The sequence below is a fragment of the Daktulosphaira vitifoliae genome, unplaced genomic scaffold, assembly GCF_025091365.1.
Source record: "Daktulosphaira vitifoliae isolate Bord-2020 unplaced genomic scaffold, ASM2509136v1 Scaffold_1, whole genome shotgun sequence".
NCBI lineage: Eukaryota > Metazoa > Arthropoda > Insecta > Hemiptera > Phylloxeridae > Daktulosphaira > Daktulosphaira vitifoliae.
Window position 1 is genome coordinate 38,006,955 of NW_026099572.1, and position 72,089 is coordinate 38,079,043.

General features: G+C 30.9%; 2 protein-coding genes across 5 annotated transcripts in view; both read left to right on the plus strand.

Moving 5' to 3' along the window:
• The first annotated feature begins 20,797 nt into the window (after positions 1–20,797).
• LOC126906475 (transcription factor mef2A) lies at positions 20,798–53,079 on the plus strand. Of its 4 annotated transcripts, none has more exons than XM_050687059.1 (10): positions 20,798–20,969; positions 45,840–46,009; positions 46,109–46,280; positions 46,484–47,002; positions 47,311–47,517; positions 47,829–48,068; positions 48,464–48,539; positions 49,138–49,161; positions 49,592–49,684; positions 49,752–53,079. In XM_050687059.1, exons 2-10 carry the CDS (start codon positions 45,852–45,854, stop codon positions 50,699–50,701), a joined length of 2,439 nt encoding a protein of 812 aa, XP_050543016.1. In that variant the 5' UTR covers positions 20,798–20,969; positions 45,840–45,851; the 3' UTR covers positions 50,702–53,079. The 4 variants fall into 4 exon arrangements, with proteins under 4 accessions (XP_050543016.1, XP_050543012.1, XP_050543014.1 ...); XM_050687055.1 differs by lacking the exon at positions 20,798–20,969 and adding an exon at positions 38,357–38,699; XM_050687058.1 differs by lacking the exon at positions 20,798–20,969 and adding an exon at positions 41,263–41,862.
• Positions 53,080–64,993: 11,914 nt separating this feature from the next.
• Positions 64,994–72,089, plus strand: part of LOC126910312 (protein NDNF-like) — a 10,057-nt gene continuing 2,961 nt past the window's right edge. Inside the window, exons 1-2 of the mRNA XM_050692785.1 lie at positions 64,994–65,274; positions 67,311–67,504. Of these exons, the coding sequence (XP_050548742.1) occupies positions 65,263–65,274; positions 67,311–67,504 (206 nt within the window). The 5' untranslated portion in view covers positions 64,994–65,262. The remainder of the gene's footprint in view (positions 65,275–67,310; positions 67,505–72,089) is intronic.

Below are 72,089 nucleotides of genomic sequence, written 5' to 3' on the forward strand. Positions count from 1 at the left end.
AAAACCATTGTCTTGGAGAAACCTTCATCCCCGTCTTGTCACCCTTTACAGTCGGTTTTGAATATATTATTAGGATAGAGATGGACGCAAACCCTCCGCTATTTCCTGTTGTCCGCTTAAACACACACACGCACACTTGTGTTCTCTTCGTCTTTCTCATTTGCTTATCTACACGCCGACCGAGGTTGCCTGGACAAAATGTCGATCCCTCGGCACGTCTAACAACTTTACGTTGTAAGAGTCTGTATGTCCTGCAAGTTTACTATCCTTACCTTTACTATTGACAAACCTTAAATACAGCGCCATTATTTCGTAATAACTCTAAGGACACATAATTGAGCGATAAATTTTAAACGAACACCAGTCAATTTTCTGTAGTTTCTGATAAAACCTTTGATTATTTAAATACGAAAATGTCGATGAACGAACAATTGTTGAATACAACATTGGTATTCGTTTGTGAAATTTTAGAAAAAATCATAAAATTGCATTTTTATTCTTTAGTTATCGATAATTCTTCAAAAATAAAACCATCCAAAGGAGATCGGGACAAGTTGACCCAGCCCAATTATAACTGATTTAGTATAAGTTAACTTAAATAATGTCATTTAAAGACAAAATTCATAAATGTCAATACTAATTTACCTGTTTATTATTAGTTGATTTAATTTTTAATGAATGTGAGAAAATATAATAACAGGTTCTGTCTATTATAATCAATTTTAATCTTAAATACATTTTTCAATAAACATAGGCATTGATGTTGGGAAGGTTATACGCGTGTAGACAGTGTATAGCTACTAACAATAATTTAAATTAACGTATACTTAAAAATAGTCTATTTATATTAATGTGTATATGTTTACAAATTTAAATATTGTTCCAATTTGTTTCACCCTCTCTCAATTTCAATTGTCGAAGTGACAAAAATATTATTTTTAAAGTTTTATTTTATTGACTAAATAAGTTAAATAATTAAGATAAAATAAATTTTTCATATATTTTTGAAACTATCTGTGAAGTTTCATCTCTGTTAAAAAATCATTAATTCGACAGCAAAAAATATAAAAAGTGCCAATCAGCCCCAGTCTCCCCTAAAAACAAAAAAGAAAATTTTTATATTGCGAAGTATATTATATTAAAGTGTACCAATCTTTAAATTAATATATATACAGGACGATTCATTAAGTATAAGACACTAATTTTCCCGGAAACTATTGAAAATTCTAAATTTGTGTAAAAGAAAATATTGTTTGATTTTCAATAAACTCTACAAAAATGTATAGTTAGATAATTTTCATAATAACTATCATAAAAATATGTCTCATTGAAATAGATTATTGTTGCCTCTTCTATTGCGAAAACCATAGTTTAGATTTTAGTGATGAAATTCTATTTTGAATCCAAATCTTTAAACAATTTAAAAAAACGAATGTTTGATTGGGTAAAAGAAAATATAAGAATAAAACATTTTTTTCTGATATATTATCAAGATAAAAATAGAGATTTTCATTAAAAAAAACAATGCTAAAGATTTTTATCGTTGAAGGAATGAAAAAAAAAAATTGAACTATATATTATTTTAGAAAATTATAAATAAAACAATATTATACATTACAAAAATTTTAAATGTTCAATTGTTTCCGAGAAAATTTATAATGAATCATCTTATATATATATATATGTTTTAAATTGAATGTACGTATAATTTTGGGTAGGATAGAAAATAACAGATCGAGTTTTAACATTTCTCGTGTTACTATACTGATGTGTTACAAAATAATAGTTTAAAATATGTTGTTTTGGAAATAATTATATATTTTCTTGTTTCTCTTTTGATAGGGACCTATTAGTAGAGTAATAATAATTTAATTAAATAAATATTTATAACTTTTTTCCCAACTTTATGATCTAAAGCATTCAAGTTGTTAACTCAAAACTTACTTCTTTATATTTTTTGAGTCTTGTTAAGATAAATTCTTGATTAAAATGTATGCTGTGTGTTTATTAAATGTTAATATTATTTATTTATTTGTATGTACAAACTTAATGTTTTATAATTTCCTAGATATAATTTTGGAAAACAAACATTAAATTCCACTAATTTTTAGAATTTCATATTTTACCAACATGTAGTTAATTAACTATATAGATCGATTATGGCCTAAATAAGGAGTTAAAAAAAAATACTGCTAATTATGTTAGTATTTAAATAAGGCAATTCTATCATATAAAATAAGTCAGCAATACATCAGCAGGGAGTATTGGCGCGGGCGCTATGTTACATAGGTGTTTGTAATTATACCGATCAGTACCAACACCGAATAAGCCGTTTGGATTTAGATCGTGGGAATGTGCACTAGAGTAAACAATATAATAATAATATCGTGGGCGATCGTGATGCCACAAATCAAAAATAGTATACCGGGTTAATTGCTCTTTTTTCATATCTTTCTCTTAATTTTTTTACAACTTCTCCATGTGAATTTGAACAGGAATTACCATTTCACTTATTCTTTTCGATGTGCTTCTTAAACAGATACCAATTTGATAGTTTACCGTATATCAATAATTATAATATTGTTACTTATGAACATTATTATGGAGCGGCTATATGAATCGTGATGTTTTCTGAAACCGCTAAATTGTTCACGAACGTTTTTTGAACTTCGCGGCTAATATTTCATATGATCATTTTTAAAACCACGACCAATCGTTAAGTAGTCGTAATAAAATACTGACGTTAATATTTATACTCATAATAATTATAGCTACACATTCTTGTTATGTTCGCACGTTTCACTTGGCATTTCACACATTATGTGTAATGGTTCATTGAACAGCCAACATATTGTTTACATTGTTAAATATTATTCATGACAGTTTGAATAAAAATAATAGTTACTGAACCACAGTTATAAATGCAAACATGTTATTATATATATGTATCATATTATAAATTAATTCAAAGTTTGAAATACAACATTTTTTTGATGAAAATCTACGTTTTATCCCTTGTGATTAAATTATACTTATAAATATTAAACATTCATGAAATCAAAGATAGAAGAATTAAAATGTCGCACTAAAAAGATCAAAAGGTTAAAGAAATTAATTTTTCTCAGATGACCCAAAGGGGCAAATCGTGTTGCAGCAACGAGTAAGATGATTGTAAAATTATATCTTCAAACTTTTATGTAACTCTATTGTTGTCGTAAATTAATCATTGTGTTTTAATTGATTTAAATTCTAGAATTTTAATCTCATGCTAGATTTTGTAACTCGTTTAAATTTAAAAAACACACTATGAAATATTTTATTATTGTGGAATATGAACCAGTAGTTAAAATTCTCAAGTCGGAGCATACCATTAAATTAAGTATTACATTATTGTATAATTCTTATTCTGTGTGAGAATTTTATAACATTCAGAATTATAAAAACTTTTAAATGTACTTATTATATAGTTACCTAACAAGTATGCCTCGTAATGCATAAAAGTTAAAAAGCGGGGCTATTTTGCGAATAATAAGCAACTGTGTCATTAATTGGCTAATAAACGGGCAGTTATGGTTTATTAATAAATAATAAACCTAAAAGTGCAGGTGGGTTTTAATATCAAAACAGTTGTGTTGTAAAGAAGGTATAAGTATAAGGAGTATTTATTACAATAGTGAAAAATTAATCAATATACAAATGTTATTTACTACGCATTAATGAAGATTGTTAATTACCTTCAAACACTTTTTTGTTCTGTATAAATTTTAATGTATTTTGTAAAATTTTACATGTTAATAATTAACATGTAAATTATTTAGCATTATTGTCTATTTATTTTAATTTAATTAATTATTTTGGTGTTTTAACTTCTTTTTATTTCTTCGCGTCGATCGCGATCGATGCGATTCCTCCTGAAAATATAATTATTTTAATATCCAAAATATAATAATTTATTTTAGTGACAGGGTCGGGTTAATATCCTCCCCTGAAGCGTAGTCTCAAATGCGCTATAGAGTATTGGCATAATTATGGGAGGGAAGTGAAAAATTGTCATATGTATTTGCCTGATAGTACGAAACCCTAAATTTCGTCACTGTTAGGTAGACTCTCTTAAACGTGATTTCTATTACATATTTTCTAACGTTTTAAAATTTCAAGACATGTAAGTGTTCATTTGTGACTATATATTCTAAAAACAACTAAAATGTTGTGGTTTATCATTAATTGATACGTTAAAGCTGTAAAAATGTTTTTTTTTACCCTTTAACGTACAAACTTCTTAACATTTATAAATTTAATAGATTCGCAGTTTTTTTTATAATTTTTCTTGTGCATTTTAAATATTAAGATAACTAATTGATAATCTACCAACGGCACAATGAAAATTCAAGTTTTGCCCTCAGTGAAAATACGGGTAGTGTTATTTTCAATTTCTGTTTTATTCTTACACGCGATCCTACTTGCCCTGCAGCCATCATAACGTGTTATTGAAATCGCACTTATTTCGGCCAAGTTTGGTGTATTCATTTAAGCCACCTTACGCACTTAAAAAAAATTAAACCAATACACAATATCGGTTACGTGGGCGTTTGCCTGTTATTGTGCGGTACCTATTACGTTTATTATTGTTAGTATATTTTTTCATTTTGTGCGCTTACAATAAGACACACACACACACTTGTATAGATAGGTAACAGACAGACGTAATTTGGATAAGGTGTTGACGGGGAGTCGTCGTCCGGCTGTGAAAAACTGACAACGCCCTGTGGTGTTTCGGGATTATTAATAATTATTATCCGTGATTACCTCTCGGTCAGACATCGCCGCCGTTTCGTTTCACGCCATATAATAACATCACACTCATCGGGGGCGCGCAAATGTATTTACATTGAAACGGAATCGACAACAATGGAAAACGCCACACCATAGAGAAATTCATAATTAATAAAAATGCAAATCGATACACTGCCGCCCGACGTCGGTGCAGAGATGTGTAGGACGCGGGTGGATGGAACGGACTGGGACGACGGCAAAAAAGCTCGAGCAGAGATAAATAGCAAACCATTCGCTACTCATTTGTGTATTGCACCTCACTTTTTTATTAGTACTCACGTAATCAGCCATTTTATGATAAACCGTTTTACAAAATTTACCGTGTTTTACATGTCCATTGTTTTTTTATACCAGCGCAAAGAATAATATTAATTTTTTATTATTAGGGAAGGATTTTCCATTTAAAGATTTGAATTTTTGTCAACATTTTGGGATCAATAAATTTCAATCTAAAGAATTGAAATGTTGGGCTAATAAAGCTGTGGTAAACGTCATTTAATTAGAGAATATGGCTGGGAAACCAGAAAACATGTCGAAAATAATTAACATTTATTTTAACTAAGCACACCTACTAAGAAAATGGCAAATAAATAATTAAAAGTCGAAGCTATACGAATGCTAAACTTGAATGCCTTTGGCGCAACGGTATATTTTTACTTAAAAAACTATTTTATGCATTCTTTTTACTCTCTAAATTAATTTATTCGAATGACTAAGAGTTCAGCGACTCTCTCGGTACACGTGCACTTCTCTTTAAAGTTCCGCTGCCCTCAGCACAACGCTATTTATTTGCTATTATTACGAAACAAACGAATTCCTTAAAGGTGTAAATACAAGGTCCCAGGGTTGCTTTCCAATCGTGTTAGATTATACAGTCAGTGCGATAATGCCCTTTGCTTATCGGCATGACCCATGGACTAAATATCAAAATTCAAAATGACAGACCATACGATATTCTCAGATAAGTTTCATTATTATTATAACAGTTAACCATTCCAAGTTTGTATTGAAATACCGTAATTTCAGAAGGTACAAGCCAAACTTTGGTGCCTCGTTTCATGCCATTGCTTAACAAATCACAGGCAATTAAAGTAATTTGTAGTTGTAAAATGGTGAAAATAATCATCGAACGCAATAGTATTTTAAGAAGAAATATAAAATCTGGTTGCATAAAAAATCAGTTAGCTCAGGAACTTTTGTTTTTAATAAATTGTAATTTATTTAAAAATATAATATATTAAAAATAAGAGTTTATGCTTTGGACTTTCTGTATTAATCTGTTTTACAAATTTGATCGCAATTAAGTCTAGTTTATAATTGCCAGTATAATGAATATCTCAATAAATATCATAAAATATTGAAAAGTTCAATTATTGAATAAAATATCTATTTACATAGCAGCTTTAAAAACTAAGATTATTTAATTAAAAAATAATATTATGTACGATTTTTGTTAGACGATTTAAATTCTTAATATATTATTTTCTTTTTTTTTTCTACATAAAAAGTGTCTGTTAATAAACAAAAAGAATAAATAATATCGATAATCACAAATTTAATTTCAAGTACATGAATATCGTAATGGGGAAACGTTTTGTTGTTTTATAAACGATTATTATATGTCAAAAAAAGAAAAACTCGTCTGTTTAAAAAATATAAAGTTTTCGAGATGTATACATTTCTTGCCACTCATAGAAGCGATTTGTGTTTTTAACAAATTTGTGTACTTATATGTAAAAAAAACAACACGTGAACATTTAATGATGGAAACGTCGGGTTAAGTCGAGCACTGTAGAGTTTTTACAAGGTTATAGTGTATGTTCGCGTATTAATACTAAGCGTTACAGTGCGAGTGGCCTTCTGCATAGCGACCGCGAAATTTACTACTTCAGCGGTAAAAAGTTCACATAAATAAAATATATGACTCTAGTGAATGGTAATGGCATTTTATATCCAAAGCCAACGCGTTAAACGAAACGTATACACTACTCGAACGATATTTTTTACACAGAATATTTCATTATTTTCTCGCTCTTTAAAACTGCACGTTTTGTGGACTGAGTGCACACGAATGAAAATAAACGCGTTAATAAAATGATTAGGGACACTCGAAAATGAATGAAAATCAATAAACAAGAATCACAGTGAGCAGTGACAAGAGTTTAATTAATGTGAATTCATCCTTGGAGGAGCTACCCGATGGCGGTTCTATCATCAGTTTTTACATTTCACACAGTTCACTAAACCCACCACCCATTCATGCGTGCCGGCACACCTAAATAATAGTATACATATAACCTCGTTTTTCTTTGGTACACACACAGGGTCGCAGCGTCCTACACGGACAGCGATGACAAAATGCTAATTTTGTCGACGAATTAGACGAGCTTCAACCTTGATCGATCAGATTGTAAAAAAAAAAGACATTTAACGATTTGTGTTACATATACATATAATGTATCTTTTACTCGGCCGAACGCACAATTAGCTCATGACTCGAGATTATCTAGTTAATGAGACAAACCTTCGTTTTTGAATTTTTGATAATATTGCACTTTCGTAACACTTTGCATTGGTACTGTTTCCAATTGTGCAGCAATTAGCCAATGGTAATTTGATTTTAGTAAAATTTGAACGGAACAATTACACTAATCAGTGTCAGTTCGTCTTTATTTGTTTATGTTGTTGCCATAACCGATAATATGACACGGGTCAAGGTGTGTTTGCGTGTATTTGTGTATAGAGACTAATTTATGACATCAAAACAGTAAGCCAAGACGTTTTCCTGAGAACTGTCGAGTTGAATGAACAATACGAGGGCGTAATAGAAAAATTACACGCTATATTTTTTTTTATAAAGTCGAATTAGCTTTTTAATTCTACCCCGTACTTTACCTGTACATTCAAAAAAGTTCTGAACCCACAGAGAAATAATCCCTACATTCAAAACTTCATGCAACTTTAGACTTTGGTTGTTAATGACGGTATCGGTCACGGCGCTATTCGCTATTCGCTATTTTTTATTGTTTTAAAACGTGTGCAGGACGGGTTTTGTACAAATTAATTTAGCGAAAGTGTAATATTCGCAATACTTTTCTTGCTGTGTGCTTTTATACGGAGGACGCATTTTCATACGGAAAATACACGTGGGTGTAGTGGTAAGAGTGGTAGTTTACAATGTTTATTTGTCGAACATATAACTGTAATGATAACGTTTATTCCCATTTCATCGTCTCAACGTCAAGAAATAGAATAATGTGTTTAAAAAAAAAAAAGACAAAAATTAAATTAAAAATATTATTTGCGAACTGCAAAATATGATTTATTTAATTTTTAGTTGTATTTGATAGAATTTATTATGTACTCAAGAAAAATTATTATAAAAAAAAGTCGATAACAACATTGTGACTTCTGAACAGTAGCACTTCATCAAAGTGCTCGAAATCATAAGAGCTATCGATATAAGATGCTGGACCACAGCGGGTATTGGTCTGGTATAAGGATAAAAAATGATTGCATTAAAATATGATTCCATAGCAACACCATAACATACACGGGAAAAATGTGTTGGAACTCGTGACATTTTCTATTTGAAGATTTGTTTGAAATGTCTCGATCTAAATGTACATATATAATTAAAATCGCATAATATTTTAATAACAATATTGCAATTACAACGTCATGATATTTAAAAAAGATAAACATAACTTAAAAGACTTTAAGCTGTGTGTGTATGATTTCATCGGTTTAGACCCCATGTATTATTTATATATCAGACATAGCGTGCTTGGAGTGATTAGTTGCGTTTTGATTATTAGTAAGCACGAGCATGTGAGGTGCAAGGCACAACGTTGCTCTACCTCCGCCCATATAAACAACGAACACGTTATTATTGTGAATGTGTGTATACTTACATCATGCCCACCACACACACACACACACACACACATACACACACACATATATAAGCATAATAATCATAATGTATGCATGCACAAAAGTTATTACCGTTTTACGTTGTTACTGCTACCGAATAGTCCGGACACGATTGTTCCGCCCGAGGTTTGTTTTTCGCCATTTCGTGTGTGTTAGTGCTTAAAACATACTATTTCTAACATTACACTTCATTTTCACCTATCTCTTAATGATAAGTTATTTTTCTGATGTCATTAGTATACGCTTCTCGAAAGTATAGCACACCACAACCATGAACAATTACTTCTTTGGAAGATAGGCTATTTAAAATTTTTCTCAATCTACTAATCTATTGACCGAGGTAATCATTTTACTAAGGAAGTAACTGTTGAAATTTCAATCTAAATTTACTGAAATGCATACTGAATTAATTAGTTAAAGTTAATTAAAAAAGCATTGAAGTTTGAAATAGTCGTGTCATAAATTTACCAAATTATAATTAATCGCTATTGCATTTAAATTCGCGGATTATCATTTCTATATTCCAAGGCAAAGACAACTATTTTACGCATAAGTAAGTCGTAGACCGTGAATCATTGGGTTGTTGATTATTTCGTGGTTTTCCTATTTGATTTGGGTGGCAAGTAAGCAGAGAGATTCAAGGATAGAAATAGCAAAACATTGTCATATAGACGCCTAGCAAATGCATTGATCGTATATAACCAATTAACAGTGTGTAATGCAAGACTCGTCAAATTTTACACCTTGTATTTTTCATGTAAAATTGACCTCGAAGATTTTAGATATTTCAATATCATATGATAAAGTCAATATACAAGAAAACTGTGTATAGTTAGGAAAAGTCTATTGTGATCATTTTACACATTTTTTTTATAAATTTCATATTACCGTCAACTATTACAATGATACATTATTAAACGTTCTCAAATGGCTTTACATAAAAAATATTTAATTTTCGTAATGTTGTATTTATTAACCGCCTAAATTTAGAATATTAGGATAATATAATCTTTTAATTACTTTTATTTTTAAAATGATACATCAATTTAAAAATAGACTGGAAGCATAATATAAAGAAATATACAACATGTAACTATTTTAATGTCTACTCACCCCAATTTAAAATAAAAATTCATAAATATTAATGAATTTTATGAAATAATAATATACTGTTATAACAGTTTATCTGTATAACTTAGTCAATATAAATTTGGAAAAATAACATGATATAGGGGTTTCGTTATCAACGCATTTACACCTAAACAGAAGGTGGTTTGTAGTCGAGAAATTTTTAACAATAAAAGTAATAACCCCCACGCATTACCTCCATTTTAAATTGTTAATAACATCTGAAATACTGGTACAAATGTTGGTATTGACAATTAAATTTTTTATTATTATCTAATTAATAAGCTTATTATTTATGCATGTTCCAATTATAAATTACTAAAGTCGTTACCCTTATGAGACATAAGGGATAAACATAAACAATACATCATAATTGATAAATCGAAAAAAATGTAATAAATAGAATGAAAATAAAATTCCCAATAATTTAATGGTTCACAATGAGAGAACTACTCTGTTTGATGTGTCTATAAAATTAGTACAAATTTTATACTCATTTCATATAAAAGTAATCATGACAAGTAAAAAGTTACAAAAAAAAAAAAATATTCTTCTATTAGTCTTATTAAAAATTTCGGTATACTGGTAAATAAAAAAAATGCGAAAAAAATTGTTTTTCTTTGATTATTAAAATGATTAAATTTAATACATTACAAATTTTTCTTGTAAAAATTAAGAAAATTAAATCCATATATTTTGCTCTTGTATTTTATGAAAAATTACAATCTCATATGGATGGGACTGCGAGAAGTGAATTTCTTAGGTAAATTTTTGGTAGCGCCTTTTATAATGTTTACTAGTTAGATAATCATACAATTGTTTTTCCCACCACACATTATAAATATGTCACAGGACGTCCCTCAAAATTTGGTTATGTAAGAAATTACATAGCCGATTAAACTGAGATTAACAAATGGGATCTTATCAATAAAATATTGTGAATATTATAACGGAATAAAAACCATAGGATACTCTTACAAGCCAAAAAACTAAATATATCCATTCAATGGCTTACCTATTCATAACGATATAATATCCGTGTGACATCTAACAAGACCGCGCCGACCCTTAATGTTGTTTTAATTCATTTCCCGTATTAACATTGGTCACAGGCGACTCATATACACGACATATATTTTACTAATGAAAGTCACTTCCGGCCGAGTAAAGAATAAAAAACAAGTCCACCGTGTAGGTACATGTGGTTTTATTTTTTGGTCTTGTACGGCAATTTTTACTACATTACAAGCGACCGCGGGGCCAATGAGGACTATTCTTCTATGTGTATGTGTATATGCTGACACTTCCTCTCAACTAGTGTCGTCATTATTATTTTTCCACCAATTCAACATCCACCTCTCATCGGGTTTGTTTCTTTGAAATTCGTATTATACACGAAAATAATAATAATAATTATCATTAGAAACGCGCGTACACGGCGTTACATCTGTACAGAGGCAAACGGTGGTAATCAAACTATGAAAATATATACAGTGCCATTCATAATGACCCATTATATTGTGACCGTATGGCTTTTGCCTACACTATATGCACGTAAAAAAGCGTATAATGTACGTGCGCATAAAGTGTGCATGTAGTCGGTTCTGAGTGAAACCGTCTGTGTAAAAATACAATAATTGCCGCCACCCTGCAACCGCCAACGCAATCCTAAACACAGGTTACTTACCGTGTTATGATTATTTAGCCAACCGGTGCCGCCTCGACCACATCTTGCGTGATCGAAACGATCAATATTGCTCAGAGGTGACGGCATAAATATATACATACATACTGTAACAATGAATATCTAGCAAATATACGTCCACCCGCTTTTCCTGTGCATAACGAGTACACACACATATATATATATATTATTCGAGTTATAACAAAACTTGCCGAACAGTCTGTACATTGACGACAATCATGAGAATCTCACTAATGGCCAGTCATTTCGTAGCGCACACCGTCTATAAGTATGATAATTTTCGTTTCCAAGTGTCTCTAGTAAGACGCTGTAGCCTTATGATTACTGTAAAACAAACAGCACCCGTCAGACGATAACAACAAACACTACTATCGCAGTTGACCGATGTGAACACAGTTACAGTGTAACTTTAATTGTGTCGAGTTGCATGGAATACTGATTCTAATCAGTATTGTAAAATTACTATTGTTTTTTTTATTAATAGTGATAAATCGTTGTTACGTTAATACCGCCGAATTTATATTTACCAAGACGTTCTGCCTAACATTGTCCTTATGGAGCAAAAAAACGATTAAAAACTATTGTAATTAAAATAAAAAAATCAAATTTCTAAAAATCCATCGTAAAATCTTAACATTTCATAAGAGTCGTACATTTGAATCGAATGTTGAATTTACCTTTGGAAAGATTATTTAGAATAAAATAAAATTAAAACTTTATTGGGCATGTTTATATAGTTCGTGATTTGTACTTTTGAATGCATATTTAATTGCATTCTTTAAAAGATTCTTATCGGTAATTAATTGTCTCAGCGCTGGTTGTTTATTAAGTTTGAAATAATACATGCTCAGGTCGTAACTGCCTAATTTGTTAAACGTATGGTATATAGCGTGTACCTGGTGTTTATAAATTACAATGGTTTGTTGGAGAAGTAAGATTATATTTTTTAAGGGGTGGCTTACATAAAAACGTGTCTATGTTTATTTCAGTTTAAATAGGTAGAGAAACATCAAGTTTTACTTTTTTATCTATTCATCTACATTGTACTTAATTAACAAAAACATTCATAGATAATTTGTTTTTGTTATTTCATATGTATTTTGACTTCCCTGTGTAGCTTGACCTAGTGCTTGCTAACATTATTTTTTTGCCGACTGTAAAAACTATCATTTTTCTGTAGAAGCTAAAATAAAAGCTTTATACTCAATTTATTCATCTAGTATTCGTGATCATTTTAGATTACATATTTAAAGCTCTGGTCTTTACAGGAAGTAACTTTGAAATTAATTGTTATTTTAATCGTGCGAATAAACGATGAAATATCACCATTTCAAATTATTTGTAACCAAAAAAAACAATGGAAGTAATTAAGTATTTGTATCGCTTGTTTATTCGATATTATTTAATACAGTGCAATTGGATTCCAACACTAATTGACGGGTTATTTCAGTCACGGTATATTTGTACTTTTGAAAAAAAAAAAAAAGTAAACGCTACTCCAGTAAAAAAGGAACACTTAGCAAAATTTCAGAGGTTAACCGCCGATTATTTCCACAAAACACTTGACGTGACCAATTTGAACGGGGCGCTAAACAAAAAATTAAGTAACGAATGCCGTCTACATTGACGCCGCTGACCGCAGACACACACACACTGCATTTTTTTAAACTACCGTGTACACAGCCAACGGGTTATGAGGTGCGACTACGTGAGACATCCGCGCAAGTTCGCTTTGTATTGCTCACGTACAAAATATAAGAATATCGTCTGCAGCGCACACAATACTCGCGGGCCAGGCGTGGGAGGGTAAATTAAATGACTTTAATGAGAGGTTCGCTAGCCACGAGAGCAGAGGGCAGGAGGTGGACATATCTGTGGCGAGAAAATCGGGTCGGACTATTATTAACCGAACGGACGCGTCAAGTAAACCATGAAGAGGGAAATAAAAAGTAAATGAAAAAATAATAAAAATTAAAACGCGGCTGGCAAATAACACCGGACATCTATATCTCTTTCTTCCCATGTGCTGTATGTGTAATTTATCGGAGCCCAAACAACGGTATCTCACGACTTCACGATCTTCATTACTCGGTCGCTCACGAGCGAATTTCCGACGGGTATTAGCCATTGTTTCACGTCAACTAAATGTATCCACGTACTACGAATTCAGACCGACCGTTTTATCTTCTAGTTTACTCTCTTTTTTTTTGCCTCGAGTCGTTGTTGTTTTTTTCGTACACACATTGCGTTGTGTATGTATATACGTGAACACGTATAAAATTAAGATCGTGTGTAAAACCGTACCGGTCCTCGACGGCCGGCCGTGACTGTTGAGTTGCCGCTTTTGGTCTAATAACATTTCCCACATGTCGCGTCTCGTTTTCCACCGAATAAACGCCAAAAACGTGGAGATGAGAACGGTGTGTGTGTGTGATCATGTTTTTTTTTTTTTTTTTTTGTATTAATATTCCTGTGACCACCGCGTCGATAACGGTTGTTGATTAGCGAACGCCGGGCGATCCAAACACTTCGCAGTGTGCCTAATTGTGTACATTTTAATATTTATGAGTGTTTTTGTTTACTTCGGCCGACCGACGTTGATCAAATCCTTTAATTCCGGTCGGTTGTAGCCAATCACAAGCAATTCTACATTTCTAATACCACTTTATGCGCTTGTGAAATGTCCATTGTCCAGATCTAGGAACTAGTTAATACTAAAGTGTGGGTTAAATTTAACATTTCTTGCAATTATTTCTAAATTAATTTTAATGTAAATATTTTCTTCAGTTTTTCCTGGTTGGGTTATTTATTTATCTGTTATAAAGTATTTAACATTTTTTTACCTAGGCAGAAGTAGGAATGATGCCGAAAAATATTTAGCGATAAAAGTAGCAACACTCGCGTTTCACTTGCAGCTATCATTATAAAATATCTTCTGATGATAAGTCCAAAAGTTACAATCGACCTCTAATTTTCTTGATCACATCGTTTTCAATTTTATAATCTAGTTAAATATGTATCTTGTTATTAAAAAAAAATTAAGTTGATATAACACATAAGGGATGAACATAAATAGTATTTTATAACAAATAAATATATTTATATTTGTAACTAACAAAAGCAAAAAAAGATAAATTGAGAAGCTTGCATTTTTTAATGCAAAACACTCAACCTGTATAAAATAGCTAGAAGTGTTTTAATAACATTGCTTTAGGAATAACTTACCAAATGTTATTTTTATGAAAGAATAATTTAATTAAGACATTCATTTTACTATGCTTAAAAATTATGGGCTAATGTAAAGTTTACGGAATAGTAATGTATTATTATAGAAAGTATATTGAATTTAATTGACTTTGTTTGTAAATTTAAATCCTGAATTTTATTTTTCTCTCAAAAAAATGTTGTGTCATTGCAATATATTAAGTTTTATTTTAATATCTATTAAATTTCTTTTACTTTTATTTACATAAAAAGTCAAAGCAATAGAACAAAATTTTAAATAACAGCTTTTACACGAGCAGTAGACAAATTGAAATTTTTAAAATGTTGGAAGGTATAATTAATAAAAGGAACGAACTTTTGTCTGACTTTTCTACGTGTAAAACATATAAAATAAAATGCTGTTTGATTTTTTTTTTTGGTATATTTTTTATTGAGTTCTTTTGTTATAATATAATAGCGTTCTCATTTAATTTTGTAAATTTACTGACTATTTAACCATCTTTTACACTTTGTTTTATTTAATCGTTTTTTTTTTTTGTAGTTTGATTACAATTAATTACTTTTAGTTTTTTGTTATAATATGAGCACATCAACGAAAATCATCATTGAAGTATTTTACATAAAATTTTTATTACTGTTTTTAATTTTTTTGATAAACAGTAACGCCAGGCTATAAAAATTAAAAATTAGAATTGGACAAAAATGATCAGGTCAATTTTCCTTTAAGACTTTAAACATTGTTATACTCGTAAAATTTGTACTATTAATCGACGAATGAACAGTTAGAAAAAAAACGCACTTGTAGATTTTAATTAATGCCGTTTAGTTTAATGGCTATAATATACTTCTCGTAGGGTTTTCGATATATCATCAAGTTAATCAATTTGTCACTTATAATAATTGCGACCCTTGAAAAGGGAGTACAGGGTTCGAAAAGTTATCTCCTAAATAATTATGCTTTAATTAAATATACTTAAATTCACATTGATCTGTGTTATTAATTTCGAGAAGATATGTTTACTCCCAACAAAAATGATCCTATAAAATTTTAATTAAATATCCAACCGAAGACATGTTCATAAAATTGTAGTACACGAACATTTTTATTAACAATAATTCTTCCTGCGACATAAACAAATTCAATAAATAAAAACATAATCATCGTGTCGAAACGAACGTTACTCATTTATAAAACAGAGAAAAACGGCAGTATACGTAAGGCAGCCAGTGTAATAGTATAGTTTTTTAATGGCATAATTGTGTATGCAGATCACACGCACACACTAAGTCATATATGGGCTCGCGGGTCAAGATAGTTGGCGGTAATAACATACTTGCTCGGGTTTCGCCTTCCTAATAATTCATGCGGTCTCGCGGTAGTGCACAACTTATTATCATAAAACGCACAGTGTACCTGCGTGTGTTCCAAGATATGTGTTTGGACAAACAAAACGATTTCTCCGGCTGATATAGACGTTTTAATTTTTACCCTAAATGATTACAGAGTGCAGGTCTTCATGCGAAGCGGATACCGGCTGCGCAATGTGCTGGATAATAAGCGTATACGAAAATTGTGTGTACAAACGGTAGTCGTTCGAGTAAATATATAAAACAAATAATAATAAAGATGTGTACAGATATCATTATCACACGCTACAAACAATCGGCGAAAGAAACCAAGCAGAAAAAAAAAAACCAGTAAAATTATTCATAAATGCGCGTTTGCACCGGACCGATTTTTGCTTGAGAAAATTGACCGTGTCGCGCGTACATCTTATGGAAGCCGGCGGATTTACTTGTTGTTTCGAGTGTGTGTGCACGTTCGTGTATAAGAAGATTATTATCTGTTGAGATAATTTGATTTATGCTGGGTGTCGACTTTTAAAAAGGTATCGAGGCGGTCGGGGTGTATGGTAATATCCATTATGTACTTGAGAATATTGGATGTGACGTCGAGTATGTGATTTCTATAAGCACGAATTGTATGATCGACATAACAAAGGGTTTAAACAGTGATTATCAAAACTGAATCAAATTCATTTCACCGTTTAGTGTCTCGGCTGAAATAGATGATTTATTTGTTGAAATACTCGTTTTGTAAGCATTTAACAATGATAATAGATACACTGTTATATTCAGTGTAATACAACTTAAATGCTTAGATTTTCTATAATTACGCATTAACTCAGTGCACTTATAGTTTTGAAACTTAATGACGTTGGCTTTTAATTAGTCGGTGATTATTTCGATATTGAATGACGAAAACGCCACAGAGATAAATTTTATTTTGATGACATTTAAAGGTTCCATAGCTTCTTTGAAGGATATAAGTTCTTATGGGTGTAGCTTTGAGCAATATAAAATAATAGTAGCTGTGAATAGACTTGTGAATTTTAAATTATAATAAAATATAGCAATAGTTTAAACTGTGAATACTAATCATCTAAATCCATTAATTAATAAAAATGCGAAGAATAAAAATTTTTAATTTAAAATATCTAATTTTTAAAGATATTTGACTATAATATACGGGGGTTTTTTTTTTTGTAAAAATGTCCACTTTTGTAACTTTAACCTAAGAATTAATGAGTAATAATAATATCTACTAAAAATTTGTTTGTATACAAACCCCACGGAATACACGAAGAGTACAATATACTCTGCGCGTGTTCTTTGTCGTTTTGAATCAGTTTATTATACTGACCCAGTGAATTCGATAAATCGTTCAATAAATAATCTTAGCGGCGTTTACAGTACACATTCAAATAGGGTTATGTTGATATTCATTATTCGTCGAACAATGTCTTGTTAAACAATGTAAATACGCACCTAAGTAAATACATCTCAACCTGGCTTAACTGCTTAACGTTCACATTCTTGACATAAAATCACCCACCTATGTTTTTATGCGTTACTTTGTAATATCTTCCTAGGTTGTTTTTAATTTTGAGAAAAAAACAAGTCTCCTACATTTGAAACGGTAAACCCGTAAGCTGATTAAACACAATTGTTAGGGTTGATCCAAATGTATGAAAATGATTCACTGCATAAAGTTAATGGCATGTATTATATTATTAGCCATGCGTGAATAACATAATATTATATTGTCTTAATATGACAGTGTACGAAACAATTATCTGAACATCATCTTAGTAATCATATGCTTCAGTAACTAGTGACAAACCACACTTGAGCTGTAGCTATCATATGCAATGCAATACAATACATCACAAGTTGTTCTCTCGTATTAACTGCATTTTCAACTGTCCAATATTTCAAATGCCAACAGTTTAGTTTGTGCCAACAGACAAATCAAGTCACTGTAATATAACGTTTGTTGTTTATTTCAATTCGGCGCTTAGTACTCTTGCGAAAGTTACATCTGATTGCCACAGTCACATTTAGTTGGTATCAAATCAAAAGTTACTAAGAATAGATATCCTAAAGATTAAATTTTTGGACGATGAATTACACACGACTGTCATACAGGTCGTATGAGAATAAAAATTCCGTTAAAAATATTCTCAATACATTGAGATATATTAAAAAGTAAAACGCTGAATTATTTTGTTTAAACCTCTTTGTAAGGTTTCGAGTTTGTATGACTTTGTCAGAGGATAGTAGCAAAGAAATATTTTTCGTTTGAGGCTCGGGATGAAGTCTTTTAATCTCCCAATACTATAATCTCGACAACGATATAGTCCTAAAGCCGATTAATAATAATATGTACTGGCTGATTTTGTGTTTGAAAAAACCAAACAAAACTTATAAATACATATAATTTCGCGCTCTAATCACATAACATTGCAATGTTATGTTTCGGTCGTGTTTGATTCTGCAATGCAAAGATGACCATATTCGTGAGAACCCAGTCCGGTCTCAGACGGTGCAATATTTCATTGTCTTTTATTTCCGGTCCATCCCGAAAATGCGAGCGCGGTCGATTCACCCGTTTTATACACACACACCGAGTGAAAGTTGTCGTTTCCGATGTGCTCAGATACATATACACTCGAATCGTGAGACCCCGTCAGTGACTGTCCATATTGCGTGGGCTTGATTGATCGGACGATCTTCTCGCGTGATCTGAGATCGCACACTGACGTTATATTATTATCGTATGTCCGCCATTCTTTTTCCTCCGTACCACTATAATATGCGTATAGAAGTCAGCTCTTTACAAACACATTGTGTCGCTCACCGCCTCCTATACGTCTACGGCAACGAGCCGGACATATGATGCAGATAATGATCGACCTCATCTCCCTGCCCATCTATCCTTCACCTGTGTCTAAAGTTTTCCTTCTTCGAGATTTCAAGTCGTGGGACGGCCACATAACATGCCAGACAAATAGTCGATATATTGTAGTGCCAATACGGTCCTCTTGTTGCATTTGAACACACACAGCGTACTAAACAAATAATTATAACCAATTTTCATTTTGATTTTCTCTTGTTCGTTCATAATTGGATCGTAAAACATGCTACACTTTATGGAAATAATACACATGATTTTCAAACATACCAACTCTTTATTGTTGTGGTTGAACCGATCTGCACGTAAATATATCTTTTCTATCATCTTCGTTTCCACGATCATTATTTTCGTGGTTGCAAGTTTTAGACGTATAATTCGTACCACTAAATTTCGAATATTATAATTTGTAATTATAATTACTTATTTTACTGTACTACGAGTTATCTCTATTGTCGAAACATGTTTTTATTTCATATAAATCACAGGTGAATTGGCGTGGTGTAGTTTATGACTTAATAACAATATGTAATCGTTGAACATTGTATCATATATTTTCTGTTATTAAAATTATTTTTTTAATAAATATATGAAAAAAAAAAACATTTATTGTTAAATATTCTGACTTTGACGAATTACTAATAATTAATTATGCAAATTGCATTAGATTTCATTTATAGTGAATTTATTTTTTTTTTAAGTAAGTTTGATCCACTTCTTACTCAAGCGTCGAAGTTACTAAACAAACATTTTTTTTTTTTATTAAAACTTGTTTAAACTTTCTAATTTAGAGATCAATTTTACGTTAAAATGGAATTATTTTAGTATAAATTTATAAATATTTGATTTCTATGTAATATTTTTCACGTGTAAAATATAGTAAAGTTTAGATTAATGTCAATAATTATAAATTCAATATGAAACATTAACAAATGTAAAAGAACATTTGATAACTAAACTAGTTCGTATCTTATTCAATTCGAAATCGTGTATATACTCTAAACATAAATGTTCTTGAAATTCAGCATCAAAATGTAGTAAAGTTATCAGTCTCATAACAGATTATGTCAGAAAAACAATTATTTTTTTTAACTTTTTAAAATTACAATTCAAAGATATATTGTTTATAAATCAACATACCTAATATATTATAAATCAATAATTTTTAATTTTTGATTAATGTTTATTTTAAATATAGTAGGAAATTATCAAGGCAGTTCAAAAATTTAAATGAAAATATTAATTGATATATCAATTAATACATTTGCAGCAGTTGTACAATCATACTACGATTTTCATAGTTGCCGAACCACTGGTGGAGGTTATATGTGACAAGTCAGGGCCGTGAGGGCGTTGAAGTAAAACCATGACGATGGGGTTAAACAACGTTATAATACACCGTGGATAGTAAGAAAAACTATAAAGAAAGACAGATATAGTGTTGAAGCTGTTGTAGCGGGAAATCTAAAGTGAGTGAGAGAAAATGAGACGACGTATAGGAAAAACCACATAGGAAAACGTTTTTAAACTACTATACGCTTCAGCCATCGGTTGTTTTGAATGGAAGGAGGTGGAGAAAACAACCGTAAGAAGAACAACACAGATCGGGTGGGTCTGATCTTCAACGTGTGCAACAGTTTTGCGTAGACCATCGGGTCTATCTGGTTGCACGTGCTAATAGATGTGGTGAAACGTGACATTTGCAGTTATCAAAATTCGCGTATACGTTTCAGTAGTTTTGTCTGAGATTCGATTTACAACGTGTTTGATTTTTAATTTCGGATATATTTGTAAGGTTCATACGTTCAGTGAGCGCACGAACGTGAATTTATATTTCCAACAAAATGAGCAAATGATATCTTAAATCCGATTTACATAAGATAACAGGTAAGATTAGTTATTAAGAAATAACAATTAACCAATTGAAAAACCCAAAAGTAACATTCAAAGTGATCCTATGTCTTATTGATAAGTATTAGGATAATTTTTTAAAAGTCAAATTTGAAAATCTATTTTGAAACTTTCAGTTTAGTCTCAACATTTTTTATCTGGAAAATTGCGACTACTTTGATAATACAAATTAATAAGAAATATTGTCACCCCTCGAGCATACATTATCATATAAATGTTTTATGAAAAAGTAACTGGTTATAGTTTTTTTTTTAAAGATAGAAGCTAAACATTACCAGCGAAAGCTCAAGTAAAATATACTGATTTTTATTTATAGTAAATGTGAAGTATTCGAAAATTCGTTGAGTAGCTTGTTTCAGTACATCATTTACTTAATATTTGCTTACTTAATATCCATAAAATTAAATAATCGAAATAATATGTTTTTAAAATACAAAAGAAGAAATAGAAATGTTCCGGCTAATTTGAAGTTTGCACTTAATAAAGGCATATGTAGCGATTACATTAATTTATTATTTTAAGATTCATGGAAACAATTCATAGATGCTAGTTGCCAACATGTTTGGAAAAATAATTCTGTAAATGGCTAATACATTTTAAATTGAAGTTTATTATAGTTTAGGTAATTGCTCAGTAATTATATGTTAATATAAAAGTTTTCATTGGAGAGCGTGGTGAGGCACAGCACTTTTTTCAGTCGCTTCTTCAGCGCTGATAATCAGATGTTTGCTATCGTTTCTCGGATGGTTAACTATACAAGAACTTTAACATTGACATACACTTTACCCTTTTTTGGTTCTCTCAGCCGCAATGAGGTTGCCCATGTAAAACTGCTGCCGAGCGGTAAGGTAGAGCCGACCCCAAATAATCGGGTTAGATGCCGAGATAATATGAAAGTTTTCATATTCCGATAAAAAATAATGATGTTCTGCAAAATGTTTGCAAATAATTTCGTCAGTATACATTTTGTAATGATCCTTTTTTGTCAAATTTCTAGTTCATTTTAGCAGTTTATAGTGGCCAACGTATTTCAGCGTGGGCGCATAGTCAATCGTGACAAGCAATATAAATTCGACGTATCTAGATAGGCTGTTAAAAAAAAATCATTCACATGCATTGATCTAATACACGGTCACATTAAACCCAACCAAACGGCGTCGAAGGAAATAGAAAAAACGAAGTAAAAAAAAGAAACCGAGCTATGCATGTACAAATACATACATCACGCGAAGATGGCGTTGTGAAGGAAACCCGCACAATCATGTTCTGTTAATCAGGCGACGACAACGACGTGTGTGCCGGTCTGTGTCATTATTTCCCATACGGAAACGAGTGTTTTTCTTTCTTTGGCGCGTTTATCATCATCTCTACATCGATACACTCAAAGTCATTTACAGCTCGACCTGTGAATTTCCATAGCGTATCTCCCGGACAAATCTGACCGATGTAGGAGGGGGGGGGCACATGTGTGTATAGCGAATTCACAATAATAATGTTACGCGTTTCTCCTGCCCGAGTTACGAATCTAAACGACGTCGTTGGCAATTTTAATCGAACGAGACGCTTATAAGTTTAATTTGTTATTCAAACTAAACGCATTTTTAGATCGGAATCCGGTCGGAGTTTCTCGATTCGCAAATCCAACACAACATTGAATTATTCGTATTATTACAAAAACCGCTATTAACATAATTTTTAAAAATAATGACACGCCGTTGAGACTATTTTGCAATTCAATACTTTCAGAGTAATTTTTTTATATACTATGTAATATAGTTTATTTTCATTGTTTTAAAAACATTTCAACGTTTAATTTGCGTACGCTCCCTATGCACGTTCTTAACGAGTCTGTAAAAAAAATGATCGTCTTAAATCAATTACAAGGTCAAATGGCGGCGATATTTTTTTTCGTATAACGAAAACAATGTTTTTGACGGTTTAGAAAATCGAATTCGGATACTAATGTACTATTTAAATGGATCGTTAGGAGAAAACCAATTAAATCTATGAAAACAATGTCGTTAATCGAAACTTAATAAAACAGATACGATAAATTCACACTCGACTGTGATGTGTACCTGTTGTGACCGCTCGTCGTTTAGCTAAGTGGACCTATTTAACAATGAGAATGATTTGTACGAGTCAGCTAAGACACGGCGTATGTATTAAATGTGTACGGCATGCAGTGCGTCTCGGAATCGCTTTTGTCATGGTTCATATATGAATGAATTTCGGTGAGGGCGGGGGGACCACAGCGTACTATTGTTGTGTGTGTGTGTGTCTGGGAAAAAGACGCTGAGGGGTGGGGGCAATCGCCGAGGAATGAATGAATCCCTACAGCAGTCGGTAGCGGTGGAGTGCATGCATGGAGCAGCGATTTCACACTCGGTTTGTGTGTGGCAGGCCAGCCGTATCGACACATCAATGGATATGCCGCCGACACCGGATGCTTCCAATTGATCTCGTGAAGAAAAATGCACGGAAAACTCTACTCGGCGAGGATATGAACACGTAATTCACCACACTAGTGTTCGTCTAAGACACAAGGACGTTTCTGGGAAAAGTACATTGTTCTGTACTGTCCCGAAAATAGTGGAACGCTCTTAAAAAAGTCCGTTCTACTTACTGGGTCTAAGTCAGTGCGCGTCGATTTTCATTTAAATCGCATTCGTTATTGGATATTTTTTATTAAATTGAAAAATATGTTTGATTAGTTGTTAAGTGGAACAAAATAATACAAGACAATAAAAAAAGTTTTTTAGTAAACTTAACTAATTAAAAAAAAAGTTTCAGCGAAGGATAGTGTAAATCCGAAATACCATAAAACATCGATATTTATGGTCTTGTATTCTAATTTCTTAATTGAAATTTTTAACAGAGACGATCACACAGACGACGTATTTTTATTTGGGGGGGTACGTAAAACATGATTACAATTGCGGCGTCCTTTTTATTCATTAGTCTCCCTAATTCAGTTAAATTGTCAATTTAACTTAATTCATACAAATACGAATATTTTTTTAATAATAATAATGACATCGAAGAACATATAAAGTATTAAAAGAATACTTATTGTTACGCAGCATTAGATGCTTAACACGTCAAATTTTCATGATTATTTTTTAATGACTGAATATCACAAAATCTCGAATAGTTTTAACTAATGTTGTTTTAATAACAATAAAAGTGCAGTGACAATAAATAGTACGTCTAAAAAATAATTGAAATTACGTTTTATCAACCTTCTCATTCAATTATACTTGTTGTATACACTATCAATTATGCACACGATGCATAGGTGTAGAGTGGTCAAACTTTTTTGGGGGCTAAAAATATGTTCACCCTGCAAAAAGTTATTTTTATATAATAATGCATTAATTTCTGGGGGCATTAACAGCCCTAGCCCCCGTCCTACATCTACGACAATGTGTATAATTATTCAAATTAAATTTTGATTAATGTTTGTGTAAAAATACAATAATGATAATACTAAAGCTATTTTATTTAAAAAAAAATAATATTTTAAAGAAAAATATTTCTTTTTAGATGGAATTAAGTTTCATTTGAAGTTTTCTATGTACGGTTAATAATGTAGTAGAACGATAACATTGTGAAACAGTAAGTTGTCTGATGTTTTATCACATAGTTTCACTTATATTTGATGGTCAATTAACTGTATTTTAATGATGGGAGCAATCCCTTTGAGTAATTTGATGTCATTTAGGTCAATCCTTTCACTTTTTTTTACAAAGGTAATGTGTATATTTTTGAGTAAAGAGTGAAACATACATAATAATATTTTTATCATATGTAATTAGGAAAATAATTTTGATTAACTTCAAAGATAAGCCGTCAAAAAAACTTAGTTCTATTGTTTTTAAAAAAGGATGACGCGTTATCAAGCGTATGTTCTTAAACTGAAATATTATCATTTTTAATTCAATTTATACTATGTAATCTCATTAAATTCTAATTTAATTTAAGAAAGTGAATTCTAATGAAATTTTCCAAAAATCCTTTTTTTATTCATCCGTTACATAAATGAAAAAGATATAAAAAAAAAAACTCTGATAATCTTTTTATAAGACTTATTGAAAATACCACTTTTGGATTAATTATATAAATATATGCAAAACTTTATGCATTAGTAACATAAATGACGGGTTTGTTGAGAGATGATAGATTTCTACATCGCAATTAAAAGATTATCGTTCGCCTTTACTTGGTAATTGCTTATAGAGGATTAAAACGCACGATTTTATAGGACGGAGAAAAATAAAAGCTTTCGTTGTGCTTGTGTGTGTGTGTGCTGAATATGGAGGGGAGTGCGGCGCCCAAAGGGATGTAAGAAAAATAAGAGAGAAAATAATTAAAAAATATAAATTAAACGTCGTATTTACATACTCGGTTAAATCTCCGGGGCGCATGTATAAGAAGCTTGCATGATTGCTAAGAGAAATGAGTTCGTTAAGAAAACTGCGGGCCATCGGGCAGAGTGGTGGACGGGTGAATCGAGTTCGTCGAGTATGGCGAGGGATATGGAAATCCTTATTTTAAAAAGGGTTTGGAAAAACTTCGGCACAGGGGTGAAAGGCGAACGACGAAGAGAATTTTAATTTCACTTGAGAATGAAGAGAAAACATTTTAACAGAAATAAGAAGGCAGTGAGGGCTGGGAATGGCGATAACTAAGGCCAACAGAGTAGTGGCTGTACATCGAGAGGACAGTGGAGGCAATGGTGGAAATTAGAAACGGGAAAACTGCGAGGGTAAATGATGGGACCCGTCACAGACCGCCCGGCTCGAATATAAAATCTTAAACCCTCTCACTCATTCTTTCTCTCTCGTCTTCTTTTTCTTCTCCTGCCACCTTCTCCGCAACTCCTTCGCTTCCTGAGCGTATATATAATACATATATTTATACACAAGGCACCAAAGTTCTTAATAATGCGTACACCGGGCACACGAATCTTTTATTTCTTTGTCTTGACTTGCAACCACCCTTTTTCGTATATACTCATTGATTAGCTTTAAAAACAACCCGTATTCTGCAAAAAAGGCTCCTGATATATTTTTTAATAATTTATCAGAAACTCTCGTTGTTAATAAATGTACAACATTTTTGGCTGAACAATTTATTCTTACATTTCGACTCGTTTGAAATAGCAGATTTTATAGTGAATTTTATTTTTAATTTTTTACAAACGCATCGAATAACCTCATCGGTTAATGTCGTTGAATAAAACTTTTGGGGGCTGTTGAAATACACAGCAAAAATTGTTGAAAAAAATAAAACGATTTAAGCAAATATCAATCAAATAAAACTTTTTTCTCTAAACTAAATTACAATTATTAAATATGAAATCAAAAGAATTATCTGCAGTAACTATTTTGAGAAAATAAAATTTTATGTGATATTTTAGTAAATATTTAGAAACCTAACGACCTGTGTCCGCCTACAAGATCTGTGATAACTTTCAGTCTACTATTTGTGTCATAACTCATAACGATCGCCATGAGTTCATCTCAAATGTATTGGTAAATTGTTTTCAAATACCTTCCAATCAGACTTGGATTTGAATTAGTCTTTTTTCGTTCAATCGATTGTTTTAGGTGACATAATATTGCGATTATTTAGGTAAGGAAGTAGGTATTATCTGTTAAAAATACAAAGGTTGGTCGTAGATTGATGCATAAGTTCCATGATTCGTCTAAATAACTATAAAAACTAATTCACAGAAAATTAATGATCCTATACTAACGGAAACCGCTAGAAGTTTTCTAATTAGTGGGAGGAAAGAAAAATTAACCTTCAGGATGTAACATGCTTTATAGTTAATAAGAAATAAAAATAAAGCTCTAATTTTTTTTTAAAACATACGACACAACAACAGTTGGTTGAAATAAATAAGAACATATGAACATGTTCAATCGTTGTGGCTATATTCACAAATCTAACATTTTTGTACAATTTAGATTTTCATTTTTTACTTGGTTGGTTCGTTTCGATGCGGTGATATCATATGAACCGAAGAACTGACGTGTGACCATCCAGCGCAATTTCCTAGCCACAATGTCACGCTTCCAAACTATATCGGTGATTTTGAAATAACCGTCACATCCTTCTCGTGGCTATATAATAGTACTAGTTGAAGACAGAATCAAAAAAAAAAAATGTTATAATAATAATAAAAGAAAATCGCTATTGTTAACACCTTTGATCTGTTATGTTCTTGGCTAATTAACCCCAAACAATTATGTTTTTTTCCCTCGCACAACATCACACACTCATGAAAATTGCAGTTTTTCAAGATTGGACCGCATACACAGGAAATCTTTGGATAAGTGCCACCTGTTGTTATTTTGGTTATCAGTGTAATGTCACATTATATGCCACACGATGTTAATAAATCTGTGCACCGATAGTATTTTTTTATTATCTTAAATAGCAAAAGTTGATATTCTTGTTGAAAAATTATATATTTTTTCTAAATTTGCTTTTCCTATCGTGAACCTTTTTACAATTTACGTTTATATGTTCAAAAGAAATAATAATGCAGAATGCTTAAATATAATTTGTGAGAAAAAATAATTGGACATTTATGGTTGAAATGAATAACTAAGACTGACATTAATAATTTAGAAATACTTTGTCTAATAAACACGTTATTTTATTTATCGTAAAGAAAATCTTGTCACGTTACTATCATAGACAGTTGTAAACCCTATCGGTGTTTTTCGGGTGTTTTTTCTAAAGGTTAAGCTTTGCCGTAAAAGTTATGTGATAATCTTTTATTAAAATATTCCCGGGCATGTCCTCGACAAACAACGAGAATATTATTTTTAATTTGTTTTCATTAAATTTTATGATTATATCAACACTAAAGCATTTTTGAGAGGGTTATTATTTTTAGTCGTTGAACAAAAAATGAAACACTAAAGAGCCATATTTTTTGACTTGAATATTCTTTAGAGAATATTTGATATTATTGTTACCATGTGACAATCAACCAAATAAATGATTCCATCATAAATATCCAAGTTTGATTGAATATTAAAAAAAAAAAATGATTTAGTACAATAATTTTTTTTAAGAATGTAGTCTTCCGCAATAACCTGCAGAAGAATGTTCTCGTTGTTACCGAGAATATCTTTACTCGTCATAGCTGTTTTACTAGGATTGAGTGCAGTTGGTTTCCCGTTGCCTTTTGCACCGCTGTATAGACATGAAAAAACATGTAAGACTATTTTTACAAGAGTTATTAATTGCGTATGATCAAACGTCACTTGATTAGAGCTAATCGCGAAAATAAATGAATGCTCCAAACGAAATAACTGTTCGATTTCATGAAAAAATCTTCGGTGTTTGCGCCAAGTTTAATACGGTAATTAGTAACCGTTACATCCTCTCGGAAGTAAAGTTCTTACAAGAGAGGAATGGGAGAGCGTTGACTATTGTTACCTCATAAACGAGCCATCGGCAAATTAGCGATAGACTTATTACACGTTCTCTACGGGGGACATTTTAATTTTAAGCCGGTTCACCTGTACTGGCCTATTACTATTGTCATGTCGGTTCGGTAAAACATTGGTCAGACAATATTATTCATCGCAAACGTTACACTGGTACCCTCGGAATCCGATACATCCTCTGACTGATGACACCGCGACGCAATGTTTTGTCGCGCGTTTTTGGAAAATCAACGTCGCCGGCCAACCGAAAAATAAGAAAACGCAAAATGTCAAAGACGATTCGCATCCGTTTGGGCTGTGGCGGCGGCCTAATAGTTATACTCCACCGACGGACCGCACTTAATCACGACCGAACCGCTGAGCCATTGGAAAAACAGTCTTCGTGTGTGGCTGTGTACTTGTGTGTCAGTCGGTCATCGGTTCTCGTTACGGAAAACGTTTATTTGTTTTGCTCGTTTCGTGCGACGATTCGCGTGGTAAGAAAAATGCCCTCGGCGGCTACGGCGTTGGCATACACTTCCATTGTCGGCATGTCGAACCGACACACGACGTGTGTGTGTGTGTGTGTGTTTGGAGAAACATTATCGATCCCGACCATCCCCCGACCTCGTGTAGATTAGTCAAAGTTAAATTTCGTTATTACACACGAACACATTATAAAGGATATACGCACATGGATCGCGTGTGCGAGTTGGGGCTTTCTGCGTCACACACATAAGACATTAGTAACCCCGCTGTCCCTCTGCTGCTGCACCGCCATGTCGTGGTTCGGGCACTGCTATATAGGCGTCCCGCGTCCGAAACTCTCCGCCGACGACCGCTATCGTGCGTCCTCCTGCCGTATCCTTCTCCTTAACCCTCGTTGGACATATGCAAAGACAGTGCGCCGGACAACACGTAGACACTCGAAAATACATGTCGGCCACGAGCCAATTCCACACGCACATTACTGCCTGGTGTAATACGCGTATACATGCATGTGGCCGACAGTGTATATGAATATCGATTGAGAGACCGACTCGGCTTTGTGCGGTGAGCCGTTGTCCCTTTTAGACACCCTCCCTGCCGCGATGCATCTTATACGCCCTTCCGTCCGTCCATCCTTTTAATTAATTACTCGGCAAAAGCTCGGGCATTAAAGACGTAAAACGGAGAGCACAACCGACGCTCGGACAGTATCTGAGAAAAGCTACCGATAATGGTGATAAAGTTCTGCGTACAAGAAACGTGCGCTACAGATAACCTCAGTGTCATTAGCGCAACAATAGCAAAGTTAATTGTCACCAGCAGAGCGGTCGAGTCGTATGCATATGGGACACCGTTTCCTACAGACATCTCGGCCGACCGGAAGGATCAGACTCGTGAGTCGGTAAATTTACACAATATTGTTTACTAGTGACGCATTCGTAAAAAACTCGATATACAATATGTTTGTACGTTTTCAAAGGAACACTTTATAATTATACAATTGTAACGATTAAAGTGTAAAATTTAAATAAAAAAAAAATGTTTAATACTAAAAGCAAATGTAAAATAGACATTTATTAAATTAAATAATTGTTAATAAATGTAAATAATTATACAAAGTATCTACCATTGGTTAAGTTGTATATAATTCCGGTAATCTATAAGCGACAAATATTTTATTTTTAATTATAAACGCTGAAAAAATGTTTGTTAAAAACAATATTATTCGACGCCAAAATGTACGGGATTCAGTGAATTTCCCCAGAACTTAGGAAACATGGTCCGTTTCAAAACTTTCACTAAAAAATATGAAAAATACTACTTGTTTTGTGGTATCCATTGGGCTGTTTACCATAATGATCAATCTTCTATAAATGATTTTGTTTAATAGGCTTTCTTTTCACGATGGCTACTAATTATCTCATGAAATACGAGTAGCGCTGAATTTTATAACCTTTAGAAAATAAAACGTTAGAAAGATTATGGCGGCGACTCGCTCAATTTTTCCAGTTTTGAAAATTTCACAGAAACGTAGTGCGATTTTGCTTAGGAAGATGCTAAGACTTGAAAGTAATGCGAACTTTAAGATTCGGTCTAAAGCATATTAGAACCGATCGATTATTAATTGTTGCATAATGTTTATCAAAACTCTATTTAAATGTATAGTATTAATTCGACGGGTAATAACTCAAATGCGATTGTTTCGTTACAGTTGTTGAACTTTGTAGACCTCTGAATTCTCATAAGTAGGACGTCGTGAATGGTTTATCATTGTAATGTGTATTAATGGTCGAATAGTGAAGTCTAAAAGACACGCAGACGTAATTGACCGCCGCCGAGATTGCCAGTGACCAAATGATTCGCCCGTGGATATTTGATTCGCATTTTAGTCAATTTACCTCCCACGTGAAGTTATTATTTTTATTATGTTTTCTCCTATACATTTTTATGTTCCCGTCTTTATTCGTGTCGACCTGTCATCGTTGAAAAATCGAATAAAACCACGGCGGTGGCGGCTACCGTGGAAAAAAACTGTAAAAAAAAAAAAAAGACGCCGCCTCAGAAGTCGACAAAACACCTCATACGAAGTCAATTACCGAATTATCATGCTCCTGGTGTTTAAATGATTAATGCGTGCTGTATGCTGGACGGGTTAAAAAAACGGAAAAGACGGGAAAACATTAAGTGTCTTACCTACCACCGGATGCAAATTACCTCCAAGACGTCGTCGTCATTAAACCACGATTTTTTTTTCTTCGTACAATCGTCTGATGGGATATGGTGTACATAAATGATGCCTTTCTGCGTTTTGTTTCTACGAAATATGTGTATCTGTGTGTATGTATTATATGTCATCATTAGTCTTTAATCTACCTGAGCGTGACAATATTGCCCCACCCCCCCCATATCCAGTACCGAAAGAAGTACCACATTGAAAACCGTGTATCCTCAGCAAGATTTCTCGGCGCACACAAGTCACTAGACCAAGTACACGATTTCCAACGAAACGTTTCGGACTTAAAAATAGAACAATTACTTACACACTCGCCTTAATATCTGTTGTGATAGCTACTCGCGCATCATATTTATAATGAGTCGGTTACATAAGTCTTTTTTTTCTCAACTGAACTATTAACAAATTATTTTTTAATTTGAATATTCGTCAGCTGCCATTAATACGATTGCGATTACATTATAATAATAGATTAGGTAACAAAAGCAAATAGCTAACGCATACGGACAAGGCGACATTTTGTTCACACAAAAAATCGGTTTTTTAGTTGGTACATAGATATTTCCCTTCCGTTACAACTAGTACGAGTTTCAAGGATTACGAACAGACCATAGTGCGATCTTTATCGGATTCTGTACGGACTCAGCAGATTCCGTACCGTCTGGAAAATAAATGTAATAATTACTATTTTCTGTTTTTTATGTGCAAGTTAGTAGAAGTCATACGTCAAAATCAATAACAAGAAAAAAACTATTACGGCGGAGAAGGTTCGGATTTGATGCATCGACGATTACGTTTTTCCAAAATAAAAAGAACGAGAAAAACATACTTATTCTATTACTTCACTGTTTTGAAGATGATTTCTCTCGACTCGAGTGTGTTGGACCGAGATATTCTAAACGATTGAACCGTATCAGTGTTGTTCTTGTTTTCGCTACTCTCAATCCTATAATGATATCTTACAAAAAACATACCCCCGGCAACGATAGGTCGCTATTTTTTCATACAAACTCGACCGCTGTAACAGCACAAAACTACTGTGTCAACTACAAAGGTTTTTAAAAGTCAGTGTTTATTTTCTAATGGATTTACCGGCATGCGTAACCTTTTGGCCAAACCCGATGGCCATTATTACATAATTAACGAATAAGTTAAAAAAGGAACACTGCAAGTTGGACAGTAGTGTATATAATCTCGAAAAGTAATTTGTCATCACTTTTGTCGTGCTTATTGTGTAAGTATGTAATTTTATATAATCAAAAAATGAAACTACGCGTATTACTTTTCTTGAAGTCCTTCGCGAAGATAATAATTGCCTATTACCTATTACACATAAACAGAATTATACGAGTTGGCGGCGTCACACACTCTCAAATAACAACACACATAAACAGCGATGTCCTCTGGTAGAAACATTAGCGCGTCTCTTTTTTTTATCCCGTTCTCCGTGTCTTTTTTAACTTTTCTCGTTATACTTGACGACGTCGTACGTATCTCGTAATGTTGTCCAGTAAATTTCTTCATCGAATAATGACCGTCCTCGCTCATCATCACTTTTTATTGTTGAACGATATAAAACATTTTGACCGAGTAATGTACATGTAGTGACCTATACTCAGACAGTATTGTATGCAATATTTTATTAGATATGACGTTAATGGTTCGATTAATGAAAATGTTCGAATACAAACGAGATCCATTAAAAAACATTTATTCCGAGTGCTGTAGTCCTACGGGCAGTAGCTCTCGATAATCACACGTCGTGCTAAATGTAAAGGAGATACCGAAATTGATAATTGTGGCGATTTTTTATGTTGTACGTTTGTTTTATGCCATTCTATAAACACTTCTAAAAAGTTATTATAAAATGAGATTGATAAGCGACGATGATTGCCTCATTGTGTGAACATTTAGAAAGCTAAAAGTATTGCGCCTAATAACTACCAACGCATCATATCAATCTAGAAAATTCTGTAAGTTATTGTTAATTTAATCAGTTTAAAACATCAACTCGAAAAAGCTAATAAATGGACTAATGAATGATCACTCTAATTTCAGTAGAAAAATTAACAGTGTTGGTCGAAAGGTGTTATGAGATGTCGTACTATTTAATATTTACACGTTTTATACTTAAGTATTTAAAAAAACTAATTGCACAATGATATTATGTAATTACGGTATTACAATTAAAGAAAAATAGTATCTGTAATCTGATGTTTATTTTTAGTGAATTTTCTTCAAAAGTTAATATGATTATTTCTTTACACCATTGAAACTTTATAACTTGGCTTACATTAATCACTACTATATATTTTCGATAATATTATATCAATTATGACATTAATTTTTTTATTGATTTACTATGCATGTAAATATAATGTATTTTCTAATTATAACCTCGTTGTATGATGTAACGTGGGTATATCGATGTGTAACAGCTATTGATAAGTATTCGACTAATGTCTTTTTCTTAGACTTTTATATTTGATGAAAATTTTAATTGTATTGTGTATGCAAACAAAATTGTACTATTAATTATTTTATATTCCACTAAATGCAATAAAAATAGTTATTATTTTCATTTTCAGGATAATTTTGAGGTTTTTTATGATGATTTGATGCTTAATGACAAACATGATTTTTTTTTGTATGTTTGTCGCGAGTAAATATTAACTATGATTTACACGATAACACCAAATTGTAGGTCATTACCTATCTTTGTCGTTAACAACACTAAAATGTTATGATGACCAAAGGCTATAGCTAAAATTATGTAGTCACTATCGATCATAAAAAAAAAATTACTCTCTATTTTTCTTTTAATAATACTTAGTTTTAAACATCCACCGAGTAACAATTAAGAACAAAATAATCAATAAAGATAATTATTATTAGACACACTCTTTCGACCAGGTGGATTCAATGTGATTTGCAGTAATTTTCTGTTGCAATATGACACATGCAAATTGATAATATCTCATTTTCTTCAAATAATAAATAAGCCAAATCAGTCCTGCCGTGTCATTTGACGTTATTTAGTGAAAGTGAGTAAATAGAGAAAAGACAAATTTTCAGAGCATTCTATAAAAATACTATATTTAAATGGAATCTATAAAAACAAATATACATTTATATCATTGATAAACAGTAATACGATATTAGTAGACATAAAAAATTTAGTTTAACATGAGTATGAACTAAAAAATATATTTAAAATAACTATTCTTAAAATTTCATCGTACTACAACGTAATAACGGTAATTATTTTATCGAGTGTAGAAAATAAAGTTACTTTCAGTATTTTTCGAATTCGATTATTTTTTACTGTCACGCAGGAAGTTTTAATTGATTTGCGTTTGGTTTTGTCTTAAACATCATGTATTCATAAGACTATTATATTATTGTAGTACTTATAATCGTCAAATTACAGATTTCATGAGTAAACAAAATTCGTCTGCTCTGTGTTTATAATATCATTTGTTTTTTTTTTCCTAAATATTATATATATTTTATTTTATTTTAATACCAATATATACCAATGATAGATGTTTATTTATCACAGATTTACAAACTCTATAATTTATTTTAAAGTTTAAATGGAATTTGGCGGACAACGTTCTGACAAATTGCAGTTACTATGTTGTACTGTGGAAACTGCAAACTTTGAGAGTGACAAAAAGTCACTGGATGTAGTAAAAAAAAAAACGCCTTTAAAGAGTAGACGTATATGAAATGTCCGGAAGCAACGACATTTATTAACCCCTCGTTTGTATTTTGCGGTTCATCGTCAGGTCTTCCAAACGATTACACGTGGGGCGTGTAGCTGCTTATATTAAAACCATCGGTGTGTTTTTTTATATTATATATACTGGAGACGTGTGATGTATGCGCCAACGTATCTTTTTAACCTGACAAAAGGAAATGTCGTATATTTACTATTTTATTGCAATCAAAACTGTATACGTTTTCGGGGTAGGTCGCAAATATTGCATTGATTGACTAAAAAGGGGATAAAGTGAATCCGTCCCCTCGCCAAAACGCGAATGACCACTTAACAATCTATTTGGGGCGGTAGAACCCTGTTTGTATAAAATGCAGTTTATACTTTGTTCTGACCTTTTTTTTTTTTTTTTTTTTCGGGTCAGTGGGTCGCCGCCGTCCATTCAAAAATAATGTCGTCGGTATAACCACAAAGTGGGATCTTTTATTAATGTTTGTATGCAACTATCGCACTCTCAACACGAAATAACTAATTGATACCATTATGTTATGTCACCGTAAATGTAATGGGTCAATTACGAAAATGTGTGCCTAAAGACAGTGTTAGGTTAAAGTCCAAGTAAACTTTCTGAGCATAATTTTGATAGTTTTGAATTTGAAAATTATAAATAACAATTATGTTTGTTGTATATAATCTAATAAATATTGCATATTTTCGCAAAAAATTAAAAACGTTTAAAAGGCACAAAATGTCACCACGAAAAAAATCAAACTTATTGATAATTAATATACTTAAATGTGTGTAGAGCAAGGCTATAAAAATATTCTTCGTTTTTACAAAAGTCAATTCCTATAAAGATTAATTGCAGAAATGTTCCCCCAAGAAATATTAAGTCGATCTGCGTAAAATTTATACATGTGCATTATGTTCCAGAGTAAGTTTTCAAGTACTTTATTTCATAGTTAGTTATGAATGTGACAATGTTGTTTTCTAAATTATTTATTATGTCTTCCTCAATTTGTCCTATTATAAATGTCGTATTTTATTTTTCATAAGAAAATTTCAAAGTTTTGCAGTATGTTATTTTCAATTTAAAATTAATATAAAGTACCTATAGTTTCTGGAGCTCCTCGCACACACAATTATAAAGTCAAATTGGAATATTATACATGCAAAAACTGCAGGCAATTGTGAACATTTTTATAAGCTTCTACGTTATTAGTGGTTGCATTTGTTTGTTCGTATTTCATTATTATTACTCACCCATTGCTTTTTTTAAATACGAGAGCGGCAGTGGAGAGTGTAGTTCGGATGAAGCGGAGTAGTTTTTAACACACGAAATACACAGCGAGTGTTTTTTTTAGGGCTAAATAAGAAAGGGGGTTCGATAACAAATGAGAGGAATATAATAAGAAATAGGCGGTCGGTGGAGTGGAGTAAAAGAAAAAAAGGGGAACAGAAAGCAGTACTCGGACCTGTGTGTGAGAAGCGGAGTAAGAGGTGCCGCGGGGGCAGCGGAAAGACAATACACACACACACACACACCCTCGTCGACTTATAATTTGCCCGACCAACACCACCCTCCCGTGACCACCCCTCTAGTCATCAAAACACTTCACCCCCGTGTACTTTTACTTTTTTTTTAATGTGAAAAAAAGATCAATATTATCATCTTTTTAAAGGCTACACGCACCCCCGTACACCCGCCGCTCCGATTTTAAGAAATCGTTATAATCACGTTTTGCACAAGAGCTCCGAGTGATGATGAGCGGTGCGGCAAGGGGAGCAGTGGTGACGATGCGGTTGCGTAGGGGAGAGTATTGATATTTAACGTTATTAAAAACTAAAAACTCCACTCTGAAGTACTCACAGTACCTAGAAAAATGTATGTGTAACATTAGGTGAAAAGTAATGAAAATTCATTGATTAAGCTCTTGGGTACGATTAATTTTACAATAATAAACTGTATCCGGAATAGATCTTTACAGACTATAATTCACTCATGTAAAATCAACTATGTCTTAACTGGACCAATAACAATTACTAATTGATCAATAATTTTAATACCTGTTGGTATTAAAAGCCTGCTGTAAAAAATTCATCTCGATAACATTAATTTGTTCATTGATTCAACGTATCCAACTATTGAGTAAAATATTAAATTTGACACATACGCGAAATAACATTTATTAGATATATTTCTAAGTGTTAAATGTGAATAACCTACGTATTTTTACCAGATTTTCCTATAAAAAACAACGTTAATTTTGGTGCAATTATTGCACAAGCGATCTACGATAAAGTTATTTTAAAAAATCTGTCTTTTATACTTCAGTAGTTAATTAGTTAATTTCGAATTATGANATTATTTTCAAAAATCTGTCTTTTATACTTCAGTAGTTAATTAGTTAATTTCGAATTATGAAAGTGCTTAAATTTTTTTTTATTTATCATTTTAACACAAATCCGTCGTATAGAATTTTTATTGATACGCCTATTCGATATAATACTGAGATGGAACGAACAGTTTAACAAATGTTAATTAGCCGATTATTTCGACTAAAACGATATGATTACATTTGAGCTACGAACAATTTTAAACGTGGTACTTTATGTTAAAACTGTTCCTCGGTGAACTTTTAAAGTTAACTCAAAGAAATGACCTATAAAAACGTTGGTGTAATTTATGATTAAGTCGTTTCAATGGTTTTGAGTTTTAAAAGTATAAAAACACAAATTAGTGTGTTCCTCCGAAAACGTTTTAGCATGTAATTCTATTTACTGTTTACAGAAAAATGTTTTGTTCTTTTAAACTTTTATTGATTCTCGGTACTCGTCAATAAGAAGTAATATGACCATTGGTTGAATCAATAGAATACTGCGGTACAAAGTGTACCTTTTATTGCGCCTCTAAAAACAATTGTAATTACGAAGGACTTTAAACACTTAATTAGACTCGAATATGTATTTGTACTTGTAGAGCCGACTAATAACACCACTGATCAAAAGTTAATCACCGTTCAGTTTTAACATTAACAACTTTCGTTGCTTATAAGAAAGTAATGGTGGTGAGTATTTCTAATTTCAATTCACTTTCTTTAGTTACACATTAGTGGTACAGCGACCGATTTACACTTAGTCCGCTGTAATGAGGGGCCAACTGAATTATTGTGGGATCGCTGTTTGCTGGTTGTTAGAGCGGCTTTAAAGACGGACAGCCGACCGCCGCCGACGTTCGGGCTGCCGCGTCGTCGGACGTGGCAGCGGGCGAGTGGTTCGGCCAACCCTTCAAGACATTTCGCACGGAAATCGGCGGTCCCAACCCAGACGCTAGTGGGGGCGACGGACAAGTATTGTAGGTGGAGTGAAGGGTGACGGTGAACGTGGAGGGCGGTGGAAGAGAAGGCGGTCGCATGCAAATACACACACACACGCGCGCGCTCGCATACAACAACTAGTAATGTTAAAACCGTCACATGCGGCTGCCCTCGGCACACGCTAACGTGCGTCTTCCGCGGACGGAGGTGTCTTACGGTGTTGAGTCTCTTGTAGTGCCCGCCGATTCATTGCACCGTCGTTTGGTGTTTTAGTATCAGATTTGCCGGGTGCGTGTGTGACCGAGTGCCGTTGGTGATTTTATTTAACTACCTCTGGTTTTTCAAAAACAATGTTTTACGAACAACATTGTTTGTCATTCGATCATTTTCAGTGATTTACTCAGATAAACATCATTGTAGCACTTGGATTGAAATAATTTTAAAATGATTGACAAGCGTCCAGATTTGGAAGTGATCGACGTAACACAAAATGGGGTATGTTTTAGTTGCTCATATTTTTAATCAGCCGATTTAAGTTTTCTTCAATTCGTCCATAAAAAAAAAAATGCTGTTTTTTAATACATAAAATTTACATCAAGAACAATTACTCATCAATTTTATTAATTGTTAATAGTTAAAACTAGAAATAATTAATTAATTTCGTTAAGGAAAAAAAAATTGATTTATGAATACAATTTTGTTTTTAAAGACGTAAAGTTAACTGTAATATATTATTTTAATAAAAAAATATACTAATAAGACTTTCTGGTTTTTTTTCTTAATGGAAGTCGAAAAGATTTTCCTATTTGACAATTATATATTCACATATATTTATTATTACTGGAACTTTTTTACGGTTATCATGAGCGAAATCCGATTGATTTTTGTTTAATTTACATAAAATAATATTTTAATTATAATAATTATTTAATTATGATGTTTTCTTAATTCCATTTATTTATTAATGATAATTGTGCCAAACAAAGTTCTGAATATCGTATTTTATTCTAGAAATTTTTAATGATCAACGTTGTTTATAGTTAGGTAACTTGAAATCAACTTAACAAATAAGTGTCCAGTAAAATATTTAGTTGAATTTTGATTACAGAAAAGCAAATAACTAAGTTCACTTCAGAATTAAATTATTAAAAAAAAAAAAAATTATATTAAATATTAACGTATTTGTTAAAAATAGTAAAATTGAAACTCTTTAGCCTTTTAGTCTCTTTAGAAAACTATCCGTCTTCAAAAGGGTTTAATAATAATAATAACGACGCCGCCGAATTAAACATTACGTTATCATTGGAAATTACAGATTCATTGTAAAACGGATGTACAACATGTTAAGAATTTTAAATAAAAAATACGTTTTAAAAGTTAACACGCATTAAAGTCGATTCGAACATGTGTGAGGGTTGTATGTGAGACGTGTTTGGATTACCGTGTGGGGTTTCCCGCCAAAAAATACTTCCCTTACGACTTGTATACGGCAATCGTTTACGTGAACTGCTATTCTATTGTATATGACAACGAAAAATATTATTATGGTCTTTTTATACGTACATACATGTATTTTTTTATACTTCACGGTACTCTGTAACAAAATTCATCCTAATTTTCATAATAAATTCTGTGTACAGTTTACTCGACGATTACATTACAACAAAATTTGAACGTTTCGAGAACTATTGTCACGTTTGTTTTGTCTTTATTTTCTGCGTTTTGAGCTAATTTTTATTGTTTAGACGTCATTTGTAATATAACGTAACTTATTTGGTAAAATTTATAAAAAATTAGTCTTCCAGTTCGGAAAATTATCTCGTGTAAAATTTATACGGAATAACATTATTTAATATTGTTATATTTTTCATTATGATCTGACGTACTACACTCATGTGATACACTTAAAAGCTACACGGAAGATGAGTAAATAGCTTTCCTATTAACTGTCAACAATTAAAAACCAATACTCAGTCGTAGTGAGTATCAACAATATCAATATCAACAAATTCCTAAATCTCAGGTTGAATTGTATATATGCTGTAGTTTCAAAAACCAGTTTCAACAGTTTTTAATAGTGTTGTTTACAAAAATACTAAATTGTATTTTTTGATGATAATGATTGTTGTTTACACGAAATTAAAACATTATATGTTGTTTAAATAGTTCAATAAACAAAAAAATAATGTTAAAATGTTTATTAATGGTTCGAAAGAATCTAATTGAATTTTCACAGCCATAAATTTTCAAATTTACAGTTAAACTTTTAAAATATTCAATTTGATATCATAATTTTTTACTGTACTCTCGATTAGTACCGACGGACTAATAAATCAGTCGTTGCGTTGGTACGTATGCGACAATTTGGTGCACTTAAAAATTAAATATTTCATTACAATATATTTCATAATTTACAATAAAAGCCAACAAGTAGTTGATTAAGATTTAAAATAACGCGAATCATATTTTTTCGGGCGACTTACACATATTTTTAACTAATCTATTACACAAGACATGAACCGCGATCGTATGTCGACCGTTATCGTCCGGATGTCGACGAGTAACCGAATCCTAATTAATTAATAATTAACACGCTCATTTCGCGCACAAACCATATTCATATCATAAATACTTTTACGAGTGGTGTTATCACCACAGTGTAATACATGACATTGTTTTAGTTAATAGCGATAATCCGCGACTGGCGTCGCAATTGTTCAGTTTGTCACATTCGCATATCAAACTAATTATCATTATTTTTTATATGATCTAATCAAATAGCGACGACTGGCCGATGATGGCGTTTCGAAGAGAAGACGGTCAACCGGCCAGGTGTCGCGCGCGCGCGAGTCTGCAAAAGAAAAACTACAGGAGTAAAAAAAAAAAAATAACGATGGCAAAATAATGAAGGGTAACAAAAAGTATATGTGTGTATAAAAATAGAATAAAAATGAAAAGAAGAAGAACTGAGGGGATGTGGCCAGGCGTGCGCGCCAAAGTCGAATGGGTGTTACTGGAAATAAAACTGGGCGTTGAGTGATAGGCGGGGGGGGGGGGGGGGGGAGGTNAGACGAAAGGAAAAAGAAAAACAAAAAAACGCCACCCGGAGAATAAGAAAAAGAGCTGTTGGTATTTTAATAGCTTTCATTAGCGTTTCCAGATATGTAAAATAATATACGACGCATACGCACTCAAATCTTTATAGACACACACACTCAAATTCGGCTAGTCAACGAAATTCGTACAAAGCACCGCACCCAAAAATGATCCAGTAGGTCGTTGTTTCCGGCAATTGCAGGATACATTTTTTATAAACGTATACGTTCCCAGTGCAATAATTTTACGTGTGTTTCAATTTGTTATGGAAATTAGAATTTTGGCTATTTAATTTAATAGTACAAATATGTCACGTCGTCTATCCAAGTTCGGCATTTATGTCGTTATTGTATTGTACCCTAATGTCGTTATGTTTGATCGTTCAAAGTCGCAACAGGTCTTTCGATTGCCGCAGGCCGACGTCTTTATTGCCACAACCCTTCTGGTTTAAGTTTTCTAAAATAGTAAACTCCTTCAAGTTGTCGAATATTGGACGACTTTTCACGTGTTGGCTGATCAACAGCACACTCGCCATGACCCCCAAAAATGGCTGAATCAAAAGGTAAACTCTGATTACTATTGAACGCGTTTTTTAATAATCATAAAAATATTCATTTTGGTATTTAATCATTTATGTGTCTATTTTTCGCTCTCCGCTTGTCTTGTCTAAAATTATAGTTGATTGTCTTCCGTTTAAATTTCATTTCATTTCATATTTTCATTATAAATACCATAGCCTGAGAACCTGACGAGTTTATCTTAATATTTTATGTATTTACAGAGAGAGCCCGTTTAAAATTTCATTATCCATTTATTAGAAAAAATTTTAAACTATCTGTAACTTGTTGATAAATTATTCAAATAAATTATTTTTTTCTAAATCATTAAGAAGAAAAATAGTTGAAGGTATTATACAAAAATCATTTATTTATCTTTTAAATCACTAAAAGTTTTGATTCTCAGGCCACATATTTTATTAGTTTTAGGCGGCAACTAATAACAAATACCTATACATACAATGATTTATCACAATTGCACTATCAAAATAAAAAGTATTATATAAAAACAAATTCTAATTATAACATTTTCAATAATAATATGATTTTATTAGTTGACTGAAACATTAGAGATACTACGGTAAAACTTTTGTTTTTGAAATGAATAGCTTTTACTAAGTATAAAAAGTGCTATAACTTTAGTTTTCATTTATTATATAGCTCATTTAAAAAATGTTGAGAATACCCTGCAGTAAACTGACAATGTCTAATTCATTCATAAAACTTTATTTTGGATTCTCTCTAAGTCTATTTAACTTACATTTCAGACAACTATAACAACTTAGTTTTAAAGTTTGCATTAAAAAATTAAAAATCGTTTTAAACATTAACCTAAATGTTTCATTTAACCTCTATCATAAACTAAGCAGGTATTTTTATAATTAACATTCAGTTCAGTAGCAATTACATTAGCTAAAAAAAAATTAAAACTGAATAGTAAATATATGTTTTGATAAGAAATTATGTTTTATCATATGAAAGTTAAAATTTCGTTTTCATTACAGTTTCCGATATTCGATTTTTGCTTTGACTAGTGTAGTTTATTTGATTTTATTAAGTAAAAATTTGTTTATAAATAACCAAAATGTGTGAAATTTTTATTTTTGTAAAAATGCACTTTTATATCTTATGTTAGTACCATTAAATTTTGTTTTGATATTTAAAAAGCGTTTAAGCGTTAAGTATTTCAAATAAATAAATAATATTTTTTTAAACTTTATTAATGAAATATGCTGTTATTAGGTAATCTAGAATTTTATAAATTAAGTATTCCTTACTAATATTATCGAAAATAGTTATTTTTAGTATAAAATTGCGGGTTTTCTCCTGAAAACTTCCTATTGATTGGTTAGAATTTTATATAGGGCTAATTTAATAAAAGTTATCATGTATTAATTTTCAAATATTTTACTTTTTCATATTTCGTAAACAGACTCATATCTATGTGAAATATTTGCTTATTATTAAGATATTAATTGCACATTTTGTTCATAACATAAACAGAACTAGAATGAAATATTTGAGATTTCTAAATTTATTTTGCCACTGCCTTAATAATATTTTTGACGATAATATACGAAATAATAATATCATTTTGTAAATATTTTCGAACACTCTATTTCCTTGTCCTTATGTAACACTTACGACTAAAAACTATTTTCTAATAGCTAATAATCATCAGAAAGAGATAAAAACACATAGCACAAATATGGGTGTAGATTTGTCTATTTATCACCCAAAGCAGATTTCAGATAAGTTTTGTAATAAAACATAAAATAACTACTTCTATTAATGTAAAATAATTACTGTTTTTTTTTTAAATCTTGTCTTTTAATGTTGTAATACGAGTGAGCAATGTCATCGGCGTAGTATGTCTATTTTACTTTGAACATAGTAATATTATATTGGTTTCAATAATTATAATTTTTATACTATAGACGTTGGAAAAAAATGTATGTATAAAATGTTTTACATAATTGCTTATTTATAAATAGTTAAAAAGAAAATTGGTCACACCATTTCTAGTAGAGTAAGAAAACATTTTATTGATCTTTGGAATTTAACTTAACATACTTTTGTATAATAAAATCTAGATTTTAATTAATGAAAAATTATTTCTATGAATGCGTTGTAAAGAAATCTTTTAACTTGTTATTAATTATAAAAATCATAGTAAATAAATTACATTATCAATAGATAGAAAATAATAAATGATATTTGATAGTGACTTAGGCGTTAGTTTTTCATTAAAAAACTCATACATGACATTAATGTCTGTTAATGTCCAAATCAAAATACAATAGAATCCTTGGAAATAATTTTCACGGCCACAGAAATACTTTTGATTGATAATGAATTTGCAAATATTTTTTTTTTACTATACTAGTATTATTTTTAATAATATCATCGAACAAAAGTACATATTTGTTAATTTATGAATTAAGTGTTTTAACTTTAAATTTGTGACATTTTAAAATTTTATGCATTTTAAGTACATTAAAAAAAAAATCATTAATCGCATTTGATATTTTCTTACATATAATTTAAGAAAAACCTATAAAACTCGCTATTAATTTTTTTAAAAATTGAATCAAACATAGTTCCTTGCAATAGTTATTACAAGATATTGATTATTTAATCAATTGTTGATGTATTTTTATTTGAATCAAACTAAAAAATGTTTGATGATTAATTTCTTTGCATATAATATATAAACTTTTATAAAAATTAGCAGCATTACTGAGAATTTGGAAAATACAAAATATTTTTTTATCGCTTATTAATTTTGATGTATATATTGAAAAAAATACTGAAATTAACACATTAATCTCAATCTCAAGTATTTGAGATTTTTTCTATTGATATTCATGGAATTATAATTAGTGTCCTTGATTTTTGAGAAGGTCATTTAACTTATATTTAGATGTTGTTACCATACTCATTTATCCAATCACGTATTAGGCACTATCTAAATTTAGAAAAATTGCACACAATTAAATAAAATATAAATATAGTTAGGTCCAGAGTATTACTGACAAATGAAATTTTATATTTTTGTCGAGTTGTAATACCTATCGGTAAAAAATAATAAATAATAAAAACAATTATAGCCAACAACTACATTGAAAATTAAAATTTTGGTTTGCGTGTAATATTATTAATAAATATACAAATGAAGCATAATCTTTACAAAAAGATAAACCTCTCAGGGTTTTGTTTCATCTTATGTTTCCTATTACAACACGTGTTACTTCTTTTTAAGCTCATAAATGTGTTATAATACTGATGAAATGGTATTGGCACGCGCTTCAGTAGAAATTTTTGTTATTATTTATATTAAGTGTTAACTACTATGTTTCAGTGTAAATGTTAGTTACTTACTGTTTTTATAGTATTATATTCATCATTACATATGATTTCAATTATATCAACGTGGAAATTATTATTCTTTTATTACTCTTATGTGCTCAGTACAGTAATAAAACCATGAAATACTTATTAATGATTCATTTTATGAATTAATGTGAAAACTACTGCAAGAATAATATGGTTGCATTGTCAATCACGTGTATCTTTTATTAATGTAGGGAAAATGTATGCTAATATATTTTATATGTTATTCGTATATTTTGTTATTTTACGATAAAAGAAACATTACGTGTATGTGAATAATAGAAGCTGTTCATGTTAAATAACTTGATCGTAAGGCATATCAATTTTTTCATGAAAATAATACCTACTCTTTTTACTAATTACTAATGTAATGTTATAGTACTAATATTGTAACTCTCAAAATTAGTATCATTAAAAAATCTCAGTCTGTAGGCTTCATTACAATCGTCTAATATTATTTTACTTACTTCATGTCATGTGCATTTAAATCGTGTGTATTTCACTCTATCTATAACGGAAGCATAAAATAATTGTTTAAATTATTGAATGAACGTTTCTGATATTATTCTTTTATCTTCTTTTGGTGCAGATAATAAGTGAAATGGATACTCCCCAATACAGTCTTCGATGGAACAACCATCTGGTTCACATGATGGACGCTATCGAAGTACTTTTGCAGAACGAGACTCTCGTAGATGTAACACTGGTTTGTGAAAAAACACAATTTAAGGCCCATAAAGTGGTGCTGTCTGCGTGCAGGTTAGTAACAACACTTAAAATCACAAAGATGTTAATGAGCATCAAATTAGTTTGATATTTATCAATATTTAGATATTGAATGATTTTTTTTCTCTTTAGTCCGTATTTTCAAAGGCTTTTCTCTGAGACACCGTGTAAACATCCCGTTATAGTCCTTAAAGATTTACCCGACTGGGAGATGAGAGCGATCATACACTTTATGTACAAGGGAGAGATTAACGTCGGCCAGGAACAGTTGCCGCTATTGTTACAAGCTGCCGAAACATTACAAGTACATATACATTTTATATCTATTCAAGGGTTGTTTGATACTTAAGGTCTAGTGGACTTTAATAAAAACTCCTTACTATCCTTATCCGAAAAACAAGCACTACCTAACAGTTTGATAAAATAAATCCAGAAAACAACTACACTTATTCTCATGGTGTATTTTTTTAATGACTATTATAGAAGTTATTATTGTGCACGTTACAGATTCGTGGACTGGCTCATACAGAACGCATTCCGTTGTTTGTCGACTCACCTACGTCGTCACTGGTGACACCTACAGAAGTTCAACCATCACCGCTGCCGCCGCCACCACCGCCACCAACACATCATCAAGGGCATAATCATCATGGTCACCATCACCATTCAAGAGTTCACAGTCCCAAATCGAATACCGAACTAGTGAACGGCCAAAGTTCGCCGGGTAAAAGTAGTCACCATCACCATCATCACCACCGAAACCGAACTGGTTCACCACAGAGTCCGCGCAACAAACAGCAACCGTCTCCGTCACATATGCTACCCCATCATCGTGGTGACGGCTCTTCGGGTCGTATGTCACCGGCAACTCGTATGTTCTTCCAAGCTGCTGCAGCAGCGGCCGCAGCAGCAGCTGCGTCTAACCCCTACGAGCAATCACATATGCGACTACCACAACTACCACATCTTCCGCCCATTACATTTAACGATAGAAACTGTCCATCACCTACACCTCGTAGAAAGCAAGTAAGTTAAAGTTCTAGTGTATTAAATTATATTTTTTACCAAAAAGTCTACTTAATTATTACCTTACTTTTTCTTCCCATGTTTATTCAAGAATATTAAAAAAAAATTGTTGTAAATATTCAATATAAATAAATTCTTCCAAAAAAAAATTAGATTTCCTTACATATTTTGTTATTTCTTCGTCATTACATTTTTATATCAGACTAATAACATTGTTTAATCCAAGTGTACTCTATACAAAAGTGTACCTATTTTGCCTACACAAAAACGCCTGATTTTAAGTTATTTTAAACGACATTTAATTTTAGGCGAGACCCAGACGACGATCGGGTGAAGCTATTGGCCCTCAAGATCTAAGTAAAGCTCCATCACCTTTGAATTTTAATGACAATATTGCTGAAAATCTATCGATGAAAAAGTCACCCAATAATGAAGACAGTAACAATGAGAATACACCAACAAATTTAAGTTGTAACAATAAAAGGCCTGAAAGGACACCATCTCCAGCAAACAATGTTAGTATTATAATTTTTCTAATACCAAAGACTTAAAGTCTATTTAAAATTTGACTAAATTATAGTAAAAAATAATAATAATCAAATAATACACCCTATTAATTCTTTTTAACTCATAATACATTAGATACCATATACAAATCTAAGAATTTTTTTCTATTCATTTGTAATTTAAAAAAAAATATCGAAGTAATAATTTAATTATACATCAGTACAGTTTTTAAGTAATAAAAACTGTAAAAATAAACAAAAAGACAGTTTAAAAAAAGTCGTTAAATAACTTTATGTAATCATTTTTTTATTCCCCATAGAAACAAATGAAAGTTGAAGTAGATGAACCAGAAATGATAGCAGACTTGGGACAGAATCAGCCAGTAGAGATGACGGCAAGAAGCCCTAACGTAAATAACAATAACAACAATAATAATAATAACCAGCCTAATCATAAAAAAAACCACCATCACCATCATCTGAACCATCAACAACAACAGAGGCACCCGGACTTTCCATTTTACGGTCCTGATCCCATGAGTATACCACTTAATCCACACGTGAGTATATGTTTTCGGTTGGCTTCCGTTATAATCATTTTACTCCACTGGGAGTCATTGTTACTGGTTAGTTTACTTATTCGTTATGAGAATTTAGATTTTTAAAAGTACTGTTAATGTCTCAATCTAAGTAGTGTTATTATTATTTTTATGCAACAGTATCAACACACACAAGACTTTTTAGTTTTTCTGGAAAAATTAATCTGACGGGGTGACAACAATATGCTATTAGTATTCACATTAGAAACAATAATATAAAAATATAAACATTACAATTTTTTTTTCATCGTATACACTAGATAGCAATATAATAATAATATTCCTTGAAACACTTTTATTAAAAAAAATACCTCATAAAAAAAGTAATGTATTGATGTCATAAATATTTTTTTTAGGATCCACATTTTGAAAATTCATTATTTCCACCCTTTGGACCTTTATCGTCGCTTTCGCTACAAGGCCCACCACACAGTAAGTTTTTAAATATTATAAGATTATTTATGGTTTATAATTATATATCAAATAGTGTAAAAATAATATAGAATAGTAATTCACATAGTATTTATTTTCTAAAAAGATTACTACAATTTGTACGATAAACGTAAACAAAATGATCGACGAATTAAAAAAGTTACAAAAAAAATCAAAAATCTTTTAATATATGATAAAATAATTGATTAAAACAATAAAAATATTGAAAAAGAAAAAATAAATTGGATATTATGAATGTATTAAATAAAATCTTAACGTTTAATATGTTCAATATTTTGATGAATTTTAAAATATAGTCATTCAGCAATTTTATTTATTTTCGTGTTCTCAGTACCTCAAAATCCTTTTTAGACAAAAATAATAATAGAAATTCATGTTGAGACTTTTCTTGTTTAAACTATTTAATTTTTTTACTTAAGATTTTTATGAATAGTGTCTCTTTTAAATACTTATATTTACACTTAAAAATAATTATTACAGTAAAACATCAAAAATATTTTAAAATGTATATTTCGACATTTTTTTTCAAAAATAAATAAATTTGAAAAATTCTAATAGATATTTATTTATTTTATAGTGTTTCCAATAGATGCCCAATTCGGTAAGAATAAATATCTGTTAAAATAAAAATATTGTTTCTTAGATTCATTTTTCTGTTTTTTATTTTGTCAAAAAGTTTTAGGCGTAGATTGTGGCAATTTACATACATTACTATGTATTATGTGTAGTATCATTTTATTTATAAGGGATGATTATATAGTTTCGATAGTTTTTAAAATGCTTTCATTTGTGTCAGTATCTTTATGTTAAAAATTCGAAAAATAATTATAAATTTACTTTTTTTATTGAATGAAAATATAAATCAAGTTTTATTTCGACTTTATATTGTTTTTACCTAAAACTATTTCTTCAATTAATTATGAACGCTTCAATATTATTACTCTATTTTTTATACTCGCATGTTTAATTATTTGTTTTTAATAAAATATTATATTGACTTTAATCACCAACAATGTTATGGTTTATTGCAGGTTTGTTTCCCGGTTTAGATGGTTGTAGAAATCCATTGTTGAACGATTTGATTGAGCCAAGGTTTGATAATCCACCACCGAATAAAAAGAAAAGTAATTTCAAGAAAAAACTCCATATTTAAAACCAATAATTCAGTAAACAAAAAATGTTTTATTTCAGAAAAAATGTTTCCAGTCGGTCGGCCTAAAGGTCAACATAGTGCCCCTCGTGGAGGTCCTCCTAGATCGTGGACCAATGCTGAGCTAACAGAAGCCTTACAACATGTGTGGAACAAGAAAATGACCACATCGCAAGCTTCCAGAATATTCGGTATACCTTATAATAGTTTACTTATGTACGTTAGAGGCAAGTATGGAAAATCGTTGAAGCTGGAACAGCTTAAAAAAGAATGTTTCGGTGACATCAATGGTCCACTAGATTTGTTACATTTTGGATCGATATCGAATAACAACAACAGTAGTAACAAAAATAATAATAATAGCAGCAGCAACAACAATAACAACGGCAACAACGGTGGAAGTAACAATGGTGCTGCCAGTAATGGTAATAACGGCAATGGACAGCCGGTAACGCCGCATAATCCTCTACCAGAACCGACGGACCTAATGCTCGGTCCTCCTGGTTTCAACCCACCTGCCTTCCCAGCTCCAAACTTTTTCCCCGACTTTGGATCTTCTTTTCCAATGAGTATGGATATGATGCATCTCATGCAGCAGCAACACCAACAACAACAACACCATTTGTCGTTAGCCGTGGACAAACCCTATGGAGGGTTGGACATGATCGGACAGCCACAGTCGGGCACGGCTTTGGATTACGCTATGAAATCTCCCGCAGCTAGTCGAAGTAACTCAGAACCACCGACAGTGGGCGATGAAGATGAAGAGGAAGACGACGATGGCGCCGGCGGCATCAGTGGCGAAGAAGGCGTTGGTGCTGACGGCGCTAGTGGCAGCGGTGGCCGAGGGGGTGATGAAGGGGAAGAAGAGGAAGATGACGAAGAGGACGACGATGAGGAAGCGGTGGCCATGGACTTTTCTAAGGCCGGAGAAGACGACGATGAAAGACTGAGTCCGGATGCGGATAACAAGGACAAGGAGCAAGACTGACACGGGGTGTTCAGGGACTTTGCGCTGGCGTTCGACACGGTGCTCCAAACTTAAATCCGGTGTTATCTTCCCCAGCCTTTCATCCCATTAATTGTTTTATGCCACCCGCCCTATTTTTTGTACCTTGATTTTTTTAACGACAGCAATTATTCTGTACGTTATGAAATGATTTTTGTTTCGTTTGATTACGAAATGTACGTATCGAATCTTCCGTACGGTCTCGTGTAATATAATTTTAAGTGTTAAGAAATAAAAAAAGGAAAAAAATTATATAGATTTTTAAATGATAAATTTAATATTAATTTTAGTAATATTAAAGTTAAAAAATTTGTAAAGAAATAATTTTGAAAAATAACTATGGCTAGCGAATACAAAGATGTAAATTAAAACTAAAAAATTAATATTGGTCGTGTACATATAGTATATTATTAGAGATATTCTTATTGATCTTCGAAATGATAATTTTAGACCAAAACGTAACCATTTTAATTAATAAATCATTTTTACCGATACTGTTCCGAAACACTACAATAGTTTCCAGCATTTTAATGAAAATAATCAAAAAGATACAATTTACCTTATATACAACCGAATACATGTTGGTGTTTACATACAGTTCCTAATCTTTAGTTACAGTAGTTTAATTTTTATTGTATTTTAATTTTTGTTTATGTCGTGTGTATACTTCTGTGAAACTGTGATTCCTAACACAACCGGTGGTTATGTTTTACTGAATTTCGTATATGGACGTTTTTAACACTTACCTCGGAATTCGCGACATGATGTTTAACTACAGTAACTGGTTCCTTGTGTATTAAAACTACACAGTAAATATTTATTTTAAAGTTCCTCAACAATCGCCATTATTTTTTAACCTCAGCCATAAAACATAATAATTGTGTTGAAATCTTCATCACGCAAAAATAACTGTCGGGATTCCTTCTATGTAACGTTTCATCTTCCTTACTTTAACATTTTTAAGGTTTCTTTTAAATTAAACGAATAAAACTATATTCTTTTATTGTTTCATAATGCTTTTACATTTATTAAAAAAATTAACGAATGATCGCAATTTCTCATCCATCGCAATTTAACGATTATCATTACAATATTTATCTATTAAATATAAATATAGCTAAATACAATCATGCAGGGTAAACATGAAACTTTAATATTACAATACAGGTACCTCTACATTATAATTGCAGAAAATATTTAGAATTACAATATATTTATAATTATAACTAAAATCTGTAAGAAACAAGCCGGTCAATTTTTATTATTATTTAATTGTTCTACGATAAAGTAGTTGTAATATTTTACGTGTATGTTTAAATACATTAGTCTGTTATATAAAAGCGTATACACGTTTAAAATGAGTATGAAAAATTTATTATAATATGAATAAAGTGTGTTATTTGAGTGCAATGTATTAATTTTCACGGTGATTTATTATGTTACCTTATGATAAAATAGTAAATGTCTTAAGTTTTTTATTTTTAAGTTCAAACAAAGCTTATTTTATTCTGTTTTTGTTTCTAAAGGCTGTGTATCGTCTCTGTTTCGTAATTTTCACATGTACAAACAGTTTTCAATATATCACATTAAGATTAATTGTTCAATTAAATATTAAACTGACATTTAAATGTAACTATTACAATGTTAAGATATTATATGGTGCAGATTTCATGGGCATTATCGCGTAGATAAACCAATTATCGTTATAGAAATAATTAATATATATATTGTCTAGACAAAAAATTTATACTAAATTATTTAATTAAGCGTCGCATTACGTCCGATAGATTATCATAACCTATATAAACATTTTTTTTTTTTTTTTTATTATGTACATGTAAATTAATTGAACAAAATTTGAATTGTTAAAAATTTAGATATTAGTTGTATAGAACAACGAATGATAATTCTTATTTTAATATTAATTAGTTGTGAGAATTTACCGTTTTTTTAAGTCCTTATTATTTGCTTGAGTGTGTTATTAATTTTATTATTATTTATTATTATTGTATTATTTTCTTTGGTCCATGTCATTTAAAATATGACCTTGTTAAGTTGATTTTTGGTATTGGTTCCTGTTATTATTTTATTATTTAAGCTTTTTAATGAAATTATTTGTTTTTATTTATTATCATTCTCAGTCTCCCAACGAATAAAAGTAAAATGTATGTTGTTAGGTTTAATCAATAAATGTAATGTAATTTTTAATTAATTGACGATTTTTTTTTTTTGTAATTATTATTATTATTATTATTGTCAAAATTGTTGATGATCAACGACATGAACTCGTTATATAAATTTAAAACAATGTATGATATACGGTTCGCAAATAATAATAAATAAAATATATCAATTGTGAATTTATTTTTAATAGTTTAACAATATAAACAAATAAATCCTTAATCTCGTGCAAAACACGACTATATTTAAAGAAGTTACTTTTGGTATTCTATTTAGTGATTTTTACAACGATAAAAAGACGTTAAAATAAAACGTCAAAATTTTTCAAGTGATTAATTACTGTGACATTAAGCTTTTGTATTGTCATTGTGTTTCTACAATACACATTTTATCGTATATTCATCTCATGTAAATGTGTGAAAAGTATTTTTTTATAAATACAGTTGGCGAATTGTTATTACTTCTTAAATTGAATAAAAAAAAGTCTCCATGTTTAAAAAAACGAAACTACTTAATGCGTATTTCTGTAATAATAGTCGGTCAAATAAAAATATATTTTATTTGTAATTTTATATTACTTATTATTAATTTCCATTTCAAAATTTCTGTTCGCCATCTAGATTACACCTAAATAAAATATTGCATCTCAATAGTCAGGTTAATATTTACAGTCTTCGTTAGTCGCTTAACCCTATGGTTTGACCCAATCGATTTTTATCACCGAGGGACCAAGGTCAAGGTTTTTTGATACATGTACTTGTTTAAGCGAGAGAAATCACATGACTATATATATATATAGTCGCAATATAGAAATGAGATGAGGTATAATATAATATTTTAGTATTAAAAGCACTAGACACACCCATATGATTTAGTTTCCATAACAGCGTAACTCTGACATGGAATGTGTTTTTGGTAAAAAATTATATGTAATCAAATTATCTAGTTGCTACTAATTTAATAGTCGTTTTTCTTGTATTCGGAAGCCTGGAGGTAAAAGAAAAGAATTATTTACAGATTAACAATATCTTACTTGAGTAGGTTAGGATTCGCTTAAAAAAAGAAAATACGAAGGTAAAAAATCGACTGCAAAATGAAATATTATTAGCACCTCGCATCGTCCTACAGCACGATTGCTTGAGATCTCTAAAAAGATGTTCACCTTGGCACTTACAATACAGTTGACAAATAAAAGTATTTAGTAAACTTGCGAGTACACAATTTATGTATGCAAGTGAAAATTTCTTCAAATTGATTTTTTATGAATGCTTACACTTTATTGTTTTTATTTCAATTATTAGTTTTGATAGTAACCAAATTTAATCCCTCCAATCATATGGTTTTTAAATAAATATGACTATTTAGATCAAAATGCTGTTGATAAAAATAGTCGTCCTCTTCTAATAATCACCAAAACGTATTTTTTAATTCAATCGTATATATCACAATTAAGTGTTAAATACTAATTGAGTAATACATTTTTTTTTTCATCGCTTTTTTAAGGCCACCAAAGGAGGAGGTTTCTTAACCATTGATACTTCGAAGCGAATGGTAAGTCCGTTGCCAAAAAAAAAAATTATCGGAGAAAATTTATAAAAACGAAAGTTTTTTTATCCATAGCATATTTAAGACATATTATTTTCTTTAAAATTTATCAAATATAAATGATTACATAGACAATGAGATATGATAAATTTACTGACTAAATAATTCAGTTGTAACGGTAAAAAAATGATCAATTTTCTAAGTAAGGTATCGTTTGTCTTCATGTTCTTCACAAACGAAAATTAACAACACTTAGCATTCTAAGTATCTTACCAATGCAGTTTATTACAGAGATCAATGAGCATTTTATGAACACTTAATCGTCCTGAAAAACAAGTATTCCATAATAAATCAATGCATCAGAACATAGAGTGCTTCAAATTATAAGACCACAATTTTTACCTCCTTATTGTGATCCTCTAATTTTACCAAATAAATCAATGCCACGGACGGATACATTAATTTATATTTATATCTGTCTGTATATAAAACTATCAGCATTTCCCTCTTTTTTACAGTGCGTTAAATTATACACCATCTGTTTGTCGTCTAGCGCAGCGATCTCGAATGTTTTTTTCTTACTTCACATATTATTTGATTGGTATATCTTATGTATGTATTTTTTTTTCTCCAATACTTAAAGTTTTTTTCCACTTGACCGCGAAGACGAACAGTGACATACAGGGATACGTAATTCGGGTTCGACGAACTAGAAAATAAATAAAATTAAGGGGAAAAAGGTACTAATATTTCTAATGCGCGCACTTCGGCGTATATAGAAAACATATCAATAAGAATGAGAGAGAGACCACCAAATGCGCGCCATTAGCAACAATAACTAATTATTCAATAGTTGATTTATGACACTGCGTCGGAGCTGTTTTTGCAGGGGACAAACTAGAATGAATCTACACATATTACACGACATACGCGCTCATAAGAGTTAGCGCATAATACGTTTATTGAACAAGCTAAACGTGTGTGTTTTAAATTGGTTTTTTCTCATCATCCACTTTCAGACCTGGTCTTTGCCGTGATGTGCGGCGAACAACGCAAAATCGCGCACTGTACTCTCTTGGACAGGTCATTCGTCGAGCAAACCCAACTCGGCAGTTCAATATTGTGTTGTGCCTCATTAAAAGGAAATTGATAGAGATCTCTTCTTCGGCGTATGGAAGAAGTATGCCGACAAAACTGACACTAGTGTCCTGTTAATAATATTGTGTCGATTATCTTATAACCAATCACTTTGCAGACATCGGCGTATTTCGCAAAAAACAAATAAAAATAATAACAATAATGAACATTTCAAAGTTGGCTTCATTACGATGAACTTGCGTTTCGAAGTAAACAATTATCGTTATAAAAATAATTGTACACTACAATAATTACTTTTGCACTGTTTGCTAAAAACATTATAAATTTATGTTTAACTATAATTATTTATAATTTTTAATGATAAAAACATGTAAAATAATTAAATACAATATATTTAGATAACTATTTCGTAGTTAGTACGGCGATGACCTAAAAAAATAATTGCTAACATTTAATAAATATATTCATTAATTCTAATATTTATTAGAGTTATTAATTGTTTTATGATTGTCGTTCTAAAAAGTTTTATTTAAAACATATATTAAATTGAAATCAACATTATTAAAAGAAATCTTGTTAATCTTAATTTTCTTATATGATCACTCTTATTTGCTTAACAAGGGGTTGATAAAAAAATTAATATTCTCAGTTCAAGTATTAATCGACAAAATCATAAATAATAACACATAAAATAATTTTTAGGATGTGAGAATAATTAAGTAACGCCCCCAAAAATAGTATTCCTATGATATCTTTTGATTTTTCAGAAATTTATTTTATTAATATGAAACAAAAAATGTCTATGACTTCTTTTCACAAGTTAAAATTTCAAAGTCATGTCAATGAAAATTACATTGAATACACTGAGGCGAGTAACTATGCGTGTCTGTACATTTTTACCGGTCTGCTTTTAACTTATTGCACTGTCATTTGACAAAAATTAATACCAATTATAATTTGTTAATGGTCAATAGATATTAAGCAGTAGTATATTATGTGAAGTGTTACAATGACATAAATACCTCATTAAAGCACTCATACATAATATTTATGCTTTTAACACTATAACAATAATAATTATGTTTTGTTTAGCATATTATCTTTAGATATTATCTTAACGTAATTAAGTTCATAAATGTATTTCTTCTTAATAAATAATTTCGATATCGTCTTCAATGTAAACATGTATATCATTTATACTAAACAGTATTCTTTCTCTATTAAAAAAGCCATGTGCTTAAGCTAGATCCAACGTATTCGGATATTATAATATATAAAGGTTAAAAATATAAAACTATATTTCATAAGTTATTTTTGTATAGTTCTTGATCAATACAAATTTAGATTTATTAAGTCATTAATAAAATTGTTTTTTAAGCAACTTTTTATTTTAAGTTTTTAAGGCGACTACAAATAAGGAAAATTGGTTTATTTAATCTTAAACATTATAAGTAAGTAACCGATGTACTGTCTGGTCAACCATATCACAGAGAAACATAAATTACTTTTGACTTCTGTTCAAGTCGCCCAATAGAAAGAACAATGGGATGACCTGTGATGTTTTTGCTTCCTAGAAATTATTACCAATATACCGAATAGTCGTCATAAATATATAAGAAATCGGCAGTGATTTAAGTTTGTATAGGGTCAGTCTCATGCAGATACCACAAGGAATTATAAAAAATCATATGCGTCCAATAGTTTAACGGGTTATTTATATGGCAGTCGATGGTGAAACTCAATAAAACAATATTTTTAATACTTTACTTCCCCATCATAATATTGATTTGGGTAGGTCTCGTTTTACAAAAACTGAACATTATTAATGCGTCTAACTGTTAAACTACACTATATAGTAAAATAATAATACATATAAAAAACCTAGTAGAATATCGTTTTACACATCCAATTTAATGACTTCATGATTCAGAAATATTTATATTTCCTGTAAAATTTAATATATCTTTTTGAAGTTTTTTTTATTCGGAATAACTGTAAAATATTATGTAAATATATCTATGCAATTCAAATAATAATTGATTTAACCTATGAACCATTTACTCAATGCATTTTAATATTTTTTTTTATGTAATGCACGTGAGGTATCAATATTCAGATTTAAGCTTAAATTTTTCATATTTATTAATCATCAAATTAATTACTTTTGCATAGTAATAAAGTTTTGATTTCCATTACATTCATTTGTCCTACTCATATTTATTGTAAAGCTCTTTGTAACGTATAAAGATACTACAATTTTACAAAAAAATAAAGTTATGAAAAATAATGTTTTTTTTATTTTATTTGAACTTTAGTTTTGTTATTAAACCTTAATAGTTATGAAATTTCGTGCTTTCTAATGTGTAATGTACACAGTTTCCTTAAAGTTCAATTTTGCATAAACTAATAAAAAATTCATGGCAGAGATTTCATATGAACAGGTATGTTAATGTCAGTTTTGTATTTTTATACAGTTGAATTACATGAAACTTAAACTGATTTACTATAAAATATATACTGGTAATTGATAAATCACCTACGGCTNATATCTATGATAAAGATATCACAGCGGAAAATTTAATTTCTGAATGTTTACATTTTAAACATTATTTAAACGAAACTTGTAACGATGATGAGGTATTACTAATTCCTGATTTGTTTGATAAAATTAAAAAAGATTGTATTAGTTCTACTTTTCCTAATATTGAAATTTGTTTACGCATATATTTAAGTTTGATGATAACTAATTGTACTGGCGAGCGTTCATTCTCTTATTTGAAATTTTTAAAAAGCGATGTAAGAAATTCGATGACCCAGTCCAGGCTAAACTATTTATCTATCATGTGCATGGAATCTAATTTATTAAATGAAATAGATTTTAATGATTTGATTAACGACTTTTCGACTACAAAATGTCGTAAAAAACTGTTTAATCGGAGTATATAATCAATTGTAGAAGGAATATCTATATGTGTGTGTGTATTATGTTTAATGTAAAGTTTTATGTTTAAAATAAATTTATTTCATTTTGTTCAAGTATTCTTTTTAAAAAAAATATATTAAAAAATCTTAACAATTGTCTACAAAGAGGCCCCCCTTTTGCAGGAGGCCCTGGGCCCGGGCCCGGTGTGCCCTGCCTTAAAGGCGGCCCTGCTACGGCTAATCGTTAAGGTTCATCAGCGGTTAATACACTTTGGTAAATCTTTATTTTGTTTATTATACGTCACACTATTGTATACCATTGTGTAAGTTACTATCTTTACTATTTTGAATGATCATAAAATGTAATGAATGAGTTCATTTTATTGTACGATGTTGCAATTTTTTTTATATTGAAGGGACCACACTGGTTATGTAATTGGTGTGTCGAAATTATCAAAAAACATACATCTATGTTTATAATATTGCAAAATATTACCTTTGCAATATGAAAATACTCAACAGTTAAATTAATATAACCCTAGCTTAACTTTTTTTTAATGTTAGTAGTGTCATTGAATACTTATATAAATTTGCATTGTATGTTATAAAATCAAGGGGTTATTTCCCATTGTAATTTCAAAAAAATGGTTATTACATTTTTATTTGCAATGCTATTATTTTATATGAATGCATTTACATAATTTATACGGAGTGACTGATGCCTCGCGCAATATCTTCACAAATACAAAATAGTATATTATTATTTCTTTTCATAGGCTTATAAATCTATACACACTACTAAATAAAAAAATAGTTCTTCTCTTTCCTCTTACTCCTATAACAAATATACATAAAGGTTTCTTAAATGACAACGTATGTATATATTTATTTGTTACACATCATAAAAAATCATCTACTTAAGAAAATGACTGGTCGATAACAACTTTTGAATCGGAACTTTTGGAAATATCATAATTTCAACATGATGATTGCACCAGTCTAGTTACAATTATTATTATATTAGGTATTCTGCGCCACGCCACTCCTCCTGCCTAAATATGATAAGAATAATATCGTCTAAATCAATAGTTCAAAAGTTGTTATCGGCCAGTCATTTTCTTAATTAAATAATATTTCAATATTAATATTAGTTAAATTCCTATGTTTTTATTTAAATAGTTTAGATTAATATAGATTTAAAGGGTAAAAACAGTTGAACGGAGAAATATTTTTTTAATTTATAGCATATTAAAATCTGCTTAAATTTTTTTATACCTTTGAAAATATTGCGTGAGATACAGTTCAAAAATCTTGTATATATGAAATACGTATAATTAAAATAATATTATGATTTATATTTTAAAACAGGTTATACATAAGTGACTTGAACTGTAATAAAAATAATATAAATTATTTTAATAGCACTTCATCGCAAATTAGAGAGTTAAATAGATTATTGAATAGTTCATTACAAGGGATTATGAATTGAATGTTTAAATGTTATCAAAGTCATGTACCACATGGGCGCAACAACACGGGAACAATGTATGGGTAAGATTACAAAATTAGAATAAAAGAAACATATTTTAGATTTGATCAATGGAATTTATTTCTTGTATATTCGAATCCATTTTATACCTAAATAAAAAAGATAGTTTAAGGTTTATCTAATAAATTCAACTCAAATGCTGCCTACTTCTAGTGTACTTTATTAACGTAATTCTCTTATTCATGTAAAAACATGTCTATTACATCCAATATAATGAAATCACTTATTTTAATAGATCTTCTTCAACTATTTACATTTAAACGTAAATAAAAATAATAATAGTCTGACATTTTTAAAAGTACCTAAGATTATACCCGATAGCACTAAAGCCATTTTTCAACTAATAAAACGTATCCTTCGTTTTTTATCTGTCCTGCAGTTTCCATTAACTTGCATAGATACAAATCAGGGTGATACTCGGGACATTTAAAATTTTAATTACATTTATGTACAACTTCAGTCTGAATACTATATCACTTTTTTTTTTTTTGGAAGCTCACTTAAAGTAATGTAATTTAAACGCTTATGCGTATGATGTTATAATTTCAAAATAATTAACTTTGTTTTTAATTAAAAACACATAATATCTAATATTTTTTTGACGTTTAAATTCATAGTCTGTTGTGGTCGTTTAACTGTGTTGTTTATTTTTGCTAGTCTTTAGTTAAATGCATATATTTTTTAATATTACAAATTCTAGTAAAATTTTTACTAATAATCCGTTCGGTGTTATGTTTGAAAATTTATAACTGTAAATTATTATAATAATTTACTCTAATTAATCAGCGTGTTGAATATTTCCCGCTTACTCCTTTCTCTTCAAATATCAAGGATTTTTCATGTCAATATTTACCTTAGGGCAACAGTGATCCGAAAATACAGTGTAAAGAACATATAATTAATTTGTATTGGATCAAGCGTTAAATATTCGATCATACTGCCATACTCGACACACGCAAAACCCTATTGATTCGCTGTTTTTAAGAGAGCAATCCGATGGCAACTACACTGCATATTATGAATCAATATAAAAACAAAGTAGGTATAATTAAGTATGGCAATAATTGGTAATCCCGTTAAAATCAATTCTCTTGCAATTATATGCTAATCGATTATTTGTATTCGTCTATGGAAACTTCTTAGACGGCCAGGAAGACATGGACTAGACACACGAAAAACGAACCGGTTTCATAAATCTGTCCTAATAGACGGGGACGTGCAAATCGGGGAACGGGATTGTAACAAATAACACTGGTACACACGCATTGTGTAGTTTTTTAGTTTACAACCGTACTAAAATCTATTGACCGAGTTTGTTTATGTTTTTTCAAACAGTAGGTAGTTATACATATAATAATAATGAAATAGCGCAGATCTGCCGAAGCACCGCCGAGAACGGATAGCATCTCTTGTCGTATTAATTTAAACTTCATTTTTTCGTCTCGGTGTGCTCATCCGCAAAAAAAAAACGAATCGGGATTAGCCACTTGTCCGCCCACGCCTCCTTAACGGGCACGTGTGAAACTAATAATCCATACACGTGTAAACTAGTCCCGAAAATCGATACACGTGTAGGATACCTATAAACCACAAAATAATGTACTGCACGTGTAGTGCTAAACAAGAATGTGTTCGATGTATTGTGAAATTTCTCGCGGAAATGGTTTTGTGAGTGGGTTTTCGAACGTCTCCAATTTTAACGGTTAGATTCGCTGACGGAAGACAAACTGCGCTCATACGATCCCGTCGCCGGATGATGAGACAATTGGCCCGCGTAAAAAATACGTTGAAAAAACATAGATACACTGATACATGCGTTTCTTATAATCTCACGCGGACGTTTTTTATTTCATATTGCAGCTGAAATTCAAGTCGGCTGCGAAAAATTACCTTCATATGTGTAAATCTACAAAAAAAAAATGTTTATTGTAAAATATTACTAGCTATTTAAATTGTTGTGAAGGCCGTTTTACGAAATGTCGCCATATAAATACATTGTTTTAGTATTGTGCGAAAATTCTGATTGAGGTTCTTAAAGTTATCGGAATTTTTCACGGTTTCATGCTCAATATATAGCGAAAATTAAAAATCCAACATAATTGTTATTGGTGTTACTGTAATCAATGATTACAATGATTTTTACTCGATTATTACACATCAAACTGTTTTTAAATTATTTAACCAGAAATTAACTATCCCAATGAAAATCAGATATTGCTGACTTCATTCAATAATTCGATTGAGACTGAATTATAATGTTTTTATTCTCAAATTACAATTTGGTCGATTGTATTGTTGCAAGTCTGTTTATTTTATGAATAACGCTTTAGTATAGCCGATGTGCCATGTGATAAAAAATATACGATAAAAACAAATAGTACATTAGACTAAAATAGTGCCAATTAAAACAAACTTATTGTAATTTGAATTTCGTGTCGCGGTCACTTGATTTGTTAACGGTTTTCAGCGTTTTTTGAAATTCCTTTTTACATTCTAAACGACGCATTGAAAATAATAGAACTGCGCTAGATATTAATATGACACGCCGATTTTTTTAATACGTCGTAGTCAGTTAAACTATTGAGTAATCTGTCTGCTACCACACGATATGTCTGGTAAATGAACTTCCTTTTAATTCGCACGAAACTTGAAAAACCAACCGACGTTATTTCTGTGGTCGATAAAATTATTTCTTTGAATCTAACACCTCTGAATTTATTTTTATTTAATGAGCATTTAACTATTCATAGTTGGATAATTTGTAAAATGTCATTAGAACGATATTTCTAAATCAATCCCCTTTTCAAATTGTAGGTGTTACATTCTAATCAGTTTGTAACACGCGAGCATAATGTAAGAGTAGTGCTAAAAAATACAACAGACAAGCAACTTAAAATATTACATTTCGAATAAATCACAATTTTAAAGTTTCCGGTAAATCTCAGAATATGAAATAAAAATAAAACGTGTTACACAACCATTTGGAATTTTTGGTATCGTATTGTTAGTAGAATTAAGTTCAAATTTAAGATTAAAAAAAATGTTAACATTTTTCTATAAGAAAATATTTATCATTTCCTGTCATTGATAAACAATATTATTTAGTATCGTAAATTCAATTATATTGATATTACATAATAGACTATTTCATTGCAGAGGTCGTCATTTTCATCATAAGAAAACATGTAAAACTCAACATTTTCAGTTAAAACACTTATTTTAAAAATGATATTGATTGACTAAGTAGTCACATAACCTATANTTGTAAAACATGTAAAACTCAACATTTTCAGTTAAAACACTTATTTTAAAAATGATATTGATTGACTAAGTAGTCACATAACCTATAAGTTATGTACACTATTTAAAACTGTATCAATTAATGTAGTGTATTTTATGATTCAAACAACTGTCTTAAAGAGGATTTTTTTCATTAACATTAATAATATCAACGAAATATACAATAATAAAAAAATACTTAATTCTCATAAATATAAAATTAATTTATATGATTCAATTGAGTCATTCAGTCAGTATTCAGTACTATTTGAATAAAAAAAAAATAATTATAATAATTAATAGACACAGTGCTAGGAAAAGGGCAAGGAGTAACGTTTTTTCATTGTTTCTCGATATATTTTGAAAAACAGGCAGCATACATCGCTCTACTGTCTTTATCGCGGACCTGAATTTCGTATTTGATCTTTCCCCTTTACACTTGCTAAACATAAAAAATATCTTTTAAAAATAATGTTTTTTTTTTGTCTAATATAAATATCATTTAATGTTATACTTATGTAACATTATTTTTTTTTCGCTAAACTGTAAACAAACACGAAATGAATACATTAAATTTAAAAGCGTAAAAATAGAATTAATCGAATGGAATGTCTTTGTAATAAATCTTCTAAAGATGCGTGATGTCTATAAATTGACGTGAGCGTTGGAAAATGATAAAAAAAAACCAATGGCTAATTACGATTGGAATGAGAGAATAAAAACACAAAATCGTGCGAAATAGCTTCCGGCTGCACGATTCGGACAATTAAGATTTCTGAAGGTATCAATAATAAACGCGTACACACTATGCTGTGTGGAAGTATTGTATTACACGTATTTATATTCGCAGACACACGATGTCGTTGCGTTAACCTAATCATCATAATTTTTTGCACATGCGAGTTCTTTCGCCCGGTGTTTATTCGGTGTCTCGCCATTATAATCATCATCTGCACTACAATATAGACTGCATGCGTTTATTAGGTAAAGTTTCAGCAAGCTGTTAATTAGATATATTATACCGTCGGCGGACGGGAGGGGGTGTTTACGTGGATGTGGGTGGTGGAGTAAATAATATGTTAGAGAAACCGAGAGAGATAGATAAAATTCCCATGCAACTCAGGCGCCACACACGTTACTCATTGTGGATTCTGCACCAATATCGTGCGCATTGCAGAAAAAACCGTACGCGTATAATATATAGAAGAAACTAGACAGAAACAGCGAAATTAGTGTGTGTGTGTGTGTACACATAATTGATATGAATCGTACAAAGAGCAACAAAACATCGGTGGTAACGTGCTAATGACATTTTATCCAGTGTACCCTCCTACCGCTGGATTCCTCGAAAGTTTCCCATAAGAAACAAATAAAACAATCGTTTGTGCGGTCGCACGGTCCCGTTTGGGATTCAGCAGGATTAACAATGTATTTCGACTCGAGCAAATGAAACGCATCAGTTTTTTTATTTATTTCGTGTATTTTTTTAATTCGTCGAAGACGCGGCATCCGAGTAATAATAACAGTGAAAAATAATCGTGTAAGACAAGTGAAAGAGAATCGGAAGAAATAAGAAAAAGGGAAATAAAGGTAAATGAAAAATAGTAAGCAACGCGAATGGCGCATGCGTGATAGGTAGTTTGGGGGGTGGGCATTGGTTTATGAGCGTGTGTGCGTTGATTGTCTCTTAACGGGAGTAGAGGAGACGTGCGTGCGACAGTCCAGACTCCAGTTTGGATTTAAAAGGGCCAGGTCGTGCCACACCACCTTCGGTATAGCTGCTGTCCGATCGCCGGCGTAGTGAGCATACAGCGCCTCGAATCGGATACACGTTGTGTTCGCCGCGTTTGTTTTTTACGAATGATTTCAATTGAGTTTAATTAAAAACACGCGAGTGGTCCGTCGAAAGTCTTGCGATACATTCTGATGCACCGTCACTATACATGATCTCCTGCAGCGGAACACGATTATGCAGAATCCCGTGAGTTGTACGATTAGATTATTAATAATTACTTTGACTGACCGCAGGTCGTTTTTGAATTCTGTTCCTTTAAACGCATACGACTGCCGCCGATCGTTGCGTTGCGTTCAAATGAGGTTTTTTCCAATTAGCTCTTCACTAATTATCAGTGTCACTAATTTATTACGAATCGATTTTTTCAAGTCGATCGCAATCAACGTAGTCGTAGTGCACCCTATTAGCGTGTAGTCTACCAGTCACCGATGTCTTATGTAATCGGGCATAGTTCCAACGCATTCGACGACAAATTCCTCATGGCGATTTAACGACAGATTTAGACTTAAAAATACGTTCGTGTGCGTTTGCTTCCTTCGGCCGCCGCCGCCGTCTAATTCATCTAGTGTGTCCTATTGGTGGTGCCATTGTGTCTTTTTGCCATTCTTGTGATACTGTAAGAGACGCGTATGTATATTTCACAACATCACAGAACAAAAATAGATTTATACCGAAGTGATTCGGCTAAATGAGTGATTGGCTTAGTATTAACAGCAGTCTACAAATGCGCACCGAACAGTTATTGGCCGCTTTCCAACATATAGGGGCTTAACAATACATCCCTAAGTCAGCCTGAATCGAAAATAATTTTAACCTCGAAAACCTTCCGTTTATACATAGTTTTTGTGACGTTCCACGTGAAAAATGCAACAATGCGTTTTTTAATACAAGATAAATAGGTTTCAGATAGGTATAACAAAAAGATAACCCTCTTCATGACGTTACGTAGGGGTTATTTTAAACCCTACGGCACAACAATTTTCAATACAACCATTAGTTGATATTTTTATTTCTTCTAGACAATTCACCGTGCGCTCAAAGCGGTAAGCTTAATCAACCCCAAGAATGTTTACGCTCATATTATTTATAAATTGACATGACGTGTTATGAACAAAATTACACATTTTTATTGTACTATTAATAGCACCCAAAAGTAATTACAATGTACACTTTCCAACGCGATCCAATATAAATCGTTTTGAATATTTTTACTGTTATAAATTATTTCATTGTAATAATTATAGCCTGCAACAATATGTTTTTGAACATAAATAAACCACTTATTCAAAAATATCCGAGTAAAAAATCACTACAATTCATTTTTCCCGACTATCCGACTATACGAGATTCTAGTGAGCACTTAATGTATATATTTTAACCCCTCGATAACTCAGCCCGTCGAATTACCTAAAAATTACAAAAAATAAAAAGAAATGTTACAGGCGCTTTGGAGAAGCTCAAATTCATTGAGGTACTGTCCAGATAAATACTATTTTCCAAAGACGACAACTATTAAATACTGTGTGCAAATAAAAATTGTAATTGTAATGATGCAAATTCGACAATATTTGTCTATGAGAATATTGTTTCATGTTGTGTGATTATCGTGTGATATTGTTGGTATTGCAAAAAATTTCATGAAAAAAATGCCAAAAAAAAAAAATGAGAACAAAATCTTCTGGTATAGACTTACAAAAATGNATGAGAACAAAATCTTCTGGTGTAGACTTACAAAAATGATTGTCGTATGTATATATTGTATTATTGACTAGAGTACTCATTTTTTCGTAACATTGGCTTCCCTTTATAACTTCCAGGTTGTGTTTTTTCCAATGCGGATTTTTTTTATTTTATGTAAATAAACTTGTTCGTGTCGTCTTTGTCTGTTTTTTCTTTTTACGTGTTCTCTCGATGTAAAATTAGCGACCAGTTGAAATTCGAACCCGCAATATCTAGATCTCCCGTCCACCCCGCAGCTCGTTTCAATCTTCGCCCGCACATGGGAAAGTACACTATACCCTCGGAGAGCCGCATTGTTCTTCGTGCGCAAAAAACGTCTTTTTACACACTCCCGCACTGTTACCCACTGGCCGGTAAAAGACGCGGCTAAGTGTTGAGTTGTTGCGGTAAAAATAAAATAATAACAATCGAGCGTTTTGTTAAATACTTTTGTACATACAATACTGTGTGTTTAATGGTGTTTTATTTGTCATGCGTTTCAGACGATGGTAACGCGGTTATGGTTGGCAGTTTTGATGGCTGAACTGCTATTAGTGGTTAAAGATACGACAGCTTTTGAAATTCAACTGGCAGATATGTCACCTCGTATACCAATACCGACGTCACTACCGAAAAATTTGGTTTTGTTGCAAGGTGAATCAACATTTACTGGATTAATAACCAAATTAAAAAAAGAGTGAGTACATTTCTTAATATTAATACTATTAATATTAAAGCTATTTTAATGGTAACATAAAGATTACATTGTTCGAAACGTTTGACATTAAATTCTTCATTTTATTTTTGAGCTTAGTATCATAGTCTAAGAAGAAAGTCGTTGTATTGCAACTTGTGATGCAACGAAAGAATGATCTCCTGTAAAATTACTATCGGAGAATATATTATTTAAAAATCTAGAAGTAAATTATTTTATTGAGAATATTTTATATAACTAGAAAATTATTTGAAATATTAAACATTTTTGATAGGAAAGAATCATCTTTATTTGGTTGCTATCGGTCTCAAATTTAACTCTAAAGCGTTTGTTAACTTGAAACATACAATTTATTAATTGGTTACCTATATTCGAAGTAGGCTATATATTTTCAATTTAATTTGATCGAGTAACTAAAGGTTAATTTTGGAGGTTTTAATTTAAATTAAGTTTGAACATTATTATACTTAGTGGTTAAATTAGACCCATTCTATAGTAATGTAAAGTTTAATAAAAAAGAATACACTCAAAGAATATTAATTTTTTTTTAAACATACGTTTGTTATGGAAGCCTCGCTTAAAATTAAAAGAAATTTTAACAAATAAATTAGTAATATACCACTAAACAATTGAAGTAGTCGTTTAATTGAAACATAGCTTATTTTATTATAAAATAAAAATTATTTGATATCAGTTTTTAAATACGCTCAGAATATTCTTACAGAAAAATCCACTACCGGCTATGGGTTTGCGAGTCCCTTTTAATTTTTTTTGAGTAAAAAGTTATTTTTTTTTTTTTTACCTCTTCGTTTACTTTTAAGCTTACTTTAAACTCTGGACATAATTATTCGTTGCATATTGTCTTTTCATTGAAGAAAGATATTATTATGGACGATTAACAAAAATTGTGGATTGGTATTGAGGTAATGAAATAAATAGAGAATAAAATAATAACTAAGAATACATTTGCTAAAAACTACGAGTGTAAGCTAACCGATAACATTAACGTATCATAAACAACAAAAATTGAGTGCAAAAAAGTACACGATTATTTTAGCTGCAAGGTTGTGAAATTGCATGTTTTAGAAATTATTCTACGAATCGCATTAGTTACGTTTGCAATATGAGGCTCAGATGTACATGTCAACAGTACTTTTTACCCCTTCATTGTTCGTTTTTATTACGACACGGGCGGTAATATTCCTTTATGAAAAAATACCCTTACCTACATAAATACGTTAAAATATTCATCATTAAATTATACTGTATTGTTTCAAATGTTGATACGTAGCAACTTAACCGTAAAACACTTTTTTAAACGCACGGAGGTGATCGACTTAAAATATACCGTATGAAATTTAATTATAAAAAACACATGTACTAAAAATACAAAAGAAATGCGTAAAATTCTCGGAAAATGAGTTGTAACAATATAGATAGGTAGTTCTTAATTTATTGTCCTCTAAAATATTGAATTTTAAAATATGAGACGTTCTTATTAGTTGTGTGTACAAAGACTTGTACTTGTTGTTACACACATTAATTTTTTCTTATTATATTGTTTTGAGCTTAAGGTCAAACATAAAATAAAGAAACCGCTTTTACACGCATAATACATGGCTAAGTACTTCAATTCTTAAGTACTCAAATTCCATAAAATTATTTTTTTATTTTTAATTGTTTTACGAACTTACTTAAATAGTTGGGGTCTGTTTATAATATTAAATTAGACGATAATAAGTAATTGTCACTGCAGTATTCAATTAATTCTTGCCTAATATGTTTCTCTGATTCTACAAAAACAAAGTACTCTCAGATAACTCGATGGGTGACTAGTCTAAAAAAATATTTCTACCAGGAGATATTTAAGCGTACAGTTTTACGTAGCACACTTAAGTGCAACCATAAACATTTGAGGTCAAGTATGCAAATTTTAAACATGGAGATTATGTGTTATGACATGTATAGGAGAGATACAATTTTTTTAAGTAATTTCATTTGTTGTTTTCGGACGAGGGTAAGGCTATTTTCGGGGATATGGCTATAATAACTAAGTGGTTTCGCCAATGGTAAATCTCGAACATTACTTTGGGTAGTCAAAATCATGTAATGGCCACTGACCACGATGACTGGACCGCATGTAAAACTCGTCCATGTTGTGATCGTTTATAATTTATAAATTATGTTTTAATTAATATGAAAAATAACTTGTGTAATGATACTAGTAGATGATTTCAACCGTTTGAAAATCGTACATGTTCGAAAACGTGTAGTGCATATAGGAATATGCATTTCAGTTTATAATATCTATTTTTGCATAGGACAGCAATAGACCTAACAAAGTTTAAATCCTTTGTGTAATCCTTAGAATGAAATCGTAAATCTTGTCGCGTCAGAGATGACAAAATTATTATCAATAAATTACCTCAAGGATGAGAAATAAGAAAGGTCTTACTATGTATTTGTGCTTATGTTGTGTTATTGTAAGTCGTATTTTAATGAGTGATTATTTTTTTTATAAATAAATCATTCGTACACTAGAAAGACAAAATTAAAACACGTCAGACAAATTAATATAAATCAGAACGTTAATTGAAGAATTTTTTCATACATCTTCATGTTTGATTTCATATTACAGTACAACGACTTAAATGTAAATAATTTTTGGTATCCGTTTCTTGATGCACGCCTCCGCGTTTTTTACATTCGTACAACAAATACCGGTTGTTTCTTCAACATACTGCCGTCGTTATTTATCCAAAATTTCACAGGTCGTCACCCTATGGCAACGCTGCAGCTCCCAAATAGAATGCATTATTGATAACAATGATGATGAAGAATCTGGTAGTGCACATGCGACTAAATGGCAAAAAAAATGACGTGTAAAAATAATAATAACAATCCGGCGCTGTTGTTTGTTAGCGCATTGACAGTAGCAACTACTTGTCTGTTGCAGCAGATAATTCCTGTTAATTCTTCGCCGATGCTGTTGACCTTTATTATGCAAATGGTTTTTTTTTTTTGTAACAATTCTTATTTCCTAGTCATTGAAATAATGTCTAAATTTTTATCAGAAATTATTAAATACTTGGGGTAAGTGCACTACAAAAATTATCCTTGGCCCAAAAAAAAAATTCAGTCTAGACATTAAGATTCCTTATCAAATCTAAAATTTTATTTATATTATACACTTTCGAATAGATATAATATGCATTTATACATTATTAATGAAAATCAAACTTGTTATTTATTAAGTTTAGTAGTTAACAATGAAATTCATTGCATCAATTTTAAGATTATGAATTACTAATCTATAGTTCACCAAAAAGTATTTTCGAATGAACAAACTCGCACTGACTCGAGGAAGTTTACGCTGAATAAATAATTGTTTTTTTATTTGACGCTTTATGCACTGCACATTTAAAATACACTTTTTCAATCTTGAATAATACTTGAGAGGGAAAATTTGGATTAAGAAATTGTTCTTTTTCGTTAATATTCAATTAAACAGAATAAAACAATATTATCGGTGTGTATTCATTCATTTTTTACGTTTTAATATTATTTGTAGTAATTTTGTACTTGTAACTAAAAAAACATCTTTTGTATCTTTACTCAAAATAAGAACCTACTTTTATATGTTAAATTAATTTTTCCGTAAGTGTATACACCTACATACAGACGAATACAATTATATTACAATAAATTTAACTTATTAAAATGTAACGATTAGTTAGAATTTATTTAACTATGACAATATACCGTAAAACAGTCTACAGACACTAGAAAAATACGCACACTGATCATAATTTTATATCATTATCATTAATAGACGTGGAAATAAATGTTTGTCTAGATTTTATAATTAGTCTAGTTTAAAAATCTGCATCCCGAAATTAAGAAGAATCCGTGTTTTTCTATGAATGACATCAGCAACATTTTGTCTGGGAAAATAAATAATATGATTGAATCTGCAAATATATATGTTATACTTATAAACAGCCAATTAATAAACTGAATGGTTCTATAACAACGCATATATTTTGCAGGAATGCATTTGATTGAATTAATTTTTTATACCCTCATCAAAAATTAGTTATAACCCAAGTCTGTACCATAAATGTCTGTAATTAATGACACCGTCTAGTCTAATAGAAATGCTGATCAGAAAAAATTTGATCTGTTTAAATGTCTAGTGTTTACACCTTTACCGGAAACGATGGTATTGTATTCTTAGTTTATTCTTGGAAAAACTCATAGATAATATGGTTATGTATTCGACCTTCCTCGCAATATTTTTGCTTCTCTTCGGAAAATCTCAATGTCTAGCGCTAAATTATAAAACAGAAATAACTAATTACTATTAATCTTTTTCGGAACTAATCCTTATAAAATTTTAACATGTTTAATAAATTTCGTAAAATTGTTAGAAATAACTTGCAACGTCTTGTATCTATAAATAAAAAAATGGTATTTAAAATATTATTATGGTAATAAGGAAATAACAATAAAAATGTTTCAATTTTAAATAACACTAGCCACAAGTGATCAATTATTATTATATGAT

Coding starts and splice junctions, on each gene's coding strand:
- LOC126906475 (XM_050687055.1), top strand. CDS start 38,649: ATGATTGACAAGCGTCCAGATTTGGAAGTGATCGACGTAACACAAAAT. Junction 38,700..45,839: donor TCGACGTAACACAAAATGGG/GTATGTTTTAGT, acceptor CTTTTGGTGCAG/ATAATAAGTGAAATGGATAC. Junction 46,281..46,483: donor AAGCTGCCGAAACATTACAA/GTACATATACAT, acceptor TGCACGTTACAG/ATTCGTGGACTGGCTCATAC.